The sequence below is a fragment of the Hippoglossus stenolepis genome, chromosome 11, assembly GCF_022539355.2.
Source record: "Hippoglossus stenolepis isolate QCI-W04-F060 chromosome 11, HSTE1.2, whole genome shotgun sequence".
NCBI classification, from domain to species: Eukaryota; Metazoa; Chordata; class Actinopteri; order Pleuronectiformes; family Pleuronectidae; genus Hippoglossus; species Hippoglossus stenolepis.
The window spans coordinates 13384931-13457019 of NC_061493.1; the positions used below are offsets into that span (position 1 = coordinate 13384931).

The 72089-nt window shown below is 41.0% G+C and overlaps 1 protein-coding gene across 1 annotated transcript; it reads right to left on the reverse strand.

Moving 5' to 3' along the window:
- Positions 1–1066: 1066 nt before the first annotated feature.
- On the reverse strand, positions 1067–33207 carry eif2b3 (eukaryotic translation initiation factor 2B, subunit 3 gamma). Its single transcript, XM_035169914.2, has 12 exons — positions 32880–33207; positions 31212–31381; positions 29927–30081; positions 23858–24017; positions 23405–23516; positions 14071–14160; positions 11539–11675; positions 11142–11332; positions 10761–10823; positions 9939–10087; positions 6172–6275; positions 1067–1280 (listed from the first exon to the last, which is right to left on the reverse strand). Exons 2-12 carry the CDS (start codon positions 31357–31359, stop codon positions 1228–1230), a joined length of 1362 nt encoding a protein of 453 aa, XP_035025805.1. The 5' UTR covers positions 31360–31381; positions 32880–33207; the 3' UTR covers positions 1067–1227.
- Between the last annotated feature and the right edge of the window lie 38882 nt (positions 33208–72089).

Genomic DNA, 72089 nt, shown 5'->3' on the forward strand with positions numbered 1-72089 from the left:
CAAGTCAGGACACTTCCTGCTCGGCCATCTTTACTGAAATATAAATTGCTCCTCCAGTGATGCGGAGATTTGTTGAGTGATAGATGACAAAAAACTAATTTGGCTCATTAGAGGATCCTGATGAGTTCCTACAGTAGGCTGGGTCCTACATTTCCCACAATGCAGCTCTATAACATCTTTTATCAGACCCTCATATCTGGGTAAACGCCCAGAAAACTTCAGGGTGAAAATCACCAGTATTACTGGGTCAGCTTTATTAATTAAGCATATAAATTATAGCTCAAAGCCACATTAGTAGTTGTGATTTCCTTTGGGCTTGACAGAATTACAAGCTGGCAGTATTTAAAGTACAGCTGAGAGGGATCATAATCTCTCTTTCTCATCTGCACACAGTTATATCTCATCAGGCCGTGAGAGACAAAGTCTGAATGAGTCGTGCGACGGCCACAGACACAACAGGAGACAGAGGACAGCAGATCACAGACACACACATGTGCACACAAAGCACCCCCACAGACATCCCCGGCCTCATCTCCTTCCTTCGTGACTAAGGAACTTCAAACATGTAATTTAAGAAATGCTCTGCCCCAAAGAATGCAATAAATCTTGTGACAGCAAAGGCAGCAGAAAGGAGAAGGAAAAAAAAAAGGGAAGAAAGGAGGAGAGTCAGGCGCGAGCTCGCTTCTTCCTCCGCTGTGTTCGTGTGCGAGGGTGGGGTGTCGGCGTTAACTGATACAGCATCAAGCTGGGTGGTCCGGGGCCTACACACATACACCATTTCTGTGTACAAATAAACTTAACCCCCCCCCCCACACGCTATTGTGGTCACCCCTCCCACTGCTTCTTCTTCGACATCTCTGGTCTTCACAGCTGCACAGTGTGCACGTGTAAACAGTCGAGCACATTCAGACATGTACGTGCCCACGCTCCTCCTTCTACAACAGGGTAAATAGTCCAACTATTAGGAGACAGTAACGATCAGATAATTACTAGTGTGGTTAAACAATTACAAAGATCAGGAAGAGATGAAGGGAGCAAAACACACCAAGCAAACGGATTCATGGGGTTTTTAAGCAGACCTGTTTTTATTTGAACACAATGTACAAAAAGGCCTATAGGTGGAAGAGAGCGTAGAACAGTCAAGCAGGCTTCTGATTGGTCAGTCGGCCGGTTAATCAGTTGTCCTCTGGGTTTTCCCGGCTCTCCGATAGGGTAATGAGGTGGGAGCTAGATCTCCATCAGCTGGTCCGTTCCGACGATGACCTCGTTAGTCCTCTCAGCTGAGGAGGACAAAGACATTCAGACAGAAAAGAAAACGTTAATAATAACTCTTCATCATTTTCAGGTTGTTTTCATTTGCGTTTGTCTGTTAGTTAGCAGCATTAAACAAAAACTACAGGACAGAATTCCATGAAACTTGGAAGGATGCGACATAGGTCCCATTAAAGATCCCATTATAATTTGCGGCGCCGGATCAGGGGGCGGATTCAGGAATTTGTCATTTTCTTTTTTCAACATTTTCCGTTATTTCTCAGAGTTTAATTCATGGATCTTGATTTTAAGAAACCCGGCCTGCTTAGGGGACTGATACGTTGGAGTGATCCTAATCAAACTACAGATCTAGTGAATTTAAATGTGGGTTGATAAGGGGACTGTTGGGCCTTGGCAGAGGTGTGCACTCTACTCGTCTAGTTTACATGTTACACGTTTGATACCCTGTAGTCTTCTTCACTACATTTGCAGGCCTTAACATGCCTGACTTTTTAAATCAAGATCCATGAGTTATTCTCTGAATCAATAAACATTTTTGAAAAAGCCCCATCTCACAATGTCAACGAAAATGAAAGAACAAAAACAAATTCGTAAATCCGCCAAACCCTTGTGTATTTTGTTTAGAAACACTGAAGGTAAACGTAACTCTGTTCAAAAGAAACATCCACATGTTGAGCAAGTGTATCATGGCGTGCGAGATTTGAGAAAATAAAAGCTAGAAGACAAATACTCATCATGCTTGAATCTGGCAAAATGTGGACGTTGGTATTAAAAACTGTTGTTTGGCAGGAGACTCCTCCATGTTTCATCAAGTAAATCAACAGGGAAACTTTTCAAAAAAAAGTCTTTGCTCTTTATTACTTTAATACCACACACAAATTTTACTGCAGCGAAATGTATTTACTGTAATGGAAAACCCATTAGGTTATTTCTGCGTATAACTTTTAATACCACAATGAACTGAATGGAAAACAAAGGTTGTCTGGAGGGCACAAATAAATGTATGTGCAATTTGTAGTTAATGGGCTATAACGTGCATATCCCTGTATGGTCCTTTCATTTATTTGACATCACTCCCAGAATCTCCTGCGTGGTAAGAGTTAGGTCACTCTGACCGCTACCTGAACCTCACTGAAAGAAATAGATGGTGCTTGAAACTACGTCTGCCAGCGTTTTCTCACTATCTTCCTCAACCCCGAACCCGGTTCAGCATGAGGAGAGCAGCCGCCGCGCCTCCCTCCATCCCTTCATCCCCGAGCACCAGTACCGATCCAAAGCAAACGGTGGAAGAGAGTAATGTTCCATCCACACGAGGCAAGTTTTAGTGTGAAGGAATCTGCTGCTCGGACTGGGTTTTCTCCGCTGAGTGTGTGCGTGTGTGTGTGGACGGGAGGACAAATGGAGTATGGGACAGTAGGAGAGGGAAGGAGAAGGAGTGACTGGAGAGAAAGGGGCAAGAAGTTACTCAGTTTGGGCCCTTTGATTTGTCCATGACTAAAAGTCTTTGTCACAGGGTTGACCCAAGTCCTGTACAGAAAGGTGCACACACCCTGCAAAGCCATGTCGTCCTATGCATTAGCATGGCATGAGTTTTAGCAAGGTGATTTAACAAGATTTTATTTTTCTTCTTTCCTAAGTTTTTCTTATCTTTGCCATACTGGTTGGACCAGGAAACACCAAAACTGTACAGGAGGCTTTCTAACAGGAGTTTACATGGGGAGGCACCAAGTGGGATCGAGTTGGAGTGGTATTTTAATTGACTTTTAAATAAGTACTTGCTAAAACTATGTCTTAGTATGTTATGCAAAGCAATGTTCAGATATTGTATGAACCAGGAAAACAGTTCTATGGGGCTAATTGCGAGAACGCAAATGTCTGTGAGTTGCTCCGACCTGTAGTAAAATGTCCAGAAAATGTCTGAGTGAGCCCATGTGAGAATACAGGAAAATTCAGAGCCAGTGAGTGGGCGTGTTGACGTTTCTGACTTGTGATGGACGTAAAACTGAAACAAAACCCCCAAATTATCCATCCTTTTCTTTTTCCCCTTCTTCTTCTTATTTATGCATGTTGCCACTGTAAAATAAATACACCTGGACTGCACAACTGGGTTTTTTCTCAGACTTAGTGCCTTCGCCAATCATACGTATTTACAAATACAAATAAAAGACAGAAAATTGCCATTTGCTCATAAGATACTTGTCTTGGAAATGAGTATTCTGTCCAAAAATAGATAAAAATGACAGAGAAGCACTTAAATGTCTCCAGGATACATCATAAGATCAGAGGACAGTTTGACCTATGAGGCAGGAAACACGTCCATGTATGATGCCTACTTTATAAATGCAAGCACGTGTGCATTTGCCAGAGCGGCGACAGCGAAGGTGTGTGTCTTTTAAATATCAACACCTGATACACGCGCATTTGTGCACTTTAGCGGTGTGTGTGTGTGTGTGTGTGTGTGTGTGTGTGTGTGAGCGTGTGAGGTTGACAGTCAGGGTGGTCCTTTACTGCTAACAGCTTCAGCAGTGGAGTGGGTGTGTAATGTCTTTAGCAGCCTATGGTCAGTCAGTGAGACTGGTGTCAGAAGACAATGCTCTGCTTTTTCTTACAGTACAATATAAAGTCAAAGAGGAGAGTGGGTTTATAATTAGTTCAGTGTGTTTTAAGTTCAATAAACTGAGCTGATTTCATGACAAGGGCAGATTAACATGTATAAGTATATTAAGCTGTACAAGTGCACTTATAGCCAAATATTATGAGAAACGACGTCTGGTTTGTTTGGAATTTTCCAGTGCGAAATAGATTTTGATGTCCACCTATGTCTTAAATAGTGAGAGGGGCTTTTTGAGCGCCATTCACTCATGTTGGTTGCTACAATGGATATAAACTAGCAGTTTTGCTAGCTCATTTTCACACATTTGGTATTTTATACAACTGTCCCACTTTTTGGCTTCTGTTTGATTGCATTCATTGTTCCTCATGTGACTAAAACAAAGGTTGAAGTCGTAAATGTTCATAGGTTGAAACCAATAAAAGCTTTGTGTTGTTTTCTACGGAAATTCCCCAAAACTTATCAAGCCCTTTGGTGCTGGAGGTTTAAGACCTTATCAGCGAGTGATTCACAGAAATTTCCCTGTTACTGTTCGTTTCCCTGAAGAGGAGGAACCAAGTACTGGAGGTGTTGTACCTTGTTCCTCTCCTTCAGTGACGCTACGTTACACAAGTTAGATTTCGTTACATCCCCTCGAGTCGTGGAAGACTGCAGATCAATCCTCTATTGCCATTCCTGAGGTTTCTCCCAGTCTTGATCTCCTGATAAGGTTTTTCAGTTTATTCACAAGTGTAAACACCTTGAGATAAGATGTCATTTTTGAGAGGGTCCTAACATAATGGGAATGGAAATTACAAGATGCTATATTCTAAACTTATTGCCATATCTTCAAAAACTTAGCATTCCAGGCTATGTTAAGAAAAGTTGACTAACTACAGTAGAATCCCTTTAAAATAAAAACTTATAACGATATAAATATTTTTAGAAATGACCAATTGAGAGAACAAAAAAAAAATCTGTGTTTGACAACCAGCAAGAGACAGAGAGATTTACACTCCATTAGAGAAACAGAGGCTGTTAAACCTTTACTTTACGTTTGCGTGACTGAGTTTTGGCCATACATTGTATGCAGAGCAATTATGCAACAAGGAGTCCAAGCTTCCAGGGTTCAATAACATAATGTGCTGCCTAGTCGGGAGCGTCCTGCCAAAAAAAGCTAAAGCCAGATTGGTTTTGTAGCAGTGATTGCTCGACACTGCATTCCTCTTCTGAGCTTCACGTACGGTTGGGCCAACAGCAAAATGGTACATTAGATCAGTCTGTACTGGTTTGAAGCGTGGACGACGTAATGCTTGGTTCTCAAACCTGTCGAAATGCTGCTCGGTTCTAAAATGACACTGGCACCGGCGTCCTTTAGGAAAAGAGGTATTAGTGCTCCCAGTTGTTCACTCAATTAGGCTGCTCAGTCTGGTAGCCGAGCTCACTCTCTCTTTCTCTATATGTGCGCGTCTGTGTGCGCGCGCGTGTGTGTGGAGGACATGGCTGGAAGCTGCTGCTGTTGAATTCCGGGTGGTCCTGTTCTGGCCCTGCTCTCTAACCTCTCCATCAATGTGACACGCACGCACTCACACACACACACCCATGTTTATACTTCTATCTTAGTGAGGACACTCATCGACATAATACATTCCCTAGCCCCTTACCCTAACCTTAACCATCCAAACTAAATGCCTAAACCTAACACTAACCTAAACCTGATTCTGACCCTAAAACCAAGTCTTAACCCTGAAACAGCCCATTGAAAAAGTGAGGACCGGTCAAAATGTCCTCAGTTTCCAAAAATGTCCTCACAAAGATATAAGTACAGGAACACACACACACTGAGCTAGCTTCGGGGACAAGAGGATTAAAGAAATAAAATAATCTCTGACAAATCTATCACAGCGACTTCAGAATTAAGAAACTTTCATAGTTGGCAGATACCACACACATACATTAGCACGTTGTCTGGGTCGGGCCAGAGAGAGGGGTGGACAACCTAACAGCCACAACCAACCTGGACATTACAAACTTTAATAGACACCATGTCTTGTATGATGGGTGGTGTTATATTGGAAAGCGTTTGTTTTCTTTCCAGTCTCAGTTTTTGCTGCTGTATCATTTGTTCTCTTCGTCTTTTGAGGCTTAGTTTCCAGTTGATTGTGGGGATTCAAAACATCCAACTTCATTTAAGGGCATAAAATGCTCAAATGTAGCCACAGTTACAGAGGGAAGAAATGAAATACAATACAAGATCGAATGCTTGAGAGTTAGATGACTGTGTGTGTGTGTGTGTGTTTGTGCCTCACCCTCTGATTCGATCCGCTGTCCATTTCCAACCAGACAGTATTTGAGGTCTGCTCCTCGGCCAATGACGGCGTTACTGCAGATCACACTGCCCTGGATATTACACCTGAAAATCAAAACACACAAACGACATGAATCCCGTTCTTCTTATGTGTCATAAAAACACTGTGTGATTCCCAACTGGAGTGTTTGAAGGCCTAGTGAGTCCCAAGATTAATACGAGTGACCACAAACACATATAAGTTAGTTTCCTTTTAAGGAACAGTAAATACTTTAACTGGTTTTAAAATCGTTCAAATCAAACAGTGTTCACAACCCACATTCAGGCCACAACCACTGATCGTCATGAGAACATATTGCTTAATTTTAAAGGTGGAAAGGATGGAAACAACCACTCTACAGATGACATCATTGCAACTTTATTAAAAACAACTCACCAAAACTAACGTTTAGCTTTGGTTGAAAACTTTGTTGTCAGTCTTATGACAGTTAAGAATAGAGGATTATAAAATATGTGTTAGTTGCAGCTGTAATGAACTAAACAATATTATTTTGACGTGCCTTGAAGTGCAGGAAGTGGCTAATCCTTCTGACCAAGTGATAGTTTGAGTAATTGAAGATTAATATTTTGCTGGGATAGGTTTCGTAGTGTTGAAACATTTTCTGTTTGCTCTTCAGGCTACGCTTGAGAACCCAACATGGTTCATATTCATATTTCTTCTTTGGAGCTTATGTACACACACACACACACAAACGGGCACATGCACACAGCTTAGCACGCTCATACTGGGAGCTGCCCAGTACAACCACAGCCTTCCTCTGTTGGCTGCGAACCCTCTCCCCTCCACAGTTGTGGACTGAGGTCAAACTGACAGTAGAGACATTCAGCGTCCTCTCCCACCTGCTTCGAAGACTCAGACATGTGCTTCATGACATTAGCATATATGTGCAGTGTATTAAAAAACCACAGCAGGCCATGCGGTGTGTGTGTGTTTGCATGTGAAGACATTGTTGGCCCCGTGCTGCAGTCCCACCTGAACTACCAGTGCCAACCCACCATGCACACTCACATTCAGCCAAACCATCACCATAAAAATTCTTGGAGGGGAGACACAGACAGTCTTGTGTGTCCTGCGTCGGCTAATCGTGGAGGGCATGTGTGTGTGAAGGTGTGTGTGGGTTCGAGAATGTGTGTGTGTGTGAGAGTTTCAGAAGCTTGGGGAGCCCAGTGGAGAACACATGTTGATCTTGCCCAGGTTGTGACGCACACACACTTGGCCCCTCTGCACCTCACACACAGACAGGTTTGTATCGGCCCGATCTGTTCAGGTGGTTAGGCCTTAAGGGAGAGGGAGAAAGGAGTGTGTGTGTGTGTGTGTGTGTGTGCGTGCGTGTGCGTGCGTGTGCGTGTGTGTGTCAGTGACTACCCAGGAGGTGCTGGTGGTAGATGGTGATGGGAGATTACAAGATTCAGAGTTTTGTAACATTAGAGAGAGTGGGAGAGAGCGAGAGACCACCAAAGAAGCTTCAGAGCTGAAACACCGCTAATTACTAACACCAGGGCTCCTCCTTGCCATGACCCCCCCCATCCTCCTTCCCTCTCTTACACTTACACACACACAAACACACTCACGTCAACCCCCTCCTTCCGTGCCAACCCCCTGTAAAGTTGACCCCTACTATCCCCCTTCCCAAACACGCAGCGCTTTGTCAACAAGCTCTGGTCAGCTCCAAACAAAGAAGCCAGAAATGCTCGGGGTTTCTGCGACATGGCTGGGGTCTGCTAATCCCCTCATACTGGCTTTTTCTTTCCTTCTTTCTCCTTCCTTCTTATGTCCTCAAAGAAAGAAAAGAAAGAATTGCAATTTCTTTATTGCATGCTCGCTTGCTTGCTTTCCCCTCGCTTCTTTCTTCCCTTCCCCTGTCTCTCTTTATTCCTTCATGCCTTTGTGCGTGCACCTACATGGGCATGATGAGGGTCCCCATGCTGGCTGGCTGGCTGGGGTCCCTGAAAGGCTTAAGAGGAGATGGGGAGAGAGACGGAAACAGAGAGGAGAGAGAGAGAGAGATGGCGTCGGGGCCTTGGCGCAAAGAAAAGAGGAGGAGTAAGAAATTGAGATAAAAGACAAGGAGCCTGCGAACGAGTGCATTAAAGTCTCTTTCCACCAGAGTTTCTGGCTGAGAGACTGAGCAGATCAATCTGCATGCTAATGCTACAGTAGCTTCTGGTGCTGCTCTCTGCACAAGTCCTCTTTTGTGGCTACAAAGCATTTTGACCACTGAAACTACTGGTTACAGTTGAGAGCAATGCTGATGTGCACCCCCCCCCGCCCAACCCCAAGTTAAATCTTAACGTGGCAATTACAATATCTGCCTAATCCTGCATTGACCCTCTGAGTTTCCTCATTCATCAAAGTTGCAATTGAATGTATGTAATGTATCGACCAGGTTCATTAAGGTGATATTCACTCTAAGGCTGCATCTACATTACTACGTTTTTGTTTCAGAACGCATAATCTCTGCTACGGATTTGCCTGCCGTCCAAATGTCTGGAGTTTTATTGCTGCTAAATCGGAGAAGTTTGGAAACGCTGCAGGTCTCATTATATTTTGAAACCTCCATGGCTGCGTTTTAGTCTGAATGGGCAGAAACGGAGATGTTTGGAAACGATGACACTCACAACCGCTTGCTGAATGGGTCTTTTCGGTCATGATGCAGCCTTCGCTGATTCGCCAGGCTCCTATCACACGACCCCATTCCAGAAGAAAACCACCGGTCCAAGAAAAGAAATCCCTGATCTCACTTTTTTCCTCCAGAGGTCTACACTCTACTAAATGCGATTCTAATTCTTTATACTGATATTTCTTATTTTGACCATATTCCTACTGCTGTATCACCGCAAATGTTCCTTGTGGTGGATCTAATAAAGGATCAACTTATTTTATCTCAGCTGAAAAAGGAAGAAAAGAAGCACATTTGCACAACCTTATTCCTCGGCTAGTTTCTGTTGTAAATTGTGTCATTTGAAAATATTACATGGAAAGAAGCAAGGAAATAGTCACGCTGTTTTTTTAAAAAACTTCATTCGTTTTGGCATTTGATGAGCTGGTACTGATGGAACTAATTTCGAATAGCATTGATCAAATAGTTCAGACTCTTGCTTGTGTGGATAACATCTTTCAAACCCACATGGTACCTCAACAATTCCATAACCAGCGTGTTTGTTTGGAACTGGTCTCTGGCTGGTTGCACACCAATAGATGCATTGTTAACTCAGCGATCCCTGTTTGACCCCATAGTGCTCAGAAAACAAAACCTGTTACACCTCCCATCGACAGACACACACATGCACAAGCATCCAACACACACGCGCACACACACAGGAAATGCAGTGAATGGAGTTCTACACATACCACTGCTTTTATTTGTAAAAAAGACAAACAGTGTTGAAAGAAGCAGCAGTGTAAAAAGTTGTTTTGATTTTTGGGTTAGTGTGTAGGAGGCGTGTAAAGGGAGATTCAAAACGCTCATTACAAGTTTTTCCTGGCAATTAAAGATGATTTATTTAATTTGGAATCTTTTCTCACTAATCACCACTTTGTCGCCCACAGTAAACATGTACGAACTGAACACCTACAAAAAGGACTCTAATTCCTGAACATGCCTCCGAGGGAAAATTCTTTTTCAGGCTAAATTAACGTGTTCGCAACAGCACTTCAACGAGTGTTTGCATGATGTGTGTGTTTTTCTGGGACGTGTGTGTTCTCACCCTTCCTCGATGGTAACCCCGTGCATGATGATGGAGTTGGCGACTTTGACTTTCTCCTTTATGGTGGTGGAGTTGCCAATAGTGGACCTCTTTATGGAGGTCTTATCTGCTACCTGGCACAGAGCTCCGATGATGCTGTCGGATCCCATCTGAGCAAACACAAACAGAAACATTACTTTGCATATATCCACACAAGAATTTTTTTTATTTTAAAAAGCATCAATGTAGCTGCATTCACGCCTGGCGTCCACAGTAATCTGCTATTTTTTAGCTTCTGAAACAAAGAACTGCTGGCCCTGTATACGTTTAAAAACTCTAGGGCCTCATTTTAGTCTGAATGAGCAGAAGCGGAACAGTCACCTGCTTTCGCTTCCTGATTGAGTTTTATCAGTCACGACTCGACTACCAGCGGTGAAGGAAAAGCGTTTCTAACACTTCCTTTCAGTAACAGTTCCACTTTGCTGTTAGTCAAAGAAATTAAATCCCTGTTTATATTTTTCACCGTTGCCGTTTCCCGTTCTTGATATTCTTGCATCTGCTTTACATCAGCACATGTATGCTCAGTGTACGTGAATGGTCATGTGACATCGATTTTCAGGTGTGCTAGTATCTTTTAAAACTATTAGTGTGGACATAGCCTTAAACAGAGATACATAGCAAATCCTCTACAGTAAATATCATGTGTAATTCAGATGCTGAGAGAATGAGGAAATCTAGAAGAATAAGCAAAGTTACTAATTTTGAATAAAATGCTCCCAGATTACACTAGCCAGATTATGGCTAGTGTACTGACCAGTGATAATTGTGATATGTCATTCTTACCTGACATTTCTCAGAAATGACAGCAGACGGATGAACTGCCGACTCCTCAAACAGCTTTGGGGCCTAGTAGGAAGAGGACAAAGGGGAGGGAGACATGAGATAAAAACCAAAGGAATAAAGATTAAAGACTGAAAGATTGATTCAAATGTCCACAATCTATCTGGTGTATTGAAACATTGAGTTAATTTTTTGTCAATTAAACTACTGTTACCAAGATCAATAACGAATCTTCATTGTTTAGTATGATCAGCAACAAAAAACAAAAAAAACGTTTTTTGTGCATTATGAAAAAGGTGAAAATTACATAAAAAGAGAGGGATAAGAGAGGAGAGAAATTATGCAATGAAATGACAGCTTATTTACTGATGATGTCTGACTCACCAGTCGGTTTGCCTCTATGTAAGCAGCCAGAGTGTTGACGCGGTAGCACAGGCTCTGGTCCGTAATGTGAACGTAGCAGCGCAGCTTTCCTCCGTGGTAAGCATCGCTCATGTCACCGTGATGGTCGTTCCAGCAGGAGCGCTCCTGGGCCAGCTCTAGGAGAGACTCGTCCCGTGATGAGATGAGGAGCTCTGAACGATGAAGAGACAGGAAGACAAGTGGGGACAGCAGCGTTAGCGGTAGAAAATGATGATGAGGAGATGTTGCATGGGCAGAGTTTAGATGTTCTCCATATTGACGCTAATAAATAAGATCCACAGCTATTTTAAATGAGTAACAGCGCTGTGGCTGCTCAGTGTTGTGTTTCCTGTGATGATGGGTCGGTGCGAACTCTGACCTTGGTTCGTAGAGGAGTCACTCATCTCCTGGCTCTGATCCTCTGAGTCCTCTTTGCTTTTGGGACGTTTGGTCGTTTTGGAAAATTGCTTCCGCACCAAATACGGTAGCAGCTCGCCGCGGATTGATGAGATGGACCTGTGAAAAAAAGAAAAGGAAGGAAAACATACTTCAATACACTTTCTAATCATCAATGAGGTGGAAGTTGTTCATCACTGAGTGTACAAGGGGTGAGGCTGAATGAAACGTAAATGAACAAGCAAGAAAACAAGTTCATAAATAACTGAATAACTTTTCCAGTGAGCTACATTCTGAATTCACTGGGAGCTGTGCATCTGAAATAATAAAAAAAAAAAGAGCACTGGGGTGATTTATGCATTTACCGTGACCTTGCACTGACTTGAATAAAACCATTTGCTGTTCTCAATTCCTCCTGTACTGGTAATGTCCTTGGCAAGTGGCCGGCTGCCATTTGAGATGTGTTTGACAAAGTTGGGCCAAAAAAAGCAATAAATTTATTCATTTCATGCTGTTCCAAGGTCACTCACTGCTTCATGTTACATACACAGTGACACAGTGCACTACTGTGGTGGTGATAGTCACTTACAAAGTGATATGATTCAAGATAAATGAGAGTTGACCACTCATCAAGGGATCATTTAAATAGCTGTGTATTTGTACTATATGATCTTAAGATCAGGCAGTAATAGTGACCTTTGTTATTTAGCACTAGCAGACAGCAGTAACATTAAGTTATCATTACTGTCAGACATATTCGCTTTGAAAAACACTTCATACTGATAATTAGCACCTCAGAAGTTGAATCATACTTTCAAGTCTGTGTAAACCTGGAGGTAATTCCCCCCCAAAATCTTTTTCCTCTTCTCTTCTCTTCTCCGCTCTGTGCTGTGCTCAGTGTCTCTCTCCACCACCCCACACCCCCTCTTACTCGCCTTCTCTTACTTTCTTTTAAAAGGGAGATTAGAATTTCCATCTGAATGACAGGAGAAAAACAACAGTTACTCTGTCCATTTCTCTCCTTGAGCGAGAGCACGGAGGAGAAAGGAAGCGAGACAGAGGAGCCGTGAAAGGAAGTCCCAAGAAAAGAGCCAAAGAAAGAAATGAGTCATCTAACAAGGGAGATGATATATGGTGGCGGCAGAGGGTGCGTTAGTGATGTAATGATGTAAGATTTATATCTACATCTCTATGGCGATTCAAGTGTAACCCCCCCGCCTTAACCGAAAAAGAGGTGGAGAGTTAGTTATAGTTGTGGGATCTGTGTTTACAAGCTTGGCTTTAGATTTATTTATGTGCGAACTATGATGAAGACTAACTTCTTTTAAAATGACTGTAATATAACTACAGATTTCCACAAGCTAACTTATATCCTTGACAAAAACTGTTAGACTACACACCTCAGCAAAGATATAACAACACTACTTCGGGATTTTTTGCTTCATGCTGTTAACCTTTCAACTTCGTCTGGAGTACATCTGGATCCAGTCCCAATTTCCCCTGAGCAGGTTGTAAACAGACTGAAATACCACTGCAGCATCTGCAACGTCTTTCAAAGTGATGCTGCATTGATGCTGCAATATTACGACATGATAAACAAGAAAGTGGCATTAAACTACAGTGCTGGGTCTGTGTTTCTTTGGCTCAGCGTGAAATTGACGAGATCCTCGACTGACGTCTGCTGTGATGAAGCTCAAACCTACCCATGATTCAAAGTTCCTTCGTCCAAACTTCATTCTGGCAGTTAAAAGGCTTCAAAATATTAGCTTGGGTTTTATAGTGCAACCGAAAAGCAGCACTATCCGTATTTGACGGCTGTGACTCAGGAGGTAGAGATGGTCATCCACTAACCAGAAGGTCGGCAGTTTAATTCCCACCTCCTGCAGTCTGCATTCTGAAGTGTCCTTGGGCAAGAACCCTACATTGCCCTAACAGCTTTGTAGGAATGGTGTGTGTGATAGAAAAAAACTGCTATATAAAGACAATCTATTTGCCAGTTGATTCTGAAATGATCAAAACCAAACCAATTTCATATGGAGGAAATTCTTATCCTAAAATTTTGACTTCCCATTATAGTTTTAGGAAGAGAGGTTCAAACAAAGTGCGCGAGTCTACTTTCCACTGACCCCTAAGAAAGAGCCAAGAAACTATTAATTAGCAAAACTGACACTAAAACCAAGTTAAATAATGAGGATGATATCAGAGGTTATTTTCTGAATCTAGCCAGGGGTATAGAGTCTGTGCAGCTACGGGGCTCCACTTGACACTGCTTCACTTCAGAGGCTAAAGGCCTAACAGCCTGCCTCAGTGGCACATAGTAAAACAAATTAACACCTCACTAGAATACCCTGCTAACAGGACCGTTCAAAGCCTCACACACCAAGTTACCATGTTTAACACTTAGTGCAGATTAAGCAGCACATGTGAGTTCGTGTCGACCTGTGCGGGTGTATGTGTGCACTTAAACCGGTCACTTTTCAAATTATTTTAAAAAGAAATTAGCGAAGGAACTCACTTGTTTTCTGTGAGGAAGTCCACCACCGCTTTCTTCAGACAGTAGAGGTGAGCGTCCACGAGGCCCGTTTTGATGTGCATCCTGGGATGTCTGCAGGTAAAAGAGACGGAGACAGAAAGTGATGTTATAGAAATATCATCCCTTTGTAGACTCACTGAGCTAAGATACACACAGCATTACAGTGAGATTTGTCTTGATGCATTCATTAGATTCTATATTGCTGCTTTCAGACATGCACTGGACTCCGGATAATCTCCTGAAATAAAGCGAAGGGGCTCCATGTAAAAACGCAATTCCTCGGGACTCTGTCCTGCCAGCCACTGTTCAGATAATGAATGAGCTCATGTGAGAATACAGCAGGAGACTATCCAGAGGATTCACCACATGGAAGTGGGTGTGTTGATGTTGTTTCTAACATGCGAGGAGGAGGCATGCGCGAAGAAGACAACGACGAAGATGTCAAATTTTGGAGATACGGCCGATGCCGGTGACGTGATGTGCTGTAAGCGGATTTCTGTGTTATGTTCCACCTCCTGCATGTTCCACCATCCCTTTCCTGAACGATCTGGAGATTTCTGTGTTGTTGTGAACGTGTCTGACCTGAGATTCTCCAGCTGCGTTCTTCCTATGCTAATGGCACTCTGGGAAAAATCCAGACCCCTTTGTCAAGGATTTTTTTGAGCTGATGCCTTAAAAAGGGTTAACGAGATTGTACAGAAAGATTTTATGCACTGAAGGATAAATCAGAATGTGGATTTGTGGAGTCCCACCACACTGCATACACTTTCCTGACAAACATTTTAACCTTGGCTACTTGAAGGACAATTTGCTTTCATTCTTTTCATCATTTGCTGTTTTTGTGTTTTGTGTTTGTTTCTCATTAAATGAGCCTCCTTTCAATGTAAACCTCCTCTTTGCACATAAACAGGAACATTTGATGAAAACCAGACACCGCCCATAGGCTTACATAAAAGTCAGAGCACGGTGACATCTGTCTATTGTCGTCTGTCAGCCACCGTAGATGTCGTCCCGCAGAGCTGCTGCCGGTGAGACAGGTTTATGTTGGGTGGAGGGCCACATGCACACAGAAACACTCATCCATCCATGCATTCACTCATGTATTCACACATCGACACATAGTTTGAGTTTGAATATGTGACATTTACGAAGCGAGACCCAAAGAAAACCATTTCATCCTTCAGGGTGCAATAAACAGATCCACCGTCACCCCTTCATCCTCTATGACTACCTATCCTCCTCTTCCTCTGGCCCTTTCAATCAGTACATAATAAAAACTGCAGGGAGCATTGTTCCTGAAAGGACCAATGGGCTTTTACATGTTTTAGCCCATTTACTACAAATCACACACACCTTCTATGTTTTCAAAGCACGCTGTAGTGATTTAGATTTTTAAAGTTGTAAAAGCGGAATGACTTGAAAAGTCTGTGTCTCATTACCACAAAACAATAATGAAACTTTGACAAAAATTAAAAGCAGACATGGCGCTCACTGTTCACAGTGACGCTGAGAGCTGAGCAAATTGATTTATTATTCCACATTAAAATGAATAGAAACTAAATACTGGCTGGAAAACAAAGTCTGAACTGAAATGTACAGACAATCTGGGCTGTCACAAAAATTCAAAACATACAAAAAAAAAGTTGTTCATGCAAACATGTCTTCGTTATACCTCTTTTAGACCAAATTAGCAAGTAAACACAAGGTTTTAAACACAAGTCAATCCGCTCAAAGGAGGCACTTGACTCTTTTCCCACTAGTAGTAGTGGATTTTGACTTTCTGTATTCCTTCCGTCATGTTCGATGTCAGGAATATGACATCACTTTGACCAGTGGAAAGGAGCTATAGGAGTTGGGACAAATAGACACAAAGGTGTTGACTTAAAAGTCTGACGATTTCGTGCTGAATGGACGAATGTGCATTTTTGGTTTCATAAATTTTTCACCCATCTGTACCAACACATTGACGCGTTACAGAAACACTTGCTGAGCAAACGGGTTCCTCTGGTTATCCTCCTATCAGGTTGCACCATCAGGGAATCACTAACGACAACAGTCTGGACTGTGATTGGCTTGTGTGAAGGGATGGCAGTGCCAGACGACATTCCATGAGAGAACCGAGTGGCAGAGACGGAGCATACGCCTGCATGATTGAGTACAAGAGTTCGATTTTATTTGTATAGCGCCAAATCATAATATACATTATCTCAAGGCACTTTACATAGTAAGGTCGAGACCTATGTGAAGATGGTTACATGGTTAGACCAAAAGACTCTTAGGCAATCCTTAGTGACTCGAATTTTCTTCTAGTGGCCACGATTAGCCAGTGGACTCACATATGTCCTGATGGAAGAAGACTTCCTGTGAGGGTTTACTGTGCATGAAGGGAGGTCTGCCAGAAAGAAAAATCTAATTGACACCACCTCTATCTCCACTCACACATTAGCGGATTGCCTGCGGCTCGGATTCTGCTCTTAAAAAAAAAACAAACACTGCTTGTTATCGAATTATAGAATAATTATAGAAAATCTGTAGTGGGTACAAGGGAGCTTATTCCAGTCGAGATACCATAACATATAAAGATGGTATCATAAACGTGTAATTAAAAATATTAACCTGCCAATATGGTTGTATGGGTGTATTTGACTTTCTGCTTCTGTACATACAGCTAATATTCAAGATTGGGAAACTACCACAATAAAAGTGAAGGAGCAACATTCAGTAAAGCTTCTATTTACACAACTAAGGCCTGAAATTATTCTTCAGCACCTCTTAACGTGTACATCGAAATTAGCAAGGATCGAGGGTCTGATATTGTTATTGGCATGAGGCCGAATTAATTAGTGATGATACACCTGGATTTGAGCATCGGAGTTTCAAAAAATATTTTTCAAATGTTTCCTCTGGCTTTACGTCACTCACTTCCTTCCTCTCGTTTTCAACAAAAGCTCTTTTCTACAGTTTTCCACATTTCTCCTTTTCCGCTCCTCTGAACTCCCGCTCTCCACCAGGCAGCAGGATAACGAGAGTGACTGAGGAGGATTGCTTGGTCACAAATATTTTACAACCAGATGCTGGAAGCCATAAATCAAACGGTGTGTGTGTTCATCTGCGTTAAGGCATTTTATTCAAAAGCATAAAAACACATGTGCCTGCACACACATGGACACACTCTGCGGGTGTTTGTCAAATGTATTTATTCACACAACATTTCCCAGGTGTGTGCGGGTATTGTCGGCTTAAAGCGGAATTTATGGGAACACCCAGCATGTGACATCACTGCTTGGCATCTGCAAGTGAGACAGGAGTGAGTGAGTGAGTGAGTGAGTGAGTGAGTGAGTGAGTGAGTCAGTGAGGGGATAGGAGTGTGTAAGAACAGGTGTCCCTGTAATTTGAGTCTAAAAATCTTTATCTTATTTGTTGAAATTTGTTTTGTTGTGGCCCACGTCAGACTGTTAAGCCGTTTTCAGACATGACCTGCAGGTAAAATCCAGACAATTGGCTACTCAGTTTACCTGCAGTTTGCCTTTCACACATGTACAACACAGCAGCGGGAGGTTCTCTGCACAGAAGCGTTCACAACAGCAACAAATCCTCCACACGATTTAGGCGAGAGGTGGAACAGCCGGGTGCAGCAGGCAGAGGCAGGAAGTGACGTATTAACTCCGCCTCGTTAGAAGCATCACCAACCCCCCCCACTTGCTTGCCTTGAATCCAGCGGGGATCCCCTGATGGGTTCACATCGACTTCTCCTGGATTTCTAAGGATATTATCCTAGGGGCCCAGGCGGAGAAAGTCCAGTGGGTGGGATGCATCAGTTGCATTTCAGTGCAAGTGTAGTCTGCTGTAGCTACAAGAACACGTGGGTAATCACCTGCTACATGTCCAAGGACAATGAGGATGTATCCAGGTGCATGTGTTAGTACAGATGCTGCTAATGAGCCATATTACATGTCCCATACCTTATAATGTCACATTATCTCCAGAATCAGGACTGCAACTAACAAATATTTACTTCAGAGATTAATCTTTTATTACCTTCTCATCTTCGATCTTCCACTTAGCTAGAATAGCACTCAGTAGAGCTCATACCACCGCCAAGGCCCAAGAGTCCTCTTAAATTCAATCAAGCTTCAAATTCAAATTTTACACACAAAGATACGAGTTCCCTAAATTTACCAGATTTTTATTCTACAAGATCCAAGATCCCACAATGTTAAAGAAAGTGAAAATAAATCCTGGATCCGCCCCCTGATCCAGATCTGTTCCAAGATTTAATGGGCTCTTCCCTGATACATAGTACACACTGCCACCACGCTGTGTGGTAATCCATTCAGTTGTTTTTGTGTAATCGTGCTTTAAAAAAATAAAAATAAATAAACAAATGGCTGTAGGTACATGCCGTTTCAAATATTAACACCTGATCAAATTGTTTATATTCTGACTATTTGGAACCATTTCACCCTCAAGTGTTGCTTTACTCACTGATTTATAACACTAAACTCTGGCCACATGCTAATTTATAAGTTTACACTTTTTTTCCCGCAAAATCCCGCCTCAACAAACATCTTGCATTTCCCAAATAAGGCTAAACATCTTGCTTTTCCTAAGAGCGGCGTCGTGTGATTTCTGGTTGCTGCCAGTGCTATAGAGCTCGGTTTCAAGGGGAGCAGGAATTTACTGCCTCTGCAGGCAAGGATGACTCAACCCTTGGATTAATGACTGACTACTTAAGTACCACTAAAGTCCTCAGTGGGAGAGAAGAGTCACATCTCTCTTGCTCGCTAATGCACACAAACACACACACAGTATAATGTCTTATTTAGTTACAACCAAAATCCCACAGCGGCCGATGACTCAGACGCAGCAGAATGACTGTTAATACCCTCATTAGTCAGGTTTCCACTACACAGCCAACACGGCTGAAGGGCTTAGGACGTATTTAGGACATTCAACTATTGCCTCCAAAATTAAACGTGTGTGATTCCCTTGATATCATTCTAGTAACAGATTCTTTCTTAATTAAGATGATTCACATATTTGAAGCTGTGTTAGGAGGCTTTTTTTTTAAACAATGCCCTGCAAAATCTACACATTCTGTATGAAAGATTATAGCCATACTTCTATATATGTTTAATGTTCATTTTATAAAATGTCAGAAAATAATAATGAATAAGCTGCAATGGCATCAGTCCCTTAAAATTCCTAATTATTTTCATCAAAGTCCATGAATTATTCCCTTGGAAGTCTGGGAAAATCCCAAATCCGACATGTATTGGGCTCTTCCCTGACCCAAAACCACATCCTTCCATCAGGTTTCATGTTAATCCGTCCAGTAGTTTTTTCATAATCCTGCTTACAAACACATGGATCAGGGTGAAAACATAACATCCTTGGCAGAGATGAAAATATCCCAGTCTGAAGGTAATGTTTTCAAATGGTACAAACAACTAGTTTACAAAGATTTTAGAATGGAAGTCTGCATGTCGGGAGCTGCATAAGCAGCTAGAAATATAATATACAGATAATATAAAACAGAGAAAAGTATCAAATCCTTTCATATGAGAAGCTGGAACAAGTATAAATGAGATAAATGACAACTCATCAAAAATATTCTGCCAACCTAATGATCAATTAATTGACTTATCATTTTGAATGTTGAAGATGGGTTGAAGAAAAAAGAGAAAAGAAGTCTTCAAGTCTATTGCTTATTAATTTTCAGAAAACCAGTATGAGCAAATAAAGAATAATTATGACCAACTTCTTATTGTCTCTGATCTATATAGACCTCAACAGAAGCTCCGGTACATGGGACAGTGTACAATCATAATTTCCACTGTAAAGCTTGTTTTCTATTCTTCTGTCGTACTTTGCAATGGAGGCTATTTAACTTTTGGAAGGTAGAGCAAATGGTATTTGTGTTGATTAGGTTTTAGCTCCGGTGTCTTGTGCCATCATTGGTAACAGATGCAAACAAACTTCTGGTCCAATATCTTAAAGGTCACTGTGGTTAAGATGTATTTCTCAAGCATGTGATCCAAGCATCCAGTTCCCCTGCTTGACGGCACGCATCATAAAACAAGTTTGAGCGTTAAGTAAAGGGCAACTGATGCAGATGGGGGAAGATATGTTTGTTAAATATATGCTGACTATTATGACTAACTAACCATGACATAGTTTTTTGTTCTCGTCCTTCTCATGATCCAGACTAGGATGATTTTTGAATCACCTTTTAAACCTCTCCCCTAGGCCTGTGTGCACAAGATCGTGACAGGAGAATCTGTAATGTACGAGGGGAAGCTCTGCTGGAGTCCTTTCACACCGTTTAAATGATTTCCAGGTCAGACGATCTCACATGTGCAGAATATTTTGAGCAAACACACACCTCAACCATGTGGAAACCGTAGCGAAGGAGTGGGAAATAAATTACACACACACACACGATAGGTTTGGAGAAGAATGGAGGATGCAAACAAGGATGGCTAGGCTGTATGGAAGAGTAGTCATCGTAAGATATAGATGAAATAAGGAGGAAAGGGGCCTTTAACCGGATGCATGCAAGGATTTTGTGTACTTGCTGAATCTCTTGCTGAAAGAGAGACACTTTAAATTTACATATAATTTGAAAATATACATAAAATGTAAATTGTGGACTGACCTGAGAAGAAACTATCCAAGTGCTGATGTTACAAAAGTTCAAATTTAATTGAAAATAATGTCTTTGGGGAAAGTTCTGATCAATTAAGTGTGTACAAGTATCATGAATGTGTCTCAGTGTGCACATTTAAAAACAGACCACAAATGAGAGAACCTGTCTGTGTGTGTGTGTGTGTGTGTGTGTGTGTGTGTGTGTGTGTGTGTGTGTGTGTGTGTGTGTGTGTGTGTGTGTGTGTGTGTGTGTGTGTGTGTGTGTGTGTGTGTGTGTGTGTGTGTGTGAACTTTGACTGGATGGTACTGATGTGAAAAACAGTCAAATCTTGTAAATCTACTTATTGGTGGGTTCTAAAAATCCAGGACTGTGGGATTTATTGTGTTTTTACCTGAGGTAATAAATACTGTACGTTGATAGATTTTTTTTATATCTGTTTTGTGTGGTTGTGTGACCTGTGTGCGTGTGTGTGTGTGTAAATGATCAGTGGTGATTTAAAGGTTATATATCTTTCAATGTCAGCTGTAAATGTTTAGCAGTGGGCAAAATGTGTTTCCATAACACCGTGACACGGTATGAGTATTCTGTGTGTTTGAAAATGACAGTATATGTATATAGGTACACGTGTACACACACACACACACACACACACACACACACACACACACACACACACACACACACACACACACACACACACACACACACACACACACACACACACACACACACACACACACACACACACACGAGAAGCATGCAAGCAGCTGCTCAGGCCCCCCTCTTATTGGCCAGAATTTACAGTGGCTTTGGCTCCATGAAGTATTTACGAGCTCCCAAAACACCCGCTCCCACACATACATGCATTTTGGGACTCTGAAACGAAAACCTACCTAGAGTACTCTTCCTGTAACAAAAATCCCACACACCCACCACAGAACACACAACCTTCAAACACACCGCCTCTGATTAGAAACCTAAACATCTGCTCGGCCGAGCCTAAGAATCTACAGCTGTATAGGACATACTTACCATCCAACCACAATCAAATACGCTCAGAATTAAAAGTTGGGAGATGGGTGTCAAAAGTGGGTATTAAATGGGCCCTGGGGCTAAATTAATAAAGGCTGGTTCTGCTTTCAATAGAAGGGAAAATTGTTTTCCCTTTTATAATTGCTAAATTAAAGTAATTGAGCACATCAAAATTATGATTGCGTTTAAGACTGTGAAGCATTTTTGGTTTTGCTAATCCAGACACGTCCTCTGTCACAGAGCCTTTGTGCGCAGGCGGGGGCAGCCATCACTCACACACTGCACCATATACACACACAAAGGGATCCTGCTGTTAGTGACAATGGCAGAGTGAACTAAGCTTCACTAGATTCTATGCTGACAATGCTCGTGCTACAACTGTAACAAGTGTATTGCAGGTAAGGGCGGACACATCTGTCGAAACATCTGGCTAAAGTCCATCCCAGCCAGAGAAATGCCCTCGACTGCGTAACTCTTAGCTCATCTGTTGTTGCCCCAGTTAATAATGCTAGCACCCTGGAGCCCACACATGGAGTATATTATATGAATGTGGTTAAATGATTAAAAATAAACGTTAGCCAGCTGATTGTTTTGGTGCATTAACATAAATAAATTCAATCTGCAACAAATCCTTCGAATGATTCAGGCGAGAGGTGGAGCGGCCGGGTGCAGCAGACAGAGACAGGAAGTGACGTATTAACTCCACTGCAGAGATTCTCTTGACCACACACAGATTATCAGTTATTATCACCTCAAACTCTCTAGACATCTTCGTCGGTGTCTTTTTACGTGTATGACGTAGCTTTTTTACTGGGAGTTATTTGTTTTCTTTTAGTTTTTATTTATTTTTGTGTCTGTTGCATGTTAGAAGCATCCCCCCACACACACTTGCTCGTGGTGAATCCAGTAGGGGAACTGATGCTGTGTCCTCACATCGACTTCTCATGAATTTCTACTGACTTTTTAATAGAAGGCCAGATGGAACTCCGCAGATACTGCAGAGCCTCTCAGTCGGACATTTGCGTTCACACATGTACCTCCTCTAGAGAAAATACAGTTCAGTGCATGTTTGAATGCAGCTTATGTGATTTAGGAGCTGCAGGAAAACTACCTCATAGTAAGTCTGTAATAATCATTTGCTCAAAACTTTGCTGTTTCTTTTACTCTGCTTATTTTAATTTCCTTTATTAATCACTTATTATATTCAATTATCCCTTTATAGTCTACAATAGTGATTTGTTCAAAATTGTGCTTTTCCAGTTTGATACTCAAGCATATGCTAAGAATTTTGTCTAATAAAGATAAAGAAAATAACTATTAGAGTTCTTTTAAAGTAGTAGATCAATAAATCGTTTACTTAGGAGCAGAAATATCATCAAAATCTTAATGATAACCATGATCCTAAAAATAAAATGGGAATGGAAGAGCTGTTATTGTTGAAGAATTAAAAGCTTATTAGAAGATGTGATTTTACTCACTTTGAACAACAGAGTATTAAAGACATTTACACAAACCAATTACCAATACATCAACACATGTTTATCAGAAGTACGTTAAACTTAATTAGTTAGTTTAGTTAATAAGTTTGAAGTTCTGTTGGCTCATTGCATGATTTCCTTCGTTAAGCTGACTTACTTCCTCATGATGGACTTCCTAATCGACAGCCCGTCCTCCAGATCTGCCTCGTTGGCCATGAACAGCAGCCTTTTCCCAGACTGATCCACACCGACAAAATCTCTCTGCTCAGCTGGTGAGAAAATACAACACATAGTGTTAATAATGAATGAGTGACATTAATGAGAAATCAAACATTTTCTTAGAGATATAGCACCATAGTTGCAATTTTTCAACATTTGGGCACTTTTTTAACAATTTTAATTCAACAATTATTGCTTTCTTTCTTTCAGTGGTTAGAAAAACCAATGAAAATTAAAATAACAAAAAGTTTTAACAGTTACATAGAAAATTATGAAAAAAGGCATTAGATGAGCAGCAATCACACATCATAAAATGTCTCATAATGACATCATACATGTAGTATCTTTGTATGCAAACACTTTAACCAATGTTCATGAAAAATCCTGTTACCTGTCTTTTTCTTGCCCTTCTGGCCGGGGACCGTCTCTGTAAATTCATGTGCTTTGCTCATTAGCATGGCCAGTGTTGCATTGTGGGCTCGGAACAGATCGACAACCTCGTGAAGCGCCACATCTGTTATCAGGTCACAGCTCACCACCAGGATGTCCGCCTGCGGAGAGCGGTGGACGAGAAACAGAGGGCAAATTACGATCAATTTCCAAAGCTGCCAATTTACTCCTCTGTGTAATAATAAGGTATGAAAAAAATACCATAACATAGTATCTCTGCAGTGGTTTGATGGAAATGATTGCCTCACCAAGTACAGTCATTTCAGGCTTTCAAAGAGAGCTTTCTATTTTGTGTAATCTATTTTGGAGCTTGACCTCACCACTTGTTTTGATTTTAGGGACACTTCTATTGTCACCCCTACACATACAAAAGCCCATAAAGACAAAGAAATGCATAAAATACAGTTTGAAGGGTGAGTTATATTTATGAAGAGAACTCTGCTCGCTCATGACAGTCATTGCAGCATGCAGACTATACATAAATATATATATATATATATATATATATGGCAACATAAACACCTCAGGACACAAGAGCTGGGACTGTGTTATTTTCAATTCTCACAACAGCTCAGAGATGGAGAGAGAAGATGAAAGAACAGGTTGTTTGGTTCAACACTGAAGTTTAGCATTGCTTGTATATGGCGCGCACACACACACACACACACACACACACACACACACACACACACACACACACACACACACACACACACACACACACACACACACACACACACACACACACACACACACACACACACACACACACACACACAGCGACATTGAGCCAATCAGGTTTCAACAAAAACGATCAGTCCAAATTTGGAGGGGCCGCTCATAGGGCCAGGTCGGCTGGTCCATGCCACAGCCTCGGCTCATACAGTGACAAATGAAAAATAAAACCTTTTTGACCACCGGCCAGTTTGTGGGTCTTCCCTAACTTCCCAATGACCAGCCTACCCTTTCCCACCATCAGTCGTTTTTTCAACTGATCTTTTCGATGTTTGGAAGGGGAGGTTGATGTGAGGGGTATTCAGCTACAACATGCAACTTCACCACTCGATGTCACTAAATTCTACACACTGATCCTTTAAAGAAGAAAGAGAAAAAAATATTTGTATTTTAGCATTTCATCTTCTGGAGATTATCCATATCACCTTAATCTATTTTCAGAAGTGACCTCCTTTGATATCTTTGTTACTCCACCAAAACCTACATTAGTCACTTGTGTCTGTGGGTGCGCCCACATTTGTGTGTATGTGTGCGGTATCCATCTGTGTATCCAGTGATGAAGGCTGTCAGCATAAGGACTAATCCCACCATTAGCACCAGCCACCTTAATGACAGAGGCATCTTTACTCACTCTGTGACTAAGAGAGAAGGAAAGAGACTGAGTGAGAGGAGAGGGGCGGCATTTAATGAGGAAGAAGAGCACACGTGTGAAGAATTTACAGCCATTCTCAAAACGACAGAAGACAGAATGGGAAAGGAAAGATAATTTGGAAGTATAACAAAATGTAAAGATGGATGAAGGGATGCAGGATAGACTCAAGGATAGAGAACAGGAGGCAATACCAGAGTCAATCTCTACCTGTCATCAAAGAAATACTGGAACAATTTGATTCACTGAAGCTTATAAAACTACATGCAGGCCATCAAGAGCATATGAATTAAGTGAATTGTATCTGCATCTTAGGATATTGCAGCAATCACCTTAATAGCTGAAAATAAATAATGATCATCTATATGAGAAAGTAGAGAAACGCTGAACCATCCATCTATTCTATGTTTTCAACATTTATATTTGCTCAAAATAAAATATTGGTGAAAATAAAGTTAGCATACCTCAGCAGTATTTGGCAAATATTGATTATATATGATGTGATTTTTGTTTAAGAACATAAGGAAGCACTAACCTGATTTTCACCATTTTTAATGAGTATTGATGATCAGCAAAGCTACCAAGCATGAAAGAATCCACTTAAATAAGATGTGAACTGTTTTTAAATGTTGAACAGTAGAGTTCTGTGTGTGTGTGCGAGTGTGTGTCAGTGAGGGTGGTATCACTGGGGTCAAGGGTCATGCAGTTGACCTAGAGGTAACTCTGAGTATAACCTGGTCTGGCCCTGGCGACAGGAAGCTGCCACATGCTGGAGGTGTCTGTGGGAGACCTACTGACACTGAGACCTTTCAACACTCTTCTCCCTCTATCACACGCAGGCAAGCTCACACACATGTTCAGGGAGAGAACACACAAGGACGTGTGTGCACACATACACACACACACACACATGGGGGCCTGCACAATCGCCACACACAGGCACTCACTCAGGCGGCAGCAGAGTGGAGTCAGCTGGAGAGACAGAGACACTTTGGCCTTTCAACAGCCAGAATCTCTGGACAGGTCAGGACCACACACACTGATACACAGACACACAGACACACACAGACGCCTCCCTGGTAACTGACTTCATTCCAAAATGAAAAGGACTGGAGGGGCGCCGCATACTCAGCACGCACTAAATTGTAATGACCCCATTTCATAATGACGACATCATGCGGATTCAAAACTCAATGCATTACTACACTATGCGACATCATTTTCTGAATTTATAGTGAGGTCAACATGACATTGTTCCTGTGACCAATATGATCATGGATTATTCTCCGATCTGTATAAGCTTTAGGTCGTGTCTACAGTCCTTGTGTCATTTTCTGACTTCTTCAGTTAAAAATGACAACCATCACCTATTAATTTACACATTGTTGTCTTCATTAGTCAAACTTATGTTTGTTGTAAAAAAACAAACAACTGACAATTCTGACAATGCTTCATTCTTAAATCTTCAATATTTTGGAAAATAAAAAGATGCTCACTTTAATATTTAGACCTGGAAGTTTTAACAACGTTTAACCATCTGAAAAAAACTGAAACTATTAAATAGTGGATTCTTGTTGTAGTCGCTTAAAACAGAGTTAAGAATTAACAATAGAGAAGTCACTGTAGAATAAAAGCTTTGAGGGCCAGTTTCATTTGCATTCTTCTGGGTAAGAAGGCATGATAAGCTAATGCTTCAGCCTACACCTTTTGGTCCATACATTTTCTTTACTCTTTTACTTATTTAGCTATTTTGTAAACGTATTGCCTTGCTTTTTTTATTGGTAACAAATCCTTTGTTAAAAAAAATGTGTGGATCGAAATAAACTTAAAATGAACTGAAATGAAAATGGACTTTGCCCAAACCTTGTCCTTGCTTAACATCGACTTCCTTGAAATATTTAGTCTGAGCTCTTGTTTGTTACGGGACAAAGAGAAAACAGGTGGACATGGCTGGGGGAGGAAAGAACGAAGACGGGAAGTAATACAAAGGAACTCTCATATAAGCATGTTTACTGTGTCCCTCTCATGAAAATCCTCAGCTCAATCTCTCACTCCTCCGTCTCTCTTCACCCTTTATCATGTGGCTTACAAGCTGACGAACATATTTGAACCTTTGAATCTTCATTTCCAATGTATATATGGCTCTTTTGACCTGCATAGACCCATTCTGCCAGGTGATTAAGCCTGAGTGATAATACATATGTCAAAGGGGCTTTGAGCGTACAAAGCGAAAAGACCACGTAAAGTACTCCTTTCACTAGTTAGGATTATTGTGAAAGAGCGCAGCAATAATCAGGCATATCCGTCCACTTTTGTGTAACATCGCTGTTTGAAGAGCGAACAAAATAAAATATGCTGCTTGTAATCTCTCTTTTCAGTAATCAGGAGGAATGACCCACTGTGCTCACCCAGAGTGAACACTGATTCCTGTGAGCATTTTGTTTGATAGGATACACCAAATCCCCTCATCGGAGGCTGTTTGTGTAAAGGGATGAGTGATTGTGTACGTGTGTGTGTGTGTCTATACTGTACTCATGCATCAGTTTGACAGTTTGAGTGATCTCTGTGCTGGGATTTGGCAGGCCACGGTTACGGTTCTTCACTCATCACCCATCCAGTGTGTGAGTGTGTGTAACTCAATGCCCCTAATCTAGCTGGCTGCTCAAAGGATTAGGAACTTGACTATTCTCAATGGGAGCATGCTGGAGCTAGTCCTATTTAAGAGTGTGTGTGTGTGTGTGTGTGTGTGTGTGTGTGTGTGTGTGTGTATGTGTGTGATGTGTGTGTGTGTTGCATCTGTGAAAGAGCTTTTGGGTGAAGAGAAAAAATAAGAATCTGAACAGACCTATTCAAATGCCAGAGGAAAAAAACATTTAACTCACGTGTCACAACAAATATGGCATTTTGAGTATTTGATCATTCTTTTCAAAAGCAACGCCAACGGATTTTGTTGTAATGAATGTAATGAACTGCAGTGGCAGGACAATTAGCTCTTCCAACGTTTGATGTGGCACACTCTAAATACAAAAGGTATCTGTAAGCACATTTCAGTGATGTTTGAACTGGGACCATTGGCACTGAGGATATGTGGAGAATAACTCTTTTCAATTCTTAATTATACGATATAAATCAAAATCAATATTTCAGCCAAGATTGGTTTTAAATGAAATAAAGAAGCTGATAGATTAAGCTGCGTGAGTTGGTTTTGTTTCACAAAATGTTCTGACACCAAACTGCATGTGTTCTGTTACTGACTAAATGTTTTCAAACAAATTCATTTTCCTCAAAAATATATATATATATATATAAAAAAAAGTGTTTTTGGTTTGATCCCTGTTTCAGAAACTTGTACCTGCTGAGTTCCTGACTGTATTTGCATTTTGTACTGAAACAAAGATAATTTTCAAATAGAGACCGGTTATATAGGAACTTTTACTTTATAGAAAATATGCTTTTCCTAGGCTTTCCTGATTTTCTTAGTATAAGTTCTAGGTATTTGGATATATGATAACGTTTATGGTTAAAGTGTATAATATCAAACACATTTCTTTTTCATATGGGCTTGATTAAAGACATCTTAGGAGTCATTGCCAAAAAAAACCCTGTTTTTTTAATGGTGTATTTCAAATAATATTTGTTTTAAGTACTAATCAGTTTCGGAGTCATGGAAGACAATTATTGTAACTCTTGAATAAATAAACTCCCCCTGACCGTGTAGAAAACAGCAATTAAAACTATATGAAAATCCTTGATAGCCAAACTACAGCAAAAGCCTCAGAAATATATTTACATTTCTAAGCTCCACAGAGCCTGAGAGAGAACATGTTTTAATGGCCACAGGAGGCCAGTCAGACCAATGGCATATACAAAGGGATGACATATAACCAAATACAAATGTTGCACAGATGTGCATGACTACAGGATGAGAGTAAATGGTGCACTGGGTAAACTGGCAGCAGAGGGAGTTTGAGTCTTAACCATGACCTCATCTGTTTAGAGAGTATTGGATGGAGGGATCAGCAGGCAGGATACAGAGGGGTCTGGAAATTAGGGTTGGGGGTCATGGATAGCATGTCAGCATGTCAGCATTTGAAAACCTGTGTGTCTGTGTATGTTTGTGTGTATTTTAAAAAGGTGAAATGAGGCACTTCAGCAGCCTTGACCATCCGGGAGAGGGAAAGGCACGGATGAGTGGTCACCCAGCAGTACACACAAAGCCCCCCTCAAACTCCCCCACAATCTTTATCGTTTTTCTCCTCTTCCGCAGAACTTTCTGCAGTTTTCTTTGCATAGAGTTGACATTATACACAGGAGAACAGCTTCTCTCATTAAAACAATAATGGCTTGCATTACAGTGGTAACTGGTGGGTATGTTGTGTATTGTTTAGCCATCTCTGCCAAGACTGAGGGAAGCAGTGCTGCAGTGGAAGAATGGAAAACAAACTAATGTTTTAATCATTGTATTATTAAAACAATAACTTAAACTACTATTTAATTGTGTTCATAGCTGCTAATAGTAAGTCATCCACACACCTGAAATTACATAACATCATTATTTCTGCAGAAACAATTACATGATTGACTACAACCACGGCTTATAAATAAATAAATAATTAGGCCACATACCTTGATTTTCTGCTGGATGTGTCTGAGTGCGTCTGCAGTCCCCATGTCTCCATCTTCCTGGATACAAACCACATCCAGCTTCATCTTCACCTCCTTAATTTTTTGGTCTGTGCTCATCATCTTCTGGACCTCTTTGGTGGTGATCACTATCACCTCTGAAGACACAGTTTAAAACAAATATTTAGACATTATTCACAGTAGATAACCAACACAAGCTGTTATGATGGATTTGAACAAATAAAAAAGGTCACCAGGACCTATGAATCTATACTTTTGCTTCCAAAAAGCTTTTAAAAACCTAAATTAGTGCAAAGATGAAGAAACTGGTCCTCATTGAATATCTACAGTATGTAATTATGACACAACCTATCCCTTACATCACGCTAAGACCACTGTTCTGCTTTTTTATAAGAGTGCATCTACTTTAAATGGCCTGGTCTGCATACAATGTTTTCCAGCGGGCATTTGTTCCCTCTAGCTGTGTCAGCCTAGTAAAACCAAATTGCAGAGCTTTGGCTAGCTGGCTGCACACAGTAAACTACTGGCCACACAGGATGATTATGTATAGAGTGTTTTATTTAGGTGAGTGAGGACCTACAGGCTTTTATAAAGAACAGCCCTGTTTACTGGCAAGAACAGCGCACTACAACAGATCCCTTTATACGCCCAGCGTTTTGGACCCACTGCATGCTGCAGCGCAAGAGGCAAAAGTCTGGACTGTAAATCTAGACAGGAAATGCACACCTGACAATGGCTGATGATGTGCTGACAAGCTGGTAAAAGTATGACTGCAAAAAGCAGCACAATTGTAAATTTAATAGGTTTTACGCAGTGAAAGGAGCAGCGAAATGTTCCTGGAGGCAATTTTGCGCACGCACTCGCTGTGCACCCACCAAGAGTGGAATTGAGACCCATAACTGGTCTTGTAATTAAAATGTTACAGCTTCGGTAAAGGTGTGGTACAGTTTTAAACGATCAGTTATATTTTATTTCACTATGTTTTAACACAGGTAATCAACACTAATTTAATTTAGTGTAAATTTTCTTGTCGTAAAACAGGACGGGACATGAGCCATTAAGAACTCGTTAAATTTAGAAGCAGATCCAGACAAAGAGTTGGATCTAGGAATACTTATGTTCACTTTTTTTTAAGGCAAAGTCCCAGTTATACTGATACCACTCTATTCAGTAATCGTGGCAGGACTAACACAAACAGGGCTTATCGATATACAGTAGTTTCTATAGTATAAACACATAATAGTATCATGAAAATCCCAGCTCTTACCTTCAAAGCCAACCCTCTCCAGCAGGTTGAGCGGGTACCACATGAGGGGTCTGTTGCCAATGGGCAGCATAGGCTTGGGGGTGTTGTATGTCAGATCAGTCATACGAGAGCCCCCTCCAGCCGCCATCAGCACCGCCTGGAGCTCCATGATATCTGCCGGGGATGGATGGCTACGAGTTCCGATAAAAAGATAGATTAGGAGAGTTAGATTTGAGTGTGGAATAGAGCTGAAATATGCATTTCACCCATACAATCTGTGCCGTCAATACAACATGTGCTTATGACAATACATTACAAAACAGTGCAGTTATTAACAGAGGGTGCATTCAAATTGTCAACTTTGCTTATGAAGGTTCCTAACAGAGTGAAATGACCCGGAAGACCCGCATCAGGCACCATAATAAGATCTGTTCAAATTCTCTAAATGATAAGGAAAGCAGCTTAAATGCTTCCTATCCTATCCCCTGTTGCATAGGAAGCACAGAATCATCCTTTATGAAAGGAAAGGACCAACACGCCATCCCACAATTCATTGCGGCCGTAACATTTAAAAGGACGAATCGTTGTAGCTGCACCTGGGCAGACCCATGTCAATGTCAAAGAAAACAGAACAGCTGTTCTATTCTCCTGACATGATCCAGAACTGATCCTCACGTGATTGTCTGAGCTCCTGATTTCTTTCCAGGAGTCACAGTGAACAAGCATATTTAACTTATAGTTCGCAATATCATCACCATAACCAAATATAAATAAAAATGTGCAGATACAAAACCCTCTACTTAACAAATATCCATCAATCAAATTGGATATCTAAAGCCCATATTCACAAATCTGGGCATAACAAGGTGTGACATCCTAGTCTGTTCTTAACCCTCATCAAGAGTGAGGAAAAACTACAGATAGGGGAAAAGAAAAGTGGAAAGAGGGATCATCTCCCAAGACGGACAGAAGTTCAATACATGCTGCAAATGTAGAAAAAGATCAAAAGCACTAGACCAGGAAACTATAAACTTATGTATAAATAACACTTACTCTTGCCCCTTGCTCAGTATTTAATTTTTTCAAATATTATTCTAATGGCTTTAACTATTTCTGCACACACAGACTTTTCACACTGCAGATGTTTTTCTTGTGTTTACCCTGTGATATTAGTTTTTATTCCATTCATATCTTTCTATATTTTTTTTTATATTTCCCTACACTTAAGTATTATTATCCTTACACTTGTTATTACCAACTGATGCCTATTTTTTACACTCCATTGTGGGACTAATAAAAGGATTCTCTTATATTATCTTATGATTATTACTAAATGTTCCCTCTGTATAAACAGAAAATATATGTCATTGGGTGTCAGGAGGTCTACATACAGTCTATCTGCTCTTATAAATAAAGTGAGGTGAGTGTACGTGGGGTCAGATGTTCTCCACATTAGACTTCAATGTCGCCTACATGACACACATATCGATCACTGTCGTTGGCATGAGCATTTCTTCCTTCATTATACCGGAGTCTGGTGTGTTTTGAACACAGTGATCGTGGCTGTCACTCGAGTAAAGCATCATCGAGCTGTGCACCAGGGCATGTGTTCGAGACCCACTGCTAACAGAGGCAACAACATGGCAGCAACAACAAGGTAAATCATTGGGTATTGATAGATGAACGTACCTGTCAGAGTCTCCTCGGCCCCCGCGGATCAGCTGCCTCTGGAAATGACAGCTGTGGAAGAAGACGCATGTAACTTAGTTGCTGTCCAGGTTGTTAGCACTTGGCTAACGGTTAGCACGGAGCCGCACACGCCGCTTCACAGACACTTCAGAGAGAAACCGGACACGTCCTCTGAAGAGAAAACACTCAGGTGGAAAAACTGCAAGAGAAGAGTTGAATTACTCTCAGAACCGCGTGATGGGGTTTGTGTAAAGGAAGCTAACAGCTAGCATCGTATGATGACATCTGCGGGCTTTCAGTGAAATACGTCCGTGTGGAAAAGGCACTTCCTCCGCTTAAAGGTTCCTACCACCGAGAGGAGAAGAAGAAGCAGGAGGAAACCTCATCATATGTTTCTACAGGTTCACACATATTACTTGCAATTAAAAGTACAGTAGGTTACTAATTCAACCAGTTCAGTGAAATGTTCACATTAGCAAACACTAAACTCAATGTAACAGGAGAGTCTGGCTTACAGCAGAGTCTGAGTCTGACTGGGTGTGCGTCCGTTAACTCATCTCAACTTAAAGGTTCAGTGTGTAAGATTGAGGTGAAAGGGATCTATTGGCATATGAATATAAAATAATCCTAATATTGTGTAATCATCTAAATTGTACAAATTGGTGTTTTCTTTACCTTTATATTCAAATACTTTATATTTACATCTTTACATCATACTTTATTTGCACGCATCTAAACAAGGTTACAAAGTGCTTCACAAAAACAATCCATGGCAAAAGATGAATGAACTCAAATAAAAGGTCTTTCTGTTTTAGTTAATACTTCTTTAGTTTATTTTAATAACATAATAAGGTCAAGACCTTAACATTTATAGAGAAACCCAACAGTTCCCACAATGGCCAGCACTTTGTTGACTGTGGAGAGAAAAAACTCCCTCATTAACTGGTAGAAACCTCTCAAGCAGAACCAGACTCCGTGTGGGCGGCCATCTGCCTCGACCGGTTGGGGTGAGCAGAGAGAAAATGGGATAGAGAGGACAGATGGGTGGGAAAGAGGGAGTAGTAAAGAGAGAGAGATAGGGGAGGGGGGAGAGGGGGAGACCAGGAACAATTGTGTAACCAATTGTTTTAACTTAACATCAACAGAACATTTGAACAACATGCATCAAAATCAACGAATGCCTATTATTGATCTGTATAGCATGACGTGGCCTCAAGTTGATATGCATTAGTAAGGATGAAAAGAAGAAAAAACTATAAAGTAAAACAAAATTAATACAACAATAATGCAATGTTTGACATAAAAATTGCAGAGCGAACTATATATGTTCTGTATAAATTCTTTCTTGACAGAGTTAGTAATAAAAATGTAAGTATGATAATAATTTGTAATATACTAGTAGTGCTAGTATATAATTTGTTGTTAAGTACTTTTTAAAACGCACTTACAAAGTACTTTACAGAATAAAATCATATCCAGCAAAACATGACAAATGGAACATACAGTCAAGATAGAAACAGCTGAACACATGTAAAAACAACATGGAAGAGAAGATCTAAATAAAAGAGAGAGTGTTAGATCAAAGCATGTAAAACACAGGTGAAAAATAGATATTCACAAAAACAAAAAGACTTGAGGGAGGGATTTAAAAGATGACACCAACTTTGCTAACCTACGTTTTCTACCTGTTTGATTAATCAAGAACAAGAAGAAAAGAGAGAAGTGAAGATAAGAATTGAACAGAAGATAAAAAACCTACTCACCTAAGAGAAACAAATAAATTATCTACATTATTCATATGCTAAAATGAGCTCTCATTAAATATTATGAAATAACAGTATGATTTAAAACATGCATTACAGCTAGACCAGTCATCACCAACCCAATTGTCAGTGGAAATGTTATGATAAATACCACCAACTAGTTATCTCGACTACTCATCATTTAACAGTTTGATAACATTAGAGATAAAAAAATCCTTTCTCATCCCAAGAAGCTCAAACTCTACATAGAGAAGCTACTGTGCAAAATGCAACAAAACAGGCAGTTTAACTATGTGTCGGCAGCCTGTTTTTTTTCACCTACTAAACCACAATACCATGATTACCATATAGTGGAAATGGGATGACGTTATAAGTTATGTTCCTTTATCCTTATTGATGCCTGAGTTGTAGATATTTTTTTAGTTTCCCTCTGCAACCAAAAGAGATTCAAAAACATGTGCATCCCCCCCGCCCCTGCCCTTTGGACCATAGTAGTAGTAATTCCTAGGGTTCACACACAAAAAGTGGTGTGAACAGATTAGCAGCCAGAAGCCACCCAGCTACTCCTCCAGACTTCAAGCTTGAAAACTCCCAATTCACAGAGCTGAGACGTAACAGCAAATTGAGCTCGGGGAATGTGGCTTCGGTTTTGTTTGCTCTGGCCAGGAGATGAGCTTGACTGCTCGTTGCTGCTTGCTCGAAAACCAGAAGAGCGAGAGAAAGGAGGGAAGGAGGAGAGAGAAAAAAAATTGAGAAAAGAGACAAACAATCTGGTCCGTCTGTTGTTGCCAGCAATGAAATTAAATACAAAAAATGGAAGGAAATGTAGAAGTAGGAAGAAAGAGGAATTGAAAATTGTGTTAGAGAGAGTGGAGGATCCTGGAAAAGGGATCTTTAAGTAATTAGGAAAAAATAACAGAGGTGAGAATGAAGAGTGCGGAGAGGAGTGATCAAAGAAAAGGAAAGAAGGGAAAAAAGCATGTGTGCATGGAAGACGATCGCAGAGAGATATTCAGACAGGGACAACACAGAGGTGACTTCTTCTGAGATGCCACAAACCAGACAAGCTTCATCCCCTTTTGGCCGAATCCCGTTTGAACAACTGATGCCGTTACTCTGAGTTCAGTCATACACAGAAATACACATATGTTCAGCGTTAGTTATTTTGCCAATTAGGAGAGAAAGAGATATATCCACCTCTCTGTTCTGTTTCACTTCTTCATGTTAAGATCCAAGACCTAAAGTTATAGGCCTATATTCCATATACAAAGTACAAATATTTTTGTAATAGTTATACTATAACCAATGGAACACATTTGAAATTCCCATTTGAAGGTGGCTCAAATTTAGGAATTTGTTCAATCAGGAGAAACCTCATTTGAAGTTTGAACAAAATGTACTGCCATGCACTTGATGTGAGATTAAATTGATGTTATATAACAGAGTCTATTTGGTGCTTAGACCTCTTGATGTCATCATGGTTGGACAGGGGGTGTGGCTGCATGCTATTGGAAAGCCCCTTAGCCACGGTCTGGACACTGGTGGTTGATGGGATGTAGAAAATGTTGAGGATCTGATAAGATGAGTGGACTCAGCTGGGCTCCACCATGGCTCTAGATATGGGAACTGGAAGTGACTGTGGATGAGGAGGGTCACAGTGAATCTCTGAAATGACAGCGACTGAGACGAAAACAGTAATAAGACACGGTCACACATGGGCGAATGTAGCAGTGAGGTGAAACTTTGTCACGTCAAACTATTACTAAAGAACTACTTTTTATTCCAATTCAATGGTTTGGCATTTTCAAAAAATGTTTTCCACCCTCTATGGTTTTTGGTCTCTTTCTTCTCCCCGGACTTGACATTCAGGCTGGAGGCCATCACCAGTAAGGTTTTCCTCCTCTGAGGTGGACTTGGCAGTGAGCTTTGGGCGAGTCCATTTTTCATAGTCTGACATCTTTGGTTCCAGCTCCTGCAGTTTGATGGTTAGGAAGAAACGTCTCCTGTTCAGAGGCCCTCAGCTTCTGCTGGGCTCTGGAATCCTGTCGCTGCCTAACTTCATTGTAGAGGAGTTGATTATTTTCGAATGTTCTTCCTTAGTGGCCTCATTCTGAGTGTTTCCTTCCTTTAGCTTCTTCTATGCAAGCGGGAGCGTTTCAAGGGACTTTTGGGACCCTAGGCAAAATCCCCACCATCATCCCAGGTACATCATACTCACGCATTTAAACATTCTAGTCTTCAACCACACTTCTAAAATTACAAATCTTTTGGCAAGGAAAAAGTGGCACGGAGCTTCTTCAGGGGGTTTCTGACTACGGTGTCTTTGCAGTCTCCTGTACATAGTCGATCATAGAATTTAGAGTTTGGATTGAAAATCCCGGAGAAGTTAGCAAGAGAAGGCTATATCTTTAAAATACACAAACGATACATCGGACCCCTTCCCAACAAATTGGTCAGTCCGAGAGAAATGATTTATCATGTTTATTATCATAATCATTTTCTTTTGGGGCCAACATCTTTTCTTTTTAACTTAATTTATTGATGGCTTTAGGGATGCAAAGATGATTTCAACAAATACGATAAAAAGTTTCACAAACAACTTGCTAACCCAACATTTAAGAGGGTTTTCACAACACTGTGGTGGTCCCCTCTCAGCAGGGGCCCCAGGAAAATGCCCGCTTTGCCTACCCGGTTGCAACACTCCTGCTCCGTCATATCTTTTAATTGTACAGATTTCCTTTGGTAGCACAGATTCTGCTCCCTCTTTAAGGTTGGTCCTCTTCTCTTTCACCCCAGCTTGGAGTTCACCATCCTGCTCATGCAGTTTTATTGTTGCCCTCTGCTGTAACTGCTTTCACAAGTCAATTTTTGAGCTTGATATTAAAGCTCCTCAGTTAGGTGTGGCCTTCTCAGCCTTCTCAGGCTTCTCAGATTTTTATTTATCAGCAGTACGCACAAACAAAGCTGATTCAAGTTATTGCACAAGACCTTTGACTGTCTGTCCAAAGCAGCAGGTGTAGCCAGTTACCACCAAGCTTCTGTTTGGAGCTTCTTTAACAAGAAAGTGAATATTCCTTATGTGTTGGTCTCTATCTGCTGAACGTGTACATTTACATCAGTCTCTTCAGAATGTGTCTTTTTGTACCTCAGCGCTTGTTGTGGCTGAATGTTAGGACCCCACCCAAGTGATGTTCTCATAAGCATAATGTGTTACTGTACCAAGATTATAGATATGAGCAAAGCATTGAACTGTGAAGAAATAAGGATAAAACAAGCTTCTGGATCTCAAGAGGAAAAACACACATTCATTATTCAATTCCTTGTAATAAACACACTGTTTTGCAACAGTTTCATCTATGATGCACGAGAAATCACTTTCCCCAATTAGGTTGCTAGTAACTGAGAAATGTTTTCACGAAAGCCTGACTTTAAATGGATTTGTGAATTGTTGGCCTATGTTTGGGACTGAATACTCTTTTAAACAAAAAGGCCTAGTGTTTACTCTGACTGGACACATTTACTTCAAAATAAACTTCAATGGAGAACAGTGACTGCATTTACCTTATCGGGACATTCTGAGGAAAACTGATGTCTGAATGCAGCTGCAGATTGAAATTAATGAGTTATGAGTCACAGATTAAAGGATAAAGGCTGTAGCCAGTGGACAGATAACAGATGAAATCTTGGAGCTGACAAATATTGATATATTTATATTTGTATTATTTACATGCAACAGATTATAGTTTCCCATATAAGCTCCAAAGCTTGTCTTCATATATTTCAATTTCTCTCATGAACTGTAAATAAAGGTGGACATTATGATAGGTCACCTAGTGGCTGGCTGCATTATAGGTCATAAGTTCCACCTCCTCCATGGTAACAGATGGGACATGGACTAAACTAAAACGTCTGAGTACAGGTTAAATACATACATTTTAGGTAGTTACACAGATGTTTGTTCAAATGTGCATTTTCCCAGTAATTTGAATGTAATAAGTAATTTCATGTTGTAAAAACAGGGTGAAACGTCATGATTGACAGCTGAGACTGACTCACTATTGGTCAAGCATGTGTATTGACAGAGCCTCGCCACCACGGCTTCATCCCTGATCGCTACTGTACAGACTCAGACTCCAAATATGTAAGATGGCTGATTCGTATCCGGGACATTTTAGCTTCAGTTCTGGATAGTGGGAGAATGTGTCGTCCATCTTTGTATACAGTCGATGGTTTCTCCTCTCCGTCCTCTCTGTTTACGAGGTGTTGTCAGCATGCAGGTGGAATCCCTCTCTCTTCATAAAATGGGGGATCTGGCTAAATAAAAAAGCAAAGCAAAGCTGCAATAAAAGTCAACCCAAACCACTGACACTCAGAGAGGTTACTGTTTGGCTGGTTTACCACAAAGCACTGATGTGTGTGAGATGTTCCACTAAACTGGGAGAACTGGGCTGCTGTTAACTGGTGTCACTGAAAGCTCACGAGATAAGAGGCAAACTTGTCAGTGAGTTAAAGGCTGACTTTGGACAATGGTGTCTTTTTTTCCCAAGAGACATGAAATTACATCATCTTGCTCTTGGCACAAGGAGAAGAGGGTGAGTGAAGGGTGTGTGACAGGTACAGATTATTATCAAGATGTTCCTACTCTGTTGTCTTAGGGAAATTAGCAGAGCAGAAAAAAGCGCTGAGGATGAGGGTGAGACACTTCACAGGCAATTGGAAATCCCCTGATCCCTTGTATTTTGCATATCGTCAAAGCCCGGCTAATTTGTCGAATAAAGACATCCGTTTTAGGGGATAAACGAATGAAGAAAAGACACAAACAAGGAATACTAACAGATCGAAGAGAGAACCAGATGGAGATACACATGTGAACAGATGTAGAGACAAGTGTGCAGGTCTGGTCGCGGAATGACTTGAAACGGAGCCCTAAGATTTCCTCCGATTTCCTTCTCTCTGCTTGGCCCTGTTGCTGCGTCTTGTAAATCATTCTCAATTCACTGAAACAAGCCAGTTGGATTAGCTTGGTTTAGATCATAAACATTTGCTGCGCAGACCACCCAGGGAGCGAGCAGAGCCAAGGCGAGATTGTGTAAGAGGTGTGTGTGTGTGTGTGTGTGTGTGTGTGTGTGTGTGTGTGTGTGTGTGTGTGTGTGTGTGTGTGTGTGTGTGTGTGTGTGTGTGTGTGTGAAGCCTCCCTTTGAGTGTAGAGGTGGGCACATACACACTCAAATGTGGTTTCTCTCTCTGTCATACACACACACGCGCACACATCCACCTATTCTGTGGTTTGGAGTTTGCACCACTTCCAGTGCCAGTGCACTGTGGGGCCCTCACCGCTGCCGTGGAAACCAAAACAGACTTGTCTGAGATTAACACACACACAGACACACAAGCCACAGATAAAGATGTCTCACTGCACTGCTGCTCAATGCTGCTGATATTCATTTACTGTGAAAAGACTTTAATTTCTTTTCTTTTTTTTTAATCCATGTAATTATCAGCTGATCGGTTAATATGTTCTTAATTAAATTGTTGTGTACACATTCAAAACCATGACTCTCTCATGTGAGATTTTTACAAGACACGGGTCATCATCTTGTTGGAGCAAAAATATCTTTGTTCCAGCTGCAAAACCTTAAGTGTCATCGACCCTAACAAGCGATATGAAGCATGCTGTCCAGGGACTTTCACAATTAAATGCATTTTACGCTCTTGGTTTCAACAACAGTCTGCGTTACCAGACCTTAAAATTCACTCTTTCTCACTCTAACACAGTTGGTGTAATTCTTCTGCTGGTTCTCTCCACATGCTGGAGCAATCTGCGAGCCAAGCTGGTGTCAGAACCAGGAAATATCTGGGTTGGGTTTTCAAGAGCCAGTGTGGGAAAAGCCAGGCAACTCCCTACTGCAAGGCAGGGGCTACTTTTCTCTACAAGTCGCTTGTCGGACTGTGGGTCTGTCTAACACGTCTAAGTGTGTGTTGTCCATTCACCTGTCTGTTGTCCACATCTGTGTTTAGTTGCCTTGGTGTCCACTGTTGCCTGTTATTTCGATGTTACATGAGTTTTGTATTGTGTCTAATTGTGTTTTCTGAAAATAACATTGGTAATAGCTTGTGTTTTGAGACCTTGCATGAGGATTTCTGGGTTGAAGGAGAACCAGCTTTTGCAATGCAGAGTAGGAAAAGTGGATAAGTTGTTAAAAGAATGTTGTATTTTCATTCCTTCTTATGTAGTTTAAAAGAATCGTACTTTTCCAAAATAGGTGCAGCAATCAATGAGGATTGTCCTCCACCAGGAGTGAATGGTGATACATTACAGATTTAATAATTCATAGGCGGCAGAGAAGGAAATTAAATAATATAAGAAATGATACAGACAGGAGGAAAGAAAAGACCACAACGTTTCAACAGCAGCTCCACTGTCTTCAGTGTGTGTGTGTGTGTGTCTTTCTGTGGCCACACTATGTCTGACAGACTGTCCACTATCTGGGAGGTCCCTCAACCACATGGACACACACACACACACACACACACACACACACACACACACACACACACACACACACACACACACACAAACACAAACACATTTTAAATAGTGATGGAGATTAATATGGTTCTCAGATCCTTACAAAGTATTTTTACAAGTGTATTTACAAAGTTTTGTTCTGTGTTCATAGTCATTTCTTCAAGAAGAGAAATACGAAACACTTGACTGCAGAGCTTTGTTATTACCTCGAGGATAAACACAAAAAACAATTTACTTTTCTAGGACCTAATATTTGATAAATTCAACAAACTCAACAACAGGCAAAGTCTTTAAAGGTCTAAAAATACAAATTAAAGATTGACTCTCGAGCTTTTCTCCTCTTTTGAAATGTTTCATGGGTAAGGAATGACTCAGCAGCGGGATTAACCCTTTTTTTATGTACACACCCAAAATATTTAGTCATGTTTGATCTCTTTCTTTCTGGTGGCCAACATGTGTAATTTGACTTTCCTTCCCCTTCAGCAAAAGTAATACACACACACACACACACACACACACACACACACACACACACACACACACACACACACACACACACACACACACACACAAACGCACACACACATACAAAAACGCACACACATATACAAAAAAAATCCTCTTTTCAACCGAAATAAATGTTTATAGCATTCCAAACATTTTGTGTGTGAGACAGTATGTGTGGTCCTGTCTGCACCTAGCATGAGGTTTGAGGTTAAGGTGTTTGTCTGCTGGTGTGTGAGCTGCAGTGTGTGTGTGTGTGTGAGGAACACCCATGCTTGCTTATATATTAAATAATGAAAGAAATCTGGGTAAAACTGAGAGATAAAGAATTATGAAAAAAGATCACTTTTCATATTTGCTGATACAAACTGGTTTAGAAAACAACGAAAGTGAGGACAGAAAACCAAGTACGTAGGTTTATGGAATTTGGTCAAAAAGGATATGATACATTTAGTTATATAAGAAGTTAAGTAATGAAAATCATTATCGTTGGGCTTGAAACACAAGGACACAAAAATACAGACACAGAATTCCATTTATTGTTGGTTTTGGAATCTCCATGGGATGTGTTGACAGTAGCAAAATCACCAGCCTGATCCATTCATACACAAACATGCAGAAGTGAATTTGCCGCAGTGGATCCCCTGATGAAAATATCACTCGCACCCACAGAACATGAGCTGATTGTTTGAAAGCACGGATGTACTGTACGTAAGTTTGGTTTCAGGGTGGGGGGCACATAAAGCTAGAGGTTCTTCAGGAGCAACAACAAACAAACAAGACCAGCACTCAGTAGAGTACGCACCTCCGCCAAGGCCCAAAAGTCCCCTTATGAAACCACATTTAAATTCATTACATTCTTCCATTTTGATTTGGATCTGCACCAAATTAAGCAATCCAGTAGTTTTTTTGCATAATCTTGTTTACAAACAAACACAACCTCCTTGGCAGAGGTAACACCATGGGTTGAATGTGTTTGCATGAGGATATTAGTTTTCCTTAACGGTGTGAAGAGTAACTCACCCAATATTCTCAGTGTATTCCCCACCTTTTATTCTCCAACATGCTGAAATAAACTTAAGCCATAAATATGTAAATTACATTGTAAAACAAAAGAAAGGTACTGACTGACTCTGTTTTTGCATGTAACACAGGCGAGTGCTGTAAAACAATAAGAACCCAGCCTCAATAACAGTAAATCCATTCAGTAACAAATAGCACACCATGCCTCTTAAGTGCTTTTCAAACCTCTTGTGTTATTTCCCCCTATAGGTCAGTAATGGAAGGCCCTATAAAAATGTATGGAAACTGTTATTTGCATTTATAGACCATTATTCAACTAAATAGCATGACACACACATGCATGTGGGTATTTTTAACACATACACAGGACACATACAAATGATAAACCACTAGTACCTCTCAGAACCTGATTTATTGTATAGCTGCTTTAATTAGTTAAGTGTTTGTTTGCTGCTTATAATGCGATAAGTTATATTATTGTTTTTTATTTGATTTACTTTGAGTATATCGCCAATTTATCTACAGCACTTCAGCTAAACACGCTAACTAATCAAAAGATTATGGTAAGAATCATAAACATAAAGATGGACGACACATCTCTACTTTCTCCTACTATTCAGAAATGAAGCCAAAATATCCTGAATGTAAACGCTACCTTCTTTCGCATGTAAAGCCAGAGTCTGCACAGTATAGCCATCGTGGGATGGAGCCTCGATCACGAGGTCCCACCGATCTACGCACTCAAGCTACAAAAAGACACACTGAAGTGTCAGTGTAACGCGTGTAAATGTGTGTGTTTTGAAAACGAGTGATTGACAGAGGGAGGACAGGAAAAACGCATAATAACGTCTTGTTTCATGAGAGAAATACTGTTATTTTGAGCAGGAGGCCGAGTATCATTTCAAAGGTTTCTGTCAATATGAAAATGGGTAGAACAGCATGCACACACACAGACACACACACACACACCCGGATAAACATGTCTGCTCCAGATGTTGAGAATATTTTGTTTCAGTGAATGTAGTGCTGCCTCACATCCGAGAAAAGATAAATCACAGCCCCTGGACAGCAGTGAAGACACTTTTAGAGGCCTTCGTAAACCCACAGCGTTCACTTTGTTCCCCTATGGCAATATTCACAGATGCTGTTTGGAATGACACTCGTGCACGGAGAATACTAGAACAAGAGTAACAGGGCCAATTATTTTCAATGCTACTCGTCAAATTTTATATTCTGCTCTGGGGGAGCGTATGAAATGGAAATCTTGCGCTGCGTGAAATAGAAGATGCTCAGACTATTTTTAAAGGTCATGACATCATCAGACGAAGATGTTGAAGTGATTTCAATAACATCTGAGCAGGATGTTGTGCTGACATTAGACACACTTATTACCCTCAATTATCATTGAGTCTGTGTAAAATAAAGTGGGCAAGGTTGCTCTTCTCTAATGACAGCATTTTTTCAACTATGCAAGAGCAACTCAGCTTTGTTTTTGAGTTTCCGCTCACAATTCATAATATGAACCAAATATAGAAATGAATAACATGTCTCCACTTCCTCCCTCTATCAAGCCAGAGTCTGGAGGTTGGAGCCACGATATAGCGAGGTCCCGTCGATACACATACTCCACCAATCAGGAGTCAGTCTCAGCTGTCAATCTGCAATGACTGAAACCATCTTTGAGAAAAAAACTATTTGATGTACACTCTGATTTTTAGTTTGGCTCATATCTTATTCATTTATATAGAGGAGATGGGATGTATGACCCATACTGCAGCCAGCCACTAGGTGGCGATTGAGACAGTTTGGCTTCACTTTTGGGGAGGCGTCATATAAGCAGTGGATTTATTTTTGATCTCCCAAAATAAGGCAATTTCTACTATTTATTTATATTATACATATATTTGGGGTATTTTGTCTTTATTGACAGGACAGCGTGAAATGCAGAGAGAGAGCGGGGGAGATACGCAGCAAAGGGCCATGTTGGAAGCGAACCTGCAACCCCTGCAGCAGGACTCAAGCCTGTCTATGTTCACGCAACCAGGTGAGCTAGCATTGACTTAACATTGCGACATGATCACAAGTTTCCCTATTTTGACTATATTTCATAATCTACACTGGACCATCCAACATCACAGGTAAATCACAGAGAGCTAAAATATTCAAATATCGCCCTCTGCATTCGTTTATATCCTACATGAGGCATGAGAACCCTCATTCAAGTGAAGGATTTAAAATCACCACTGTGGTTTTGTGAATGACAGCAGTTTCCTGCTCTTGACCACTAATGTAGTTCTTCTCGTGTTGATATGAAGCCTTTTTGCGCACAGGACGTCAATCATATCTTCAAATTCACACACACTCATGAAAACACACACTTCCTATGTTGTCTTGTCGAATTGGATAAAATCAAAGGATGAAAATAGACCCTAAAGATATGTAAATTGTAGTGTTTTAAACGAAATACATTTTGTAAATCATGTTGCATACTAATGCTGAGCACTAATAGCAAGTCTAATGAAAAATGGTAAATTCACATTCTGCATTTTAATTATCAAATACAATAAACTTTATTGATTTGTTTTACATTAATCACACAGTGGACTTGATGATTGATTTCATATTCAACACATCATTTATTTATGAGGTCTAAATACTTTATTCGGGGGGAAGATTAAATGAAATATGTTCATAGTCAAGCCCTTCAGTCATAATGTTAAACAGGCAGATATAAAACTCAGCTGTTCGGCTGTGAGGACTCTCTACTTCTATTAGAACCAGTGAAAGAGCACCATCTGCTGGTGTGGGGAAAGAGTTGCTGTTAACTTGGTATTGAGTTTCAATAAAAATAGATAAAACCATCTCTCTGTTTACAACTAATATGAGTCAATGGAGGGCAGAGTGATGCTGAAACTCTATCCTCAGCTAACTTGAGTAACTCTTGGTGACTTGTATGATGTAGGTATGACAATCATCTGTCTCATAAATGCAATAAATCAAACTGCCCGTTCTTTCATATCAATGCACACATTTATATCAGCGCATTTCCACCATCTTGCAAGCTCTGTGGCCTTTTTTAAAATGTCTATATATGGAAAAAAATCTTCACCCTATTTTCTAAGTTGTGGCAATGGTGCAGCTCCTCAAAAAGATCCTTTTGATCTCAAAAACATGATGTCATCAGTCTCTCCTTTACATGTCCAGCTTTCATCGTGCACAATGTGAAGAGATATAGAAAATATTGTGCCTGTCAAGTTCAAAACAGCATCATCTTTGTTGCACAATTCCAGGTTTTACCACCAGCTTCAGTTGAACCGTCCAAGAAAACAATATTAATCAGACCTAACTTTACAAAATCTCTATTACTATCCATCTCTGCTACTTGTGGCATGAATGTTTGAGCTGCTGAGGGAACTCGCTGCTTAATTATTGAAAGTGTGTGCTGTCTGCCCTGAGGGGGGATATTCTCTGGACATGATGTGACTGACCTCGTTGCTTTCAACCCATTCACACTCCCGCCTCGCTTCGCTGGTGGATGTCACCGTGTCACCCACAGGGATGAGGGAGAGAGAGGCGAAGTGAGAGATGGCCGCTGGACGTTCTTACATTGGATGCTACTTAGAAGTTCTGCATTTACACACGCACAATTACCCCCCCACCCCCACCCCCACCCACAACACATATACACACACATGCACAGCAAGTCACATCATCCTCACACGGACCCCTGGCAAAGCCAAAGCAATGCAACTGCTACTCCATTGTCAAGCCCCTTAACTCCCTCCCTCCTCCTCCAACTCTTTCTCCTCACCACCACCCCTACCCCCCCAACCACCACCATCTCTACCCCAGTCCCTTCAAGCTGTCCCCGCTCTTTTCTCCGGGTTGCCATGGATACGGCTAACAAAGCCATCACTTTTACCAATTTCCTCAGAGACAGGTGCTGGCACAATGACTGCTTCCTTGCGAGCTGAAAGGGGAAGGGGCAAGAGGGGTCCATGGGAACTCCAGGCGGACACTCTGAGGGCTGTCCAAGTGTCCTCCTCCCCGGGCCCTGCCGAGAAAAGAAGGCTAATTTGTTGTCCCTGTTTTCCCAGGGAGGGGGGATGCAGGAGGAAGGTGGGGGTGGCGGCGGTGCAGTGTCAAGGCAGGGCGAGCGAGTAAGAGAGAATGAGGCAGAAAGACACAGAGAGAGAGAGAGCATATGCAGATGGGTGTCCACCAGTTTTCAAAACAGACCGCCTAGTATCAGTCTCCTCTCACTTTCTCCTGCCAATGGGTGGCAAGGTCCTCCTCTCTCTCCCCTCATTCCCTCATCTCCTCTCGCTTCCCCTATTCTCCCGCTACACGTCTTTGGGGCCGGAAACAATAGCGAGTCGTGGCATCATGACTGCAAGATGTTTCAATTTAGCTTTCAGCAAGCGTTCACTTCCTTCTTTGTGTGGTGCCTTGTCTTTGTGTGTCAACGCAAGTGTGTGTGTGTGTGTGTGTCTGCCTATGTAACACTTAGTCATAAATAAGCTGGACAAGCATCGCAATAAGTTTTTTTTTTTCTCAAAGTTTACTTTTGTGTAACGGCCACATGTTTCCTAACATTATTCCACTTGACACGCCGACTGCATATGATCCTTTACAGGATGAGGGAACAGATTAGATAGATTTGATTCTAGTATCGCTCTTTTGCAATGTTAAAAATGTTTCCCTCTGAAATGAGACTGTGGCCTCAGTTTCAGCAAACATCAAAGTCCATAATTGCCCAATGAAATATGTAGATTTTGTCCTGCTGAAGGCTTTTACATTACAACTTGATAAGCTGATGTTTTCTCTAAGTCATTGTTTACTGGTCTCTTTCAAAGCTCGGCTGACACACTGAAAGAGGGGCTGTCTGTTGGCACAGCTACAAAGTATTTATTGCCCCGCTTAGGAGAGAAGCCATGGTCTTTCAATTTGAGGGAGCTCTATGTGTGTGTGTGTGTGTGTCTGTACATTTGTGTCTGCTTATAAAGTTGTGTGCGTTTGGGGATGTGTTTGTGTGTGTGTGTGTGTGTGTGTGCATGTGTGGGAGCTCTTATTTGAATAGACCATACAAATGGTTTTGTTGGTGGCACAAACCTTTTTGAGGTAACTTGTAAAGCACTTACCTTCTGTAAAGGACATGCCATTCAGCTGCAAAAGACCCTAACGGCTGTTGTACTGGAGTGTGTGTGTGTGTGTGTGTGTGTGTGTGTGTGTGTGTGAAAACGATAGAGCGTGTGCATATTGTTGTCTAATACCTTCTTCTATGATCCCTGCCAAATACTGAGTCGATGAATTGGACAGGATTGAGCTGGATTCTGACTGATGAGAATAAAAAATTGGAAAATTGATTAAAAACCCGAAATGTACTAGATAAAATGTCAGATGTATGCAGGAGGTCAATTTTCACAGTTTATTTGCATTGATTATGATGTGAAATTTCTTCTGTTAGTACTGAAAACAAGCTTCTTATCTTTTTTGTTCAATACATAATAATACAAAGTACTGCTTAACCTTTTCAGCCGATCCCAGCTGACATTGGGTGAGAGGATGGGAACCTCCATGACAGGTCAACAGCAAATCACAGGGAAAACCTATGGAGACAAACAACCACTCACACTCAGATCTGTGGTCAATTTAGAGTCTGCAATCAACCTAACCCCAATGTGTGTGTCTTTGGCCTGTGGGATGAGGCAGGCGTACACAGACACAGTGCTAAACACTGCACCACCACAAAAGTGACGATAGAAAAGGTAATTTTTTAACTTATTTTGACTTTCGCCCTCAGTTAATACGTGTATGTGTTTCCTGATTGGTCACATTCATCTACCTCATCTAACTCAACATATTTGTAACCTTTTCGTTTTACATTGTTCATGGTTAACGTCATGATTGAATTTGCATTCAACATCAAAATATATAAGCTCAGTTTTCCTGATTTGTGTTCTGCAAGATACGCTCTGCTGTCTGCCGGTGTATTTCCTTAAACTACCACTTGGTGTCACTAAAGTTAGACATTTTCAAATCTTGCACAAAGTGACCTTAGTCTTGCCATAGAAAATATTCTAACAAGAAAAATTGTATTTGCTGCCTTCACTGTGAAAAGAGGAGTGGACTACTGGACTAAGAAATGAAATGATACCGGGGAGCCAATAGATTCCACAAAAGAGACAACACAGGTTCATTCTTTTTAAAATTCAGTTTTGTAGTTCTAATTATAACTTTAGTTGTATAAATATTTAGATATAAAACTTAACTAATCATGATTGAAATTATAAAAATAAACTGAATTCATTAGAGGGAAGTTTAAGAAATGTAGTTGCCCCAAAGCCTCAGCTAGGCAGAGGGTCATGGACTAAAATAGGCTTGATGACTGACAGTATTGCAATGACTGCGACATCACTTCCAAGATTTCTGTTATTCAGTTTGCATCCCGTTGCCAGGAGGCTGATATGTTGGCAGAGTGTGTGACAGTCATGTGTCTCAAATGTGTTGAGCTGTCACTTCCCCCAATAAGCTCATCTCAGGGAGGGTTGTCATTGATACCATCACAGCACATGCTTTACTTAGACCTGACGTACTCCTTCCTCATAGAGACAGGTACTCCAGACAAACCAAACATGACAGGACGTGATCGGTGACACTGAGGCTCCTGCTCATTTTATAATATAATGATGATATAAATTAGAAAGTCTTACTAATGATCTTTTCGACATTTCAATTCTGTCCAGTAGATGTCAGTAAAACACCACAGAGTCAGCCCTGTGGCCAGCAGCAGATTTCAACCACGCTTGAGGTTTTACATAATTGAGTTCATACATTCAGGTTGTTCTATAAAAAAATCTATATATATTTATGTTATTTATTACAGAAATTCTTTTTAAAAGCTTGATGACGTTATTAAAATTATTAAAATGTCCTCCAGTTACTTGTTCTGCATCTGTACCTGCAAATCATAAACTATGTTGTTTTAGCTTGTAAACTCATATAAACACTATTCTGCCTGTGAAACATTTAAAATCTGCTGTGAGTGGGTTATAAAAACAAATCCATTATCTTTTGCATTGTATAGTTTAGGAAACTCCCTCTATTCCAACCAGATTAAGGCGTCTAATCCACTCCAATCTTCTCCTTTCTTGTAAACATTGATGTAATGATAGTTGATAGTTGGAAAACATTATTAAAATCTGAGCTTTTTTATATTCCAGCCACGACTTTACATTATCATGTACTTCCATGTAAATCCCAAGCTGCACAGCAGGACGCCACAGGGGAAACACACACTTTGTATCTTTGATTTCAAAGGAACCGCTTCAGGCTTTTTCTATTGATCATGAACATGTTGACGACCCCAAGCTTCTTTTAACGACATGTTGTTATTTGTCCTTTAGGGGGAGCCATTGTGCAAGTTAATTCCCCTGTTTGTCCAAGTGTCCTTTATGACTTCTCCTCACCCATCTCTGCCTCAGCCCTTCCTCCATTGAACTGTTGATTAGTTTTCCATATGAGGTGGCAGAAGACAGTGAAGTGGTCTGATCTGAGTCTTCATTCAGGACAATACGCTGATGCTTTTGAGTGCAAAACCTGAATCTTAGCAGTCGCTATCTTGCAAATATCCTTAACGGTGAACTATTGAGCAATGTAATATTGTATTAGCCTATTTAAGAATACATGTAGTAGGAGGCCCCTGCTCCATCTCTGCAAAGGGGTCCTTGTCTTAAAACATGTTGATGACCCTTGTTTTAGCTGGTTTACATCTTGAGTTTCTCTGCAGCTCTTTGCTCTAACGATATGTTTTTATTCTCTCCTCTATTCCAAAACCTTAAATTATCAAACAGTAGCAGTGAGGGTCCTCAGAAAACTGTTGTTAATGAGCATGATTCAGCATCACGTCGTAATCACATCGATTGTTACCGTCTGATTACGCTCTCTGCCTTTTTCCCTTCATGTGTTTTAATGAAAGTCTAATGAGTGTTGCTGGCACAACTGGCCTACATACACAGTTCACCTCACATCCTTAATCACGCACAGGGAAGTTAATATTCATCACTTCACTGACAGTAATGCACCCAAACACAGATAAAGAGAAAGCTTCTTCCCGATACAGACGGTGATTGTCCAATATGAAAACTATAACAGCACTGCATACCTCCACCAAGGCCCCAAACTCTCCTTATTAAACCACGTTTGAATTCACTAGATTTTTATTTCTATTCAGATCTGGACCAAATTCCATGAGATCCATGAATTATTTGCTAAGAGATCAAGGAAAATGTTGAAAAATGATCCATCTCGCAATGTTAAAAAAGTGGTGTAAAGATATCTGGATCTGCCCCATGTACCATGGGTCACGTCCCACCCCTCCACAAAGTTTCATGGAAATCAGTTGAGCATTTTTTGCGTAATCCTGCTATAACAAACAAAAACAGATGAAAACATGCTTGTCGGAGGTAATTAAACAATTTCAGATATTTTAGCTGATGCAAATCCAGAAGTACTTTGAAGATTTCCCAGTATTGTATGGTGATTAGTGCCTGATACAACAATGAATGATGTCGAGCAGGTGGCGAGTACAGTACAAACACACAAGTGCAGATTTCCCACATATGTACATAATGTTCACGGCTGTGAGAAAAGAAGATTATCACAGTGAGAGTCTCCTCAGAGGTCCAGTAATGTCAGCTGCCTGTTCTTTCCCCTTTTGGCTGTGAAGAGGAACACACTGGTGCACATTTGAGCTCAGAGAGGGCAAACGCAGAGCTGTTTCACTTGTATCATTGTGTCATTACTGTAATAACCCGTCTTTGATTTGCTCTGCGGAGTGATTCATGGACGCAGACAGTGCAAAACTGAAATAGTCGCATTCCGTCACTCACCCACTCTGGAGATTATCTGGTCCTGCGGGACAAGGCAGTGACACACAGACACGCACACACCCACACAGGACTAACTTTGAATTCCATGAGACTTAGTTTAATCTTAATCATAGCTACCAGTTGCCTAACCCTAACCTTAACCTAAACCTAAACCAAAACTTAACCTAAGCCTTGTGCGTCTTTACCTTAAAATGAAAGGATTCACATTATGAGGACTTGCTTTTTGTCACCAATAGGCAGACATGTCCCCATAATGTGACTGTGAGAACAATGTAGGTCCCCACAGCATGATTAGTACCTGGACACCACACACACACACACACTTACCCGTTCACTTATGCAAAATGTGTGAATAATCTCACTTTTGGTTTGTTTGTAAATTGAAGTTAAGGAATGGCGACAGCTGTATTTATGGTAAATTGGCAGTTTGGTGAAGTCCAGATGTTTTTATACCTACAGATTAATCTGCTGACTCACTGTGTCGTGCTGTGATGTAACCAATGATCACTCTGCTCCTGACCCTCTTAACATTTGTATGTCAAATTCTGCTCGTTCCTCTTCACTTGTAATCTATTCATGTTTTCCGTCAATGTCCTACTTTTAGTTATGCATTGTTCTATTCTGGTAACATACACAGCAGGCAAGGGATCCACAGACAGGGAAGCTGTAAAATGTCCTGTAGTGTTTTTTGCCAGGAGGAAGAAGATGTATTATTTTAAAGGGCAGACATGGGGTTACCACAGTAATTGAACTGATCAGACAGAGGTGACTATGATGGGATGATAAGGTGGTGATCATACTTCAAATCCTCACATCAGATCCCAGCAAAAACAAATACTGTTAAATGATGTGACTATTTCCACCTAAACTTGGTTTTGGGTCGAAATTAGTTCAATAGTATGAATTATATTTTATATATATAACCACAGTCTCATATAATGTTACATTTGTTTTGAAACCAGCGTCCATTATAGTAAATTTACTATAACACTTTTCTAGTCTTACTTACCACTCAAATCTCTTTACAGTAGAAATCACATTCACCCATTCAGACATCGCTATTATATGCTGTGCTTATCAGTTACGTTTACATTGAGATGGATATGTATTATTTCCAGAAAATGAAGGGTTAAATTTGCAGAGTGGATTCTCCCAGTGTGAGCAGATCCATCCATCGATTGCATGCTTAGTACTGAGATATCAGCAGGGAGCATTGTGCTTAACAACAATTAAGTGTTCATGTAAAAGTTCAGTCACTTCTACAGCATTTCACTTTAAAACTTAAATGCTGTAGTTTCACGTCTTTCATGTCAATAAGCACAAATAAGAAAAACACATCATGAGTCTGTTGAGTCTGCCTCAACAGGATGCAGGGGATGCTGCAGTTACAACAGAAAACAGGAAGTCAGTGCTGTGTTGTCTGGAAATTTCAGAGAATTTCACTGCTTCACGGTTTTTCACCACGTCGGCCTCTCAGTCTGCTGCTGAGTCCTCATTTGCATATATGCGTTAAATCTTCCCCCTATAGGGCTTTAATCTGCGGATCAGTCGTTTGGTTTCTCTTTGTACATCTGACTATTTTTGATCATTGCAGTGATTGATATGAATCTTCTTCATGCATTGCCATATCTTCCAACAGTGTCCAGTTCTCCTTATAGTGCTTCTCTGTGCACAGTTGGCCCTGCTACATAAATGCCTTTATACCAATACACTCTCAATGTCTCTCTTTCTAACACACATACACACACACACACACACACACACACACACACACACCGCAGTGAAATATTACAATACTTTACAAAAGCTGCAGATTTGCTCTGACTAATAAGGTTACAACATCTCAAATCTGGTGCTCGAGTACAATCCTTCTAAATCCTGCATTGGATAGCATTTGCAGATTTCAGGAGAACTGTGACAATAGTAGAGGAAGAAATAAACAGTGCCCGCAAGCTGATCTTAGCCTACATCCACCTCTCGTTGACTCTTTGCTACCCTAGAAACTGTGATTATATAATACAGCAAGCAACGATTTTGTCAGGTGTCTTTATACAATTCTATTAAAGGCCTTCTTCCAATGCTCTGGGGATAATTCAGTCTGCCAGTGTGCCATGATTTTGTTTGGCAAAAAGCCCTGCTTTCAAAATGCACCATCTGTTGTCATTTTCCATTTTTGGCTACATCCTTTGTTTTCATATTTTGCATGACGTTTAGATGTCGGCAGACAGTTGAAGTCACTGTAGCACATGTGGTAGTGAGCTATGTAATTCAAAAACAAATATCATCCAAGTGTAGGTTTTATTTTTTAGCTTTGAGAGACAAGACAAAACAATACAAGGAGGACAAGAACAGTGAATACAGGTCAGTTAACAGAATGGAATGATAAAGCAGAGAGAGAGAGTGTGTGTGTGTGTGTGTGTGTGTGTGTGTGTTTTGTGGACAATCAGGAATCTTGTTTTTATAAAGAGAATAAGAATAATCTGTTATCTGTAACAGTAATTAATAATTAATGATGAATTAATCAATAATAATTAATAATAATTACTATTATCGTCATCATCATTACCATTAATAATAAAAACCAAACCAATAATCATCAATAATAATACTCATCATCATTAAAATGTAATTTAAGTCAGGGTGGCAAAGCAGAATCAGAATCAAGACCCTGTGCGGGGAGACTTCAGAACAGGTTTACAGAAGTAACTGCTGTATTGTTTCATTTTGTTCTTGTGGGTATGATATTTGACTTATTTTTGTTGTTTAATTTGATTTTGTTGAATTGTGTTTTTGTTTGTTTGTTGACCCTGACAGGAGGGAGCTCCCCCACTATACTCTATATCTATATATCTCATGAAAGCTGAAAGGGGGCCGGTCTTGAAGGGATTTACAGTCACTTTAATGTTGTGGTTGAAAAGAGAGAAAAGTTGCCATCCTGCCTCTCGCTGGCTGAGAGTTCACCCGCAGAGTGGCCCAGCCACCGGGGCCTGGGCGGAGCATGGCCCCAACAGCATAGATGTAGGTTTCAAGTAACAAAACTGAAGATGACACCAATGTTTTTTGTCTCTACAGCTTTGGTCACAAAGCAAATGTCACAGTTTGGCAAAACGTCACTTATATTCTGGATATTTAAATATTTAGTGTGTGTGTGCTGAAGGCCTTGACACTGCGCTTCACCTCAAAATGGCGCTTACCTAATCTTGGCCGCGCCCTGAACACTGAAGAGACTGTGGAGGGAAGCTACACCTCGCAGCAATAGACTGTTGCTTGAAAAAGCTGCACAGACTCAAACTCTCATCTCCTCCTGAACTCCGTCCGGGAAGAACCGGCCACATGGAGCAGAAAGAGGTGAGAATAAAAGCTCCAGTAGGAAAAGACGGATGGGAAGTATCAACCCCAACAGATGCATTCTGTTCTTTATTATCAATAAACATGGTTATTGCATTTGCAGGTCGGGGCTTATGTGAAAGAAGCAATCCACATTCAATGACTGTGTAAGACATGACTGTTGTTCTCTGTTGACAGGTCATTCAGCTGAGGAATAATGTCCACTGAGTTTTGTGTGTTGTCGACACTCACTCTAATTTGCTGGTACAGAATATAGACCAGAGGTGTTTGTGACCATTGAAGTGGACAGTTTGTTGTCCTGATGTCATGCACAACTCGGTCACTTTTCATCGCCATGTGTGCTGCTGCCTCAACAACGAGAGAGAAGGGAGCATTTTGGGAGCAAAGAGAGCGACGTGACCGTTCAAACATGGATTCTCCACCAGTCCAACACTAAAACATGCAGCCGTATACACACAATCAACTCGTGTAGTCGGTGAATCTGCCTCCTTTGTCGATATTTTTGGTGCGATGGTAAACCATTATTGATTTATCCACTTTCCTTCAAATTCACTCCTGCATCCCCTCTGTTTTCTCTCCTGATTTCACATTACTTCTTTTTGTCACCCCCCTCGTCCCCTTTCGTGGACGTAACATAGAGGCCCAACAACAGAGACCTTCTGTTTACGTAAAGTATAATGTACATTTCACAAGGTTTTTGTAAATGGGTTTTCTGAAAAGAAACAAACGCTTTGTAACTTTTCACCAAACCTGCTGCCATGTCTCGATTACAGCCCTGACGTTACTGTAATTCTGTATCTGGGATATAAATGATAGTAATTCACTGTCATTGCTATAAAGGCCCAGAGTGGATTGATAGGCTCTGCGTGACTCTTACTTTGAATGATGCCTGGAAAAAAAGGTTTGATCACCAGTTACGTTGAGTTTATGTTACGTTAACCCTGCACCCACGACACTGGTTGCGTTGATTGCTGGATAAGTCAACAATATTGCGGCCTTTATTTTTTTCCAATCAAGGGTGATTTTTCTAAGATTTCACCTGTGACGTGTACATCTGACCAATCAGATTGCATCTCACATTCTGATGCAGTGGAAGTAGAAGAACATCATCTATCGAGGCTGATATAAAGTTTATTTTTTATTTATCAAGTAAAAGAAGCGACGGATCATCATCGCTTGATGTTGATTGCATCTTTCTTTTCGCGAGGTGCAATTCTTTTTATTTTTATAATTTGTTTGCTAAATCGCATCACATGTAAAATGTATTGGCTTGTTCATCCCACTAATTTGCATTGCCGCTCTACAAACAACAACCTTATTCTAAAAAAGACCAATTTTAACTTTGAGTCTAAAAAGAACAACTCCACTCAAAGTTTTATGCCTCGACAAAATGAGCATGTGGGGACAATCAAAGCAACATCAACTCTAAATGTCTGCGCGCAACATCTCTTAAAATCTCCCTTTCTAACAAACACACCTCAAAGCTCACAGAGATGTTTATAGCTGAGTTTTGGGCGGTTGCACTGCATTTCCCTTCTAATCTCATTGTGTCTCTGCTGGCCTCTGATCTTTGGCATTTTCCACATTCCAGCCATCTGCTGGTCTCTCATTTAGCTGGCAGCACCCAGCGGCTCTAAACTAAACAGACTTTTATTTCTCTGCCTGCCTCTGTCTGTCTCAGTCGGAGAGAAAGTGGAAGAATCCTTGGTTGAACCATCTTCTCGATGCCAGCGCAGTAGCTTACCCCCCCCAAAAAAAACAACACATTCCATTACGTGCTATAGGATCACCACAGAAGTTGATAAAGTAATTTGGAGAGCACAGTGACATGTCTGTCTGAGGCGAAGCTGTAACGTGTGACAGCCACAAAGAGAAACAATTTCTCAGACACGATATCAATCTGAAAGTGAGAATCTGTGGGTGGCGATTCGAAGGCTGAGGACACAACAAATAGCTGAATATCACTTTTAATGGGTCACTACCACACAAATTAGTGATGAGCAATGAAATGCTAGCGTGATGTCAGACATTTTCCATTTAGAGAAAGGTTATGTTGCTTTCCTGTTTGGTTTGGTAAAGGTGAATGGCAGTGCTGTGGTTGAGGAAACAGGATGTTAGAAGGTCATAGGCTCTATCATTTCTAAAATCGCTCCCCATGTCTGCTTTGATATTTTCTGTCACTTTCTCTCACAGTCTGTCACATCAGAATTTCCCCCCTGTTGTTTTTCCATGTTAAAAAGGTGATGACACTTACTCGGATGTCAGATGAGTGTTATTTTCATATGAATATCTTCAAAGTAAGAAAACGACGATGGGATCGATTTCAAGTACCATCTTCCAACTAGGTTATTATTTATTGTTTAAAAATATTTTATTTATTCAATATTTATTGTGAGGGTTCACTTTGAACCGGAGGGATAATAAAGAAGTACTCTTATTCAAATAAATGCTCCTTTCTCATGTCAAGGAAAAAATAAAGTGCTTAATTTGAGAAAAAGATAACTTTAAATTAACTTTCCCTTTTAACTCATTTTCACTTCACAGTCCCAATTTTCAGACTCACATCTATTCCTTCTCCTCTCGTCTCCGGTGGGAATTCACAGGTTTCATTGGCTGAGTCGTGTCATGTGTGATGATTTACACATTCACATTCTCCTGAGCCACCAAACCAGTACCTTAGCCGGTTAAAATAGAAACACTGTAGACATTTTACAATTCTCAGTGAATGAGTTTTAGGTGTGGGTCCAGATATGATGGTTTCTGGGGCCTGATCCAGCTGCTTATAAGTGACCTCTGCTGTAGAGATTCAGAGGTCTGGAACAAGGCCCACTGTATAGCTGCACTAATCATGTGTGTGCGTGTGTGTGTGTGTGTGTGTGTGTGTGTGTGTGTGTGTGTGTGTGTGTGTGTGTGTGTGTGTGTCTGTGTGTGTTTACAGTATCTTCTGCAGGGTAGCCAAGAAATCAATATTTGTAGTTTCAGGTGTAAAATATACACTTGAAAGGACCTGACTGTTCAACGCTACTCCTTCATTTTTGTGTTCAAATGGGTAAAAATGACATATTTAGTAACTTTAGTCCACATCCAGTCACAAACAGTAATAAAGATCAGCTTATCTGAGATACCTGTATGACAAACAGTCTTTATCTGACGAGGGGCGGATTGCTGGAAAGGCTTTCAAAGGTCAGTCCGCATGCAGGGGAGTTTTTATACAACTATATTTGAATGACAAATGTTTTATACTGACGCGGTTGAGACAGATGACACACACACAAACACACACACATCAAACTGCTCAAACTGTGCTGTAGTTCCAAGGAGTGTCACACAGGGCACGGTGGACTTCCCCTGTACTGCACCCTGCCATTCTGCTGTAAATCACGCTTTTACACTTTTTGTTTACGAAAGAGAATGACGGAGTAATAAGAATGACAGAAAAAGTGTGAGCTTAAACGGGCAACTGGGGGCACAACAACACACCTAGTTACAAGAATCAGGTACTGTGATGTGAAATGTGTGAGTGTGTGGGACAGAAAGGCAGAGAGAGAAAAAGAGCGAAAGATAGATAAGGAAGAGAGAAGGCGAGGGAGGGGAAAGACAGGTCTGGGGTTTCCTCGCCTCTCCCTTCTGCAGTGTAATCGAGGTGGTGACGCAGGCACAGTAGATGATACCACACAGACACACACACACACACACACACACACACACACACACACATACACACACAAACACACAGTGCAATGCAGTTGCCCCAAACCATCACCCCGTTCTGAAAACCGCCAGCAGCTGTTCGACTGCTTCACTCTCTCCTCTGCTTTCACCTTCCTTGTGGACACATCTCTCTTTCTCTCTCTGTCTCTGTCTCTGTCTCTGTCTCTTTCTCTTCCTCTTTTGGTCATTAGTCTGTTCCCTCTTTCCTCTCGTTCCCCTTTTCCTCATTTCGTCGTAATCCACTGCGTTTATTCCCTCCTTGTCTCTCCCTCCATTGCTGCATTCATTTATTTTTTATCAGCTCACCCCCTATAAAAACCACTTCCGCTAAATGGAGTGCAGTGTGTGTGTGTGTGTGTGTGTGTGTGTGTTATCTTACCCACGTTCTTTTCTATCTGAACTGACAGGCTGAGAGATGAAATTTTACACAATACAACCATTCTTTTTTACGCTACATCTTTGAACCATGGACATTGGCAATATAATGATTCTCTACTTTATTTGCTGACAATGAACTACTCACTAAACCCCTCCCCAGAGCTGTGATTATCCAATCATAAGGTTAAGCAACAGTAACTTGGTATGACAGGGCTGTGAAACTCAGGATTTGTCCATGTGTTGAAGCGATGAGCATGGAGCTCTGGAGTGGTGTAGATGGTTCTATAATACTGTATAATAATAATAAACTGCATTTATATTGCACTTTAATAAGCACTGACTGAAGCATTAACATGAAATGAAATAAAATAGTGTAAAATGCAAACCGCAGCAAGGTCAATTAACCAGCTTTCTACGTTTAGCAGTAGAAAAACCCAGACACTTTCTTCTGGGAGCATTTCAGTAGCTGTCACTACTTTTAGCAGGGTGACACACTATTTGGGGTTAGGTTAATTGGAGACTCTAAATTGACCAAAATGTGTGAATGTGAGAGTGAGTGGTTGTTTGTTTGTATGTTCGTCCTGTGATAAGCTGGTGACCTTAGACTTTATTGTCCCCTGGGGGAAATTAGTTTTCACAGTCATTTCAGTACAATCAATACAAAAGGGCACATTTCAGCAGAGGCGACCTGCTGAACGTCACATGCAACAGACCTGTCCACGGTGTCAGCTGGGATTGGCCCCAGCCCCCCAGCATCACTTAAGAAATGATATAGATAATGGATGGGTGGATGAAAAAAAATTGGAAAATCTCACAATGTTAAGCAAACTGCTAAAATATATTGGATCTACCTTTTTGCCCAATCCTGTGTTTAATCCCTTCACATACTGCACCTTCATCCGTCTCTCAAACCAAGATGTTAGAGCGCTCATCTTTGCTTCAGAGATCAGAATGATTTGTCTTTCTTTCAACCGGTCTTCATTGAACAGCAATAAAACAATGACATATGTATATACATTGTATTTTACAACCTGTTACACCACATGCAAAATAATAACCGCAGGTCTGTGGTGACCTACCTGTTACCCTGCAGGCTTTGATCTACTGTCTCTATTTCCAGCAGTGTGACAGAGCTAGACACAGTAGATTATGTGTTGACGTGTGATCCTCTGCAAACGCACAGCGAAGGCCTTTGTTTTCTCCCTAAATCCCTTTACATAACATTAATGCTCAGTCTCTCTCCCATTCCCTCGTGTTATCACATTGTAAACTAGTTTCTACCCGTCAAAAGGTTTTATTGGCCCGATGACTGCTCTGTATCACACTTCTTGCAATGGATTCCAAACATACTCTGCAGCCTCGGTACAAGTCAGCCACAGTAACATCATACTGGACATTTTGTAATTCCAGAGGAATGCTGGGACATTTATGTCGTAAAAATTTTGTGAACAAGGAGGGGATTTCCAACTTAATATCCTCTCTGAAATGAAACACAGATTAGGGATACACCACAGTAAAAAAAAGAGGATTTATGACTTGAAGAATGCACACTGAGGTTTTGTTCAGCTTTGCTGCAGAGCAACATGACGGTTAAAGATGTGAATACTTCATGCTGATGTAATATTAAAATGCAATGTGGATGATCCCATTCTGCAGAAACTGTGTTTATCTTTTGTGTTATATGCAACAGACACAGACTGTTTTACTCCCACGTTAGATATAACAAAGATAGAGAGATGCACACAAACAATCCCTTAATAAAACACATTTCTACCCTATTTATTATCCATAGAAGAGATCTTAGCCAAAACCTTTCATTAGCCTTTAGCCCATGTTGTTCTAACAGAAGGGCCCAGTTGTGTTTTATGAAGTGAAACCTGCTTTTCTAGAGAACCCAGCCTGACTGACCACAACAGAATGCAGTGACTGTAAATGTTCATTTCACTGTGGACCAACAGGGGGAGTCCAATCATGAAGGAGGAAGCAGGCACAGTGTAGGAACACAGTCAGGCTGGCTGTGGCGTTCACTGGGAGATTAAGGACCTTTCTTACTTTATCAAACTGGATGATGGAGCTTTTATAAAGTCAACCCCTAAAAAATACATGTCTTACAGTTATACATTTCCTTACATTCTACTTTAATAAAACAAATCATATTTAGGTTTTCAAGTTTTTCTCAGCCAAGGACCCCCGACAAGACAAATATTTGTATTTATTTACACTTGCTAAGTGAGAGAACAACACAAGAGTAATGTCTTAGAAAGATATTAAACCTGCATTGAAAATATTTTCACCATGTGAACACAGAATATTTTATCATGATAATTTTAATGGCTGAATCTGGAACTTTTTCGCAGACCCCTGGATGTGCGCGGACCCCCATTTGAGAACCACTTACTTTAAATTGTACATTGAAAAGTGAAGCACAAGTTACCAAGTTCCACAACGAACCATTCTATACCATCATATATCTGTTTCTGATAATGAATTATTGATTAACTCCAACAAAACATAAATGGTGTGGCTTTCTAATGTGATGCATCTAATTAGTGTAATGAAAGATGAGGATGCGCATCAAACATTTACATGAGAGAAAGAAACCAGCGCCTGAATATGCTTGTGTCATCTCTGCAGCCGCATGTGTGAGAAACACAAAAAGCCACTAGAATGACAAATAGGCCAAGAGCTAATTATGCAGCGGCACTGCATTGTGTTTTTTTAATATATGGAGGGGCCACTGTATCAGATATATGATGCACGTGCATAAGTATAAGAGGGAACTCTCAACTTCAAAGAAGCAAGGCCCCACACGCACACGCACACACACACACACACACACACACACACACCAGACATGGACGTGAAGGGTGTCTGCATTTAAAACATCCGTAACCCTAAGTGTGCCAGAGAGCGCGAGAGAGAACAACAGCAGAGATTGAGTGAGTGAAAAGAAGCCTCCCTCCTCCCTCTCCACACACACACACACACACACACACACACACACACACACACACACACACACACACACACCAGTGACCTTTGAAGGAAGGCGACAGATGGGTCTTTTCTTTGGCCAGGTCCCTGCCGACAGCTGTCCAGGATACGGGAGGTGAAGTGGTGTGTGTGTGTGTGTGTGTGTGTGTGTGTGTGTGTGTGTGTGTGTGTGTGTGTGTGTGTGTGTGTGTGTGTGTGTTGTGTGGTGTGTGTGTGTGTCTGTTGGAGACGGGGGTGCAGGGAGACGGTCAAAGGTCAAACATTCCCTGGAAGAGAGAATGGAAGCACACGCAAAATTAACATGGACACGTGCAGGCAGGCGGGAGCTAATCTTGCATTCATGTCGACACATACATATTCATAAATGTTTCTGTCTGCGTCTGTCTGCCGCTCTCTGTTTATCTGTCCATCTGCCTGCCACCTTGACCTATCTTCATCTGCCCCTCTCTGTCCCTAATCGGGCTATTGTTTTGCCCCCTCCTCTCCGACACAGTTTCAACAGAGCAGGATACATCCGAGACAACCAAGCACTGTTGATTATCATATTCAAGCTCCGCACCTCCAACCATATGGGTTGTGTTTCTTGTTACTTACGGATGAGTCCTGTAATTTAGGATACACACATTTGCTCCCCCCCTCCCGCCATGTGCAGGGGTTTCCCTTCCCTCAGACATGTCCGTACATGTACGAGAGTGGGGGGGGGAGAAAGTGAGGGGGAGACAGAGAGGCAGGGAGAGATCAAACATGGAGGAATGTGAACCTCTTTGGCATCAGACCGCATCCAAACCTTTTTATCTCCCGGATGCTTCGCTGTCGATTTCAGTTCTCAAACACAACTTTCACACTTTTCCTCAGTGGATGTGTAAGTTTTATGAAACAGTTGGTTTCAACGGAGTTGGGGGGAAAAAATCCTAAGATTTTTCGAGAATTAAGTTGTATTATAAGAATGAAGTCGTAATCTTTGGCTACGTGTCATTTTAAATGTCATTATCAGAAGGTGGAGGAATATCAGAAGATCAGCCTAATGTGTAACTTTACATAACTTATAATGACTTGTCCCAAATAGGGATTTATTTTTTACCTTTACACATGAGCTAACGGAAAAAAACACACAAATAAAACTCGCTGAATTGCAGTTACCAGCCGGGTGCTTGTAATGACCCAGCACCTTCACAGGAATAAAACTATAAACACAATTAAAATCAAACAAGTAGATTGATTCTTTTTAGATCAGGCCACACCTCTTCCTGTTTCTGTTTTTGCATTTTTGCTAATTCAAATACACCAAACGGCAAAGTGGGTCAGTGCTGAAGTTTCCATCTGGTGTTGCCAAACAGGAAATATCAGAATGATGAGTTTACTGTAAAACTCCACCAATCTTATCAGCTTATCTTTTAAAGGAATCACACTCTTTTCTCACCATGTAAAGATCATTGTTACTTTCCACACATCCAGTACTGTAAATCCGACACAATGGAGCAAGACAAATCTTTAGAGAATTTACTGCATTGTATCAAAGCACACTAAAATAAGTTTTTAAGACTGATTTAAAAAAGTATAAGGATTCACCCCAAGTGAAATCAGTCCCCCTTTGTCCTAGCAAGTCTTTGATGAGGACCTCAGTTTGCAACCAGGCATGTTCAGGGCGTCACTTACTGGCTCTGATTAAGCCACTGTACACACAGTCCAAAAAGCACATAGAAACAGATCACTGATAGCTGAGTGTATCAGATGAACTGCAGCTGTCTCAAATAAAAAGGTTTAACCACGTTGTGTAAGCTTTATACAACACAAAAACAATTTTTTGCTATTTTTAACTTTTGCTATTTTAAAACCCCCAAAACACTGAAACCTGCAGTAAAATCTTAACCCACCCCAGAGAGTCAGAGAGAAATCCTGGAAGAAGTAAATACACACACACGCACAATGGAAACAGAGAGGCTGTCAAAATAAAGGACAACATGAACGTCTTCTACAGTTAATAAATCCTAATTCATGCTGCAGTAAAATAAACCACAGGGAGGTGTTGAGCATCTGACAAACCTGGAAACTCACCGATCAAACCCGACCTCCTGGGTCGTATTTTATCTTGTCACCGGTACCTGTTGCAACGTGCCCACACCAACGCAGCCTTTTTTGTTTTCAACACAATATACTGTATATTTTCTATGTTGACACTGTCAGCTTGTTGTTTTTCTGCCCCAAGTGATGAAAACAGTATAACGTGACATAACATACTTTGAATATGCAAAACAGTTTAACTCTTAGGAAGTCGGGTTTTGCGTGAGAACACCTGAGGTGGTTTCAGTGGTGTTTTATGGGTTAGCAGTTCATGTTATGTAGCGTTTGTGTATCGTGCATGCATCTACAGTGTGTCCTTATGTTTTCTAGGTGTGTGTGTGTGTGTGTGTGTGTGTTTTGTGGGTGTGTGTTTTCCCACAGAACTGGATTTTAATCTGAGGACACACCAGCGAGGTTATATCATCTTATTAGTCCAAAATAAATATCAGAGGCAGAAGGTCAAACAAGTTTGGATCTGGAATTCTTTTCAATACAAAGTTGATACTGGAACAGAGACAAGAGTGAAAGTGATAAAAGCTCTGAGACAAGAAGGGGGATGATGACAGCAGCGATATTTCAACAGTGTGGCAGTTAAAACCTGCACATCTGCAATAACTTCAGATGAAACTTCATGATGGGTAACAGGAAGTCAAGGAAAACGTTTCTGTTGACTGATTGTTTGTTGTCATTTTTCACTGACAATTAAATTTTATTCACCCAAGTTTCTCAAGAGATGTGGATTTTGGGTGTATGGTAAATACTGTATCATGTCATAACCAGGTCCTGCTCTGTCTTAGAGATGATCGCTTACTTACTTTAAACTTGCAACAAATTAGATATTGCACGATGTCAGATTCAGTTTTATGAAGCATTACAACTTAATACCTATAGATATCTTATTTTTATAACCATCGCCAAAGAGGCTAAGTTTTTATCTTTGTTTGTTTGTTTTATTCGCAGAAAACTGCTCATCTGATTTCTGGGAAATTTTGTGGAGGGGTGTGGCATGACCCATTAAATGTTGGTGCTGATACAGATCAGGGTGCGGATCCAAGGAATATCTCATGGATCATCAGTCATGTTTATGGGGATGATATTTATTGAGTGTCTGCAATTTAGTGCAGAACCAAATAAAAATCTGGATCTTTTTTTATTTAATTTTATGTAAATTTATTTGTGTTTTCAAAAGGAGACTGTTGGACCTTATCAGAGGTATCCACTAGTTCTCATTGAAATTTAAGTAAAATCCCAACTGTGCCTTTTTCCAACTGCTTAAATTTCAATTTTGAAGTAATATTTACATCACCTACAAATCAATTTTGAAAGAAATCCATCTAGTCAAATAAGAAATCTCAACTTAAGTGTGTTAGCTATCAAATCCCAATGTCCTTTCAGTGGCAGTGCAAACAGCAGGTATGAGCAACGGCTTTATTCCAGAGCCATTCATTCAGGAGACCAGGTGAGCAGGAGTTCATATTCTACTACTCATAAAGCCAAACCATTAACTGACTACTAGTCTTACTCTCACATGAGTTTTTCTCTTGTCATTACTCATTGTCTAGAACATGGTCAATCGTACTTGTTTTTCTCATTTCCTTTGTCTGACATGTTTTACTGATGTCCACCGAACAAGCACCACTTATTGATTGGCCTTGGTCCTGCATGTGTGAACCCCCCCGAGGCTGGTCCCAACATGGAAATCCATATCAGTCCCAGTGTAGCAACAGTTGAGCACACACAGATAAATGATAGCAGTTTTAGGATTAGTGCGGCCTTTGAAGAATCTGTTGATATTGAAAAAAACACAGAGAGGGGGAAAAAATAGATATCTCCTGGAACTCTTTTTTATTTAAACAGTTGGTTTCAGTGCAGTGTTGAGTGAAATGACTCCTCTGGCTGCTGGGAGAGGGATTCTCATAAACACACAACAGAGAGAGACAATAATCATACATAAATATCTGGGCATGGATGAGCGGAGCAACAGATGGGAAACTGCACACTTCTCTCGCGTGGTGGCACAAAGGAAAGTGACAATTTATAGCTGTTACACACACTTACGCAGAGATACACACCAAACACTCCCACTGACTTCATTCCTTCTCAGGAGTGCATACACTAAGACACACTCGGCCCTCTACCATGCACACTCAGCCTTTCAAACTATTTATTGGCCCAACAGAGTTCTCCACATTCTTCATCTTCTCACAAGCAGCGTTCTCCAGCTGAGAAACAGGTGGCTTCAGCCGGCTTGCAGTTAAAACATTGACCCGTCTCTGCCCTTCAGACAGATTCAAAACATTGAAGTTGTTCTTTCACTTTTCTGCTCTGGTAAATACAGACTCTTCTTTTTCAACTCAACTCCAAAATGTTAAATTTCAGTTCAACGTTCAAGCTACTTTCTGCGAGAGTAGCTTTCGATTGACGTGAGAATTAAATCCCAAATCAGGACAACGTCTAATTTCTTTTTTGGTTCAAACATTAAAAATAGCATTGCGGTAGAAGCAGACGCCGTCGGAACAAAAAGGAAAAAGACCCGTTCTGCAAACTGCTCAGTGGAAACAGCTGGTTCGGCAGCACATCAACACATTCCTCTGCCGCCCCCCCTTCTATCATGTCTTCTCGGGCAGGCGTGCTAAAGAGGACAGGTGTGGGTCTATTGCCTCCACACATGCACACAGTTGGGATTGGGATTTCAATAATGTCATTCAATGGAGCTGAATAGGAGTCAGTATGGGGGCCCCGCTCTGTCCTGCGCCTCCGCTTGACAGACGAGCAGCCGAGCCTTTGTGCTGAGCCGAGGGGCCCCGGATCACTCAGCGGAGAGGAGGAGGTGGAGGAGGAGGAGACGCTTGGTGGGTTTATGGGGGCTTTTGCGGCAGCAGTCCCCCGGAGCTTGCAGTGAAGACCCGAGGAGGAGGAGTACGGGGAAAAAGGAGGAGCGGTGGCGGCTGTGAGTTCTGGGGCTGAAATAGCGTCTGTCATTGAGGCTTAAGGTCATGTGTCAAGTCAATGCTTTCATCACAGCAGATGGAGTTTTTGTCTGACCCCGACTTTTCCTAAACTTATTTCACTCCTGCCATAGTTCCATTAAGATATTTATACCTCTTTATTTTACTGCTCCCATACACAAATATACCGTGAGCCTTTTTGCTGGCATCCATGCAAACATACTGTACATGTATGCGTTTGCATGTGCAGGGTGCGGAGGGGGCTCTTGTTGATCCCACCTGCTGAGGACCATAAAGCTTTGCACTGTCGACTCGCCACAATGCCCCAAAGCTGCTGCTCCTGCTGCTGCGCCTTTCAAGGATCTCTTTCTTTTCTGTCTGCGACCATAATAAACACTTCTGTAAAGAGGATCTCTAAAAGCAGTCTGCTTGGGGTCATATGCATATTAATACATCACTGCTGCTTGAGTTGCTCCAATGCATCCCCCGTTTACAAAGCTTAGCCTGGTTTTCCAAATCCTTCGCAGCTTGAGGAATAGCCATCTATCTAGTTAAAAGGTCAGTCTGCTGTAATCACTACAGCCCCGGGGTTGGGGGGAGTGGGGTTTAACATTGGGGATGATGGTGCCAGGGCAGCTTATGTCCAAGTCAGGTTATTTTTATATTAGTCATGGTTTCTTTTAGAGAGAGTGCACGGGGCACCTATAGCTCATTAGTCTATACGGGTTGAATTTTATTGAATGTTGCAGTTGTATTTTTAAATCTTGTATAAATCTGCTGTAACACAGGAACTTCCAAGTTTGGGTTCTATAAAGTCCATTGTCTTCCCAGTATTTATCCATCCATCCATCCAACCATCCATCCATCCATCTTATCCTTCAGCCAGTTATACTGTTTCCTGTTGATGCTGCTCACAGACTTTCCAGTTCATCTGTATTTTCCTCTTTTCAGAGACACAATACATTGTGTGTCTCTTGTGTGTATACAGGGATATATATATATATATATATATATATCCCTGTATACACACACAACATGACATTGAGGAATTCTACCATTCAATATAATCTTCAGATCATTAATTCCCTCTGGCTTTCAACAAATCGATAGGACCACAGGAAATCGGCAAAAAAAACCAAACTTACATCACAGCCTTGCCATGACAGACATAGATATAGATGTTGAACGTTTCAATATTAAGTCCCATTGATCTGCCCTGAAGGCAGGGTCTTGGTCCCATTGTAAATTGGTGGAGATAGCACTGTCAAGAGGGATTTACTTTATACATCACTGAGACAGCTCCTTGCACAGGAGCCACATTCCTTCAGTTTGCTATCGAGGACACTTGATTCCCTTGGGTGAACATTTTTTAAAAGATAGCTCTCAGCTTTAGGTAGAAATGCAGAATGATTCAGGCCAAATTCCATTTCAAGCTGATAAATGAGTTAAGAGCTCAGTCCTAGGGTTAGGGTTAGGGTTAGGGTTAGGGTCCTCTAACCCTCACTGCTCACACTAGACATCGCTTCCAGCTCTACCAGACCAACTCTGGACCGGTGTTTTTGTCAAAGAAGAGGTTGAACTTTGTTTGCTAACAAAGCTAACAAGGGAGAAACGCGCTGCCTTGATCACATGTGTTATTCAGTGTGAGAAATGTCTCAATAAAGAGGCGTCGGCATACGGACATACAGGTGGCTTGGAAGACGTGGGCATTTTAGTTTGGGCTATTTTGCAGAAAGAAAGCAAACTACATTTGAGGTTAGTGTATTGTAAATTGATCACTAGCATCTCTCTGGTTACTGTACTTTAAGAAACCGTTTCTCTCCATCTTTTTCTTTCTTGCTGTGCAATTGCTTCAAGCCATAAACAAAATTTCCTACTAGTGTGTTTTGCCATCTCGTGAAGAAAGAAATGCTGAGTTTGGGAAATTGACTCGTGACTATGCTTCATAAGACGGACGACCGATTATTTTGACATGTCAGGAATTCTGATCGCTCCTCACACCCCCCTGTACACTGCAAACGTCGCACAATGAAATTGAAATTCAGTCCAACTCTAAAATGAGTCGCCCGACTCCGAAATTGGGTCCTTCCTTGACCACAAATCTGTAAAAAATGATTGCGGCCCCTCTCCTTCCACTCTGTAGCCAAGAAGTGTCATTCCTGGTTCTTGTGGTGTACAGCATGTTGCATTAGTGTCAGTGTCCTCTTATGCACTCAACATAACATGTTTAAATATGCAAATACATGACTTGAAATACAGTAAAAGCATTTGCTCAGTCTGTAAACAAAGCAGCCAAAGCCAACAACCAAAAGGGCAACACGAGAAACAAACACATCAGAGCAAAGAACAAATAGGAGAACAAAGATAAACTGAACAGGAGCCCTGGGAAACTGCAGAATACTGTATGTTCACAGGGTTGACTTCGAGAAACAACAGGTCAGGAGATGAAATGACAAAGACAGGTCAGTATGAAAATTACAACATAGTATAAGGGCCATGTTGAAGACATTTTTATCGTGGATAAAGTTGAAAAATTACGAGAAAAAATTTAAAATTTATGAGAATGAAGTTTTGATTTTAGGCTGCATGTCATTTAAAGGGGGGACATCAGAAGGTCACCCGGTGGCCTGTGTTAAAGTTAGGAAAATAGAGCATCTATTTTAGTTCTACTTGACTATCGGCAGTGGAGGACTGCTCACCGGGAGCACCGGGACATTTCCCAGTGGCCTGATGGTCTTTTTGGCCTTGAACTGATTAATTGACCAGTAATAATATAGCAAGCAGGAATGTGATGTCAAACATTTCAGTCAAATTAATACCCTAACCCTAATATTATGAGTTTCTTCTTAATTTTTGTCTTTAACATGGAACTAACACTGTGTTGAACTAAATCAAACAGGAAATCCTCCTCAAGCTGTCACGTGGGCTGTAACATATATAGGGGCAGATTTAATGACACCTTATTTACTTGACTCACTCTTCTTATTTCATCTCATTAAAATGCTCCGTGTACTTACTCAGAATCATCTAATTAATACCAATAACAAAGAGATGAGTCATGATGGAAAGATGTAACATGTGAAAGCGAGGGAACGTTCAATATCTGAGACTGTGTAATGTTTCACACAGCCACACTCACACATACACACGGTCGTCTCATTAGCAGGCCCAACGCTCTGAAACAACATTTTTAAACATAATTGGAGCACAAGAATTCACAGCATGTCTCACAGACTGGGCTGAGTCACTGTTCTCACAGTGAAGCAACCCAGACACGCCATGTAGCAGTGTGCTTCCTTTTTCATTATTAAAGAAATGAAACATTTGGAGCATTTTGAAGTGTGATTTTGTTCACGGAAGACACGCAATGTATTCTGGTTAATGTCCGGAACAAAGGAAGCTACTTGACTGGAGTCAGTCATTCTTATTGTTCATGTGCTGAAGGTCCACACAGAATACTGCAGCCGGGAAGCTTTTGAGATGAGGGAGAGAGCGAAGGAAGCCAAGTCTGCTGTTGGTTCACTAATGTCTCTATCAATCATTACATGACATTTAAAACTATATGATAAGGAATTATATTTAGACCTCGAGGCTCTGAAATGCATTAGAGTTGAGTGTAAATCGATTGACTGCAGTATTTCATCCACATCATAATGGTCATATTCCCGTTTATTTTTCTATGCTTAATTTCTTAAAGGTTTTGCTTTAAGTATCTGATGAATCATGCAACATGAAGGAAACGAACGTGCACTGATCCATTAACCAGAGGATGCTGATAGAGCGAGGATGACAGGTGTGGTGGTGCTTGGTTCTGCAGGCAGATCACGTCCGAGGTGTGACGTCATGGCGCCGCTCTCTCTCTCTCTCTCTCTCTCTCTCTCTCTCTCTGTCCCTCTGTCTCTTTCTCTCTGTCTCTTTCTCTGTCTGTCTCTCTCTCTCTGTCTGTCTCTCTCTCTGTCCCTCTCCCACTCTCTCTCTCCGTCTCCCCCTCTGTCTCTCTCTCCATCCCTCCCTTCTCTATGTCTCTCCCTCTGTCTCCCTCTCTCGCTGTCTCTCCCTCTCTCTCTCTGTCTCTCCCTCTCTCTCTCTGTTTCCCCTCTGTTTGGTATTCTACTGCAGTTTCTACTCCAAGAGACAGTGTTCTGTTCCCAGCTTGGTTTAAAGTAGGAGCAAGGGAGGAAAGGGAAGAGAGAGAGAGAGAGAGAGAGAGAGTGAGGAAGTGTCTGGAGAAAGCTAGAAGGGGAGAAAAGAGAAAAATGAAATAGATAAGCAGTGAAGATGAAGACAGCAGCCAGGCGGACAGAGACGGATAAAGGAGAGAAGAGACAGAAAGGCGGCAGGTGAAGGAAAGAGAGACAAAGCAAGAGCTGGATGAGAGAGAGAGAGAGAACTGTGCACCCTGGCCTCCAGTTCTTATTCACCAAAGACGAACCTCTGGGAACTGCCTGTCTGCGTCTCAATGCATGGATGGTCGGCTGGATGACTGTAAAGGAAGCTATTAGCCCCAGTGTCTCCCCTCTCTCAGGCATCTCCCTCCTTTCCCCTCTCACTCGTTGGCCTAGCAGATCCTCTGAGTTTGAGAAGGCATGATGCACACTGTCCTTCTGTCCCACTCCATTATTCATGCCTCCCTGTCCTGCTACGTCCCCTTCTGAACGAGCGTACTAACAGTTGTCATCAATGCAGACCAAACGTGAGCCTCCACACACACTCAATTATATTTCACTGACCTCAGTGGAAAGAAATGCTGATCTCAGTTCAGTTTGCATGGCACATTTCTTTGATTTCACATCCGCAGGGCAGGAAAACGTGCACACATTCACAAAAGCAAGGATGCTGTTCTGCGTCTATACAGAAATGCTAAGACTATTATTCCTATTCATATAGAAATAGAGAGACACACAGTCTTGAGTGAAGGAACTGATATTTGCATTCATTTTGATGTAATTTAAGTATTTGAATTTAAAATATGGAAGGCAAGTTACTTTCAGCAGCTATAATAATAATATTTCCATAACTAACAATGGATCAAGTTAATATGTAGCTAACTTTTAATGTAA

Coding starts and splice junctions, on each gene's coding strand:
- eif2b3 (XM_035169914.2), bottom strand. CDS start 31,359: ATGGAGCTCCAGGCGGTGCTGATGGCGGCTGGAGGGGGCTCTCGTATG. Junction 30,082..31,211: donor GGAGAGGGTTGGCTTTGAAG/GTAAGAGCTGGG, acceptor CTGTGTCTTCAG/AGGTGATAGTGATCACCACC. Junction 11,333..11,538: donor TGACTCCTCTACGAACCAAG/GTCAGAGTTCGC, acceptor TTCATCGTTCAG/AGCTCCTCATCTCATCACGG.